Genomic DNA, 68,559 nt, shown 5'->3' on the forward strand with positions numbered 1-68,559 from the left:
AAAAAAAAAAAAAAAAGGGCCAGGCGCGGTGGCTCACGCCTGTAATCCCAGCACTTTGGGAGGCCAAGGCAGGCGGATCACCTGAGGTCAGGAGTTCCAGACCAGCCTGGCCAACATGGTGAAACCCCATCTCTACTAAAAATACAAAAATTACCCGGACGTGGTGGTGCGCGCCTGTAGTGCCAGCTACTCGGGAGGCTGAGGCAGGAGAATCGCTTGAACCTGGGAGGCGGAGGTTGCAGTGAGCCGAGATCACCCCACTGCACTCCAGCCTGGGCGACAGAGTGAGATTCCATCTCAAATAAATAAATAAATTAATTAATTAAATAAAATACATTTCAAAAGTGCCAATATGACATGAACTGCTGTTAATTTGTTCACCTGTATTGTTAAAATGGATGAATATGGTTATCAGATTGCAATCACGTTCAAATTCCGTAGGCCCCAGCCTTCAGGATGAAGCAACGAGTTTTTGAAAAATTATATATTCTATGTCTAAAACGGCACCATCTGCATTTTTGAAAAATTTTAGATGATATTACAAATGCGTAGGTTGGCTCATGCCTGTAATCCCAGCACTCTGAGAGGCCGAGGCAGGAGGATAGCTTGAGCCCAGGAATTTGAGAACAGCCTGGGCAACATAGCAAGACCCCATCTCTACAAAGATAAAAAAATTAATCAGGCTTGGTGGCGGGCACCTGTAGCCCCAGCTACTCAGGAGGGTGAGGCAGGAGAATTGACTGAGCCCAGGTGTTCGAGACCAGCCTGGGCAATATGGTGAGAACTTGTCTCTAGCAAACATACAGAAACTTTTAAGTTTTTAAACTAGCTGGGCGTGGTGGTGGATGTCTGTGGCCCCAGCTACTTGGGGGGCTGAGGTAGGAGGATCACTTGACCCCAGGATTTCAAGGCTGCAGGGAGCAATGATGGTGCCACTGCACTCCAGACTGAGCAACAGAGTGAGACCCTATCTCTAAAAGAGAGCCCCTCTGTCTCTGAAAAAAAAAAAAAAAAAAAAAATAGGCCGGGCGCGGTGGCTCACGCCTGTAATCCCAGCACTTCGGGAGGCTGAGGCGGGCAGATCACGAGGTCAGGAGATCAAGACCATCCTAGCTAACACGGTGAAACCCCATCTCTACTAAAAATACAAAAAAAATTAGCCAGGCGTGGTGGCGGGCACCTGTGGTCCCAGCTACTCAGGAGGCTGAGGCAAGAGAATGGTGTGAACCCGGGAGGTGGAGCTTGCAGTGAGCGGAGATTGTGCCACTGCACTCCAGCCTGGGTGACAGAGCGAGACTCCGTCTCAAAAAGAGTAAAAAAATAAAAAAAGTATAGAAAAACGTGCATGCATGGGGAGTCTAGGAGAGGCCTCAGCCCTTGGCCATAGCCATGGATGTCCAGGTGGTGATGTGTTGCCCTGGCCTGCTCCGCAGGCCTCCAGCATCTCCAACAGCGGCTTCCCAGGGGATGCTGAAGCTGCGGCCGGACCGGCCAGCTCGGGCAGGGGTGAGCGGAGCTGCATCACCCAGGCGTCCTGTCTGGGACCTCCTCCCGTGCTTCCCTCCTGGGCACCTGCCCCTCCTCACTGGCTTATCCTCCTTCCCACCTACTGGAGGACGCGCACACCCTCCTGGTGGAGGACACGCACACTCTCCTGACGGAGGACGCGCACACCCTCCTGACGGAGGACACGCGCACACCCTCCTGACGGAGGACACGCGCACACCCTCCTGACGGAGGGCGCGCACACCCTCCTGATGGAGGACACGCGCACACCCTCCTGATGGAGGACGCGCGCACCCTCCTGATGGAGGACACGCGCACACCCTCCTGATGGAGGACACGCGCACACCCTCCTGATGGAAAGGACGCGCACACCCTCCTGGAGGCATTCTCAAGCCCCGTCCACCGGCCCAGGAGCTGGGGCATCCCGTGTTTCCCGCCTTGCTCTCCTGCTCAGCCTGACTCAGAGCGGGAGCTCGACCCCCTACCCTCCCCGCTGTACGCCGCCCCAGCAAACCTCCCCAGTTTGCACCCGGCCGCTGGATCAGCCTGCACAGGGGCTGCCGCCTCCGTCCCAGATGGCAGGGGCTTTTCCCTGCACCCCGCCTCACTCAGCTCATGCCTCTGCTCCTGGTGAAAAACTTCTCCCATCACTCCGTCCCGTCCCCTCTCTGCAGCAAATGACTTCTCCAGGCTGCCAGAGACCACCGAGGCACTCAGTCCGGAGGCCCATCTGTGCCAGGGTCATTGGGAGGTAAATGCAACAGCCTTTACCTCTCCAGGCCACCCCTGATCCTACTCCAGCCAAGCCTCCAGGTCATCCCTGATCCTACTCCAGCCAAGCTTTCAGGCCACCCCTGACCCTACTCCAGCCAAACCTCCAGGCCACCCCGTCCCTACTCCATCCAAGCCTCCAGGTCACCCCTGTCCCTACTCCAGCCAAGCCTCCAGGTCACCCCTGTCCCTACTCCAGCCAAGCCTCCAGGCCACCCCTGACCCTACTCCAGCCAAGCCTCCAGGTCACCTCTGACCCTACTCCAGCCAAGCCTCCAGGTCACCCCGACCCTACTCCAGCCAAGCCTCCAGGTCACCCCTGACCCTACTCCAGCCAAGCCTTCAGGCCACCCCTGACCCTACTCCAGCCAAACCTCCAGGTCACCCCTGTCCCCACTCCAGCCAAGCCTTCAGGCAGTCCCACTCACCCAAGTTATACAAAACCTCCTGGGCTTTCTGGCCAACTGTCTGTCCCAAACATCCCATCCCCAAAATGGCAGCTTCTGACCGTGTCCAGACCACGCACGCTTCTCCTGAGACCATCCTCCCAGACCCTGTCTCAAGGTGGTGAGGGGGTCTGTGCAATGTCCCTGAGGACTTTTAAAGCCACCCTGTCTCCTGTCCATCTGCCCCCTCCCCTCCCTCTGTCTTTCCAGATGCTCTGCGCACGCGGGGTTGTTGTCTCTTCTTCGAACAGCCTGGACGCACTGCCGCTACCCCACGGCCTCCGCACCTGCTGTTCCCTCTGGCAGAGATGGTCTTTCCAGGGAGCACCCACCCGATCCCTCCTGCCTCGGATTTCAAAGACTTCCACAACCACCATCACCCCAAAATCCAGCTCTCCCTCCCCTCTCCTTCTGTCCACACCCCCAAATCACCTTCTAACATCTTCAGCTATTTTTTTTCTTTTTTTTGAGATGGACTCTCCCTCTGTCGCCCAGGCTGGAGTGCAGCGGCGCGATCTCGGCTCACTGCAACCTCCACCTCCCGGGTTCAAGCGATTCTCCTGCCTCAGCTTCCCAAGTTGCTAGGATTACAGGCACGCACTGCCAAGCCCAGCTAAGTTTTTGTATTTGTAGAAGAGATGGGGTTTCACCATGTTGGCAGGCTGCTCTCAAACTGCTGACCTCAAATGATCCACCTGTCTTTGCCTCCCAAAATGCTGGGATGACACATGTGAGCCACCACACCTGGCCGAGATCTGACGGTTTTATAAGTGGGAGGTCCCCTGCTGTACCCGCCCTCTGGCCTGTCGCCAGGTAAGACATGGCTTTGTTTCTCCTTGACTGTCCTGCCGTGACTGTGAGGCCTCCCCGACCACGTGGAGAACTGTGAGTCCATTAAACATTTTTTTCTTTATGAATTACCCAGTCTCAGGTATGTCTTTATCAGCAGCATGAAAACAGACTAATACAATATGCTTGTCAGCCACGTGTGTGTCTTTTTTTGGAGGTGTCTGTTGGCCGGGCACGGTGGCTCACGCCTGTCATCCCAGCACTTTGGGAGGCCGAGGCGGGCGGATCACAAGGTCAAGAGATCGAGACCATCCTGGCCAACACAGTGAAACCTTGTCTCTACTAAAAATACAAAAAATTAGCCGGGTGTGGTGGCGGGTGCCTGTAGTCCCAGCTACTCTGGAGGCTCAGGCAGGAGAATCTCTTGAACCCGGGAGGCGGAGCTTGCAGTGAGCTGAGATCACACCACTGCACTCCAGCCTGGGCGACAGAGCGAGACTCCATCTCAAAAAAAAAAAAAAAAAATTACCCAAAATTACCCAGTCTCAGGTATGTGTTTATCAGCAGCATGAAAACGGACTAATACAATGTGTTTGTTGGCCACGTGTGTGTCTTCTTTGGAGAAGTGTCTGTTGGCTGGGTGCGGTGGCTCATGCGTGTTACCCCAGCGCTTTGGGAGGCCGAGGCAGATAGATCACCTGAGGTCAGGAGTTCGAGACCAGCCTGACCAACATGTGAAATCCCGTCTCTACTAAAAATACGAAAATTAGCCGGGTGTGGTGGTGGCACGTGCCTGTAATCCCAGCTACTGGGGAGGCTGAGGCAGGAGAATCCCTTGAACCCGGGAGACGGAGGTTACAGTGAGCCGAGATCGTGCCACGGCACTCCAGCCTGGTGACAAGCGAGACTGTGTTTAAAAAAAAAAAAAAAAGCGTCTGTTCATGTCCTTTCTAAGACTCCACTCTCTAGTAACTGCGTTCCTGCCCTTCTCAATTCCTAAGGTAATCGCCTTAACTCAGATCCCTGAGAAATCCCCACAGCAGGCAGAGGTTTGGCCTCCTGACATCAGCCCCTTCTGTCTCCACGTAAGGTGTCCCCAAGGACCCTTCATCGCTCTGAACGTCAAGGATTTCTCTCTTTTTCTTTCTTTCTTTCCTTTCTTTCTTTCTTTTTTTCTTTCTTTCTTCCTTCCTTCTTTCCTTCCTTCCTTCCTCCCTCCCTGCCTCCCTCCCTCACTTCCTTCTTTCTTTCTGTATCTGTCTTTCTTTTCTTTCTTCCTTCCTTCTTTCTTTTTCTTCCTTCCTTCCTTCCTTCTTTCTTTTTCTTCCTTCCTTCCTTCTTTCTTTTCCTTCCTTCCTTCCTCCCTCCCTTCCTTCCTTCTTTCTTTCTGTATCTGTCTCTCTCTCTGTCTTTTCTTTCTTCCTTTCTTCCTTCCTTCCTTCTTTCCTTCCTCCCTCCCTTCCTTCCTTCCTTCTTTCTGTATCTGTGTCTTTTTCTTTTCTTTCTTTCTTTCCTTTCTTTCTTTCTTTCTTTTTCTTTCTTCCTTCCTCTCTCCCTCCCTCCCTTCCTTCCTTCTTTCTGTATCTCTCTCTCTCTCTTTTCTTTTTTTCTTTCCTTTCTTTCTATTTCTGTCTCTCTCTCTTCCTTTTCTTTCTTTCTTTTCTCTTCTTTCTCTCTTTTCTTTCTTTCTCTCTCTCTTTCTTTCTTTCTTTCTTCCTTTCTTTCTTTCTCTCTCTCTCTCTCTCCTCTCCTCTTTCTCTCTCTGTTTCTCTCTTTCTTTCTTTCTTTTTCATACAGACCTCACTATGTTGCCCAGGCTGGAGTGCAATGGTGCGATCTGGGCTCACTGCAACCTCTCCCTCCCGGGTTCAAGCAATTCTCCTGCCTCAGCCTCCCAAGTAGCTGGGATTACAGGCATGTGTCACCATGCCCAGCTAATTTTTGTATTTTTAGTAGAGACGGGGTTTCACCATGTTGACCAGGCTGATCTTGAATTCCTGACCTCAAGTGATCCTCCCACCTCAGCCTCCCAAAGTGCTGGGATTACAGACATGAGCCACCTCACCTGGCTAATTTTTGTATTTTTAGTAGAGTCGGGGTTACACCATGTTAGCCAGGCTGGTCTCGAACTCCTTACCTCATGTGATCTGCCCCACATTGCAGGGATGACAGGCTGTGTTTATATTTTTCCCCCAGAATATCACTCTGGAGGCTGGGAGTGGCGGCTCATGCCTGTCACCCCAGCAGTTTGGGAGGCCGAGGCGGGCAGATCAGCTGAGATCAGGAGTTCAAGACCAGCCTGACCAACATGGAGAAACCCCATCTCTACTAAAAATACAAAATTAGCCGGGTGTGGTGGCAGGTGCCTGTAATCCCAGCTACTTGGGAGGCTGAGACAGAAGAATCACTTGAACCCGGGAGGCAGAGATTGCAGTGAGCTGAGATTGCACCACTGCACTCCAGCCTGGGCAACAAGGGAGACACTGTTTAAAAAAAAATCACTCTGGGTGTATTACATTCCGCTTTCTATCCTGAACCTTTCCTTCACCCCCACACACGCCATGTGTCCTGAGAAATGGGGCAGAGACCTGGCATGGTCATTTTTTTTTTCCTGAGACAGAGTCTCGCTGTGTCACCCAGGCTGGAGTGCAGTGGCGCGATCTTGGCTCACCGCAAGTTCCGCCTCCCGGGTTCACGCCATTCTCCTGCCTCAGCCTCCCGAGTAGCTGGGACTACAGGCGCCCGCCACCACGCCCGGCTAATTTTTTGTATTTTTAGTAGAGACGGGGTTTCACTGTGTTAGCCAGGATGGTCTCGATCTCCTGACCTCGTGATCCGCCCAACTCGGAGTCCAAAAGTGCTGGGATTACAGGTGTGAAGCACCGTGCTCAGCCCCTGGAGTAGGGACAGGGGTGACCTGGAGGCTTGGGTGGAGTAGGGGCAGGGGTGGCCTGGAGGTTTGGCTGAATTGCTTGAACCCGGGAGGCAGAGGTTGCAGTGAGCTGAGATGGTGCCACTTCACTCCAGCCTGACAACAGAGCGAGACTCCATCTCAAAAAAAAAAGGGTCTCACTGTGTTGCCCAGGCTGGCCTGCTGCAAAGGGTCTCACTGTGTTGCCCAGGCTGGCCTGCTGCAAAGGGTCTCACTGTGTTGCCCAGGATGGCCTGCTGCAAAGGGTCTCACTGTGTTGCCCAGGCTGGCCTGTTGCCCAGTCTGGTCTGCTGGCATCTTGATGTTGAACTTCCAGCCTCCAGAAGCGTGAGACAACTGTTTTTTTGAGCCACCCAGTTTACAGAAATTCGCAAGACCCCCAGAAATGAATACAGAACCTGTTCAATCCATAAGACGATTAATGAGTGCTAATGATGGGTGAGCATATTGGTTTGGGATCAGTTCTACAGCTGATGAGTCAAGGGCTCGGGGGGGCCTGATGCAGACTATTTTGGGGCTGCGGAGGGGTGCCCAGAAAGCCAGGGAATTCCCACACGCTTTGTGATCCCCTAATAAGGTTAATGAACATTTCTAGAGTGATCCGTCTTTGTTTGAGTACCGGGCAGGCAGCAGGGAGAGTCAGGCAGCAGCCGTGAGCAGGTGGCTCGTCCCCGGCTTGCCAGCAGGCTCCGTGCTCCTTGAAGCAAGCGCTCCAGAGGCTCCGGAAGCCACGGCTGGATTGGAGACAAGATGGGATCCTCAGAGGACCACGCCTATCGCCTCCTTAATGAGTACGCCAACGGCTTCATGGTGTCCCAGGTAGGATAAGCTCTGTGGGACAAGGGGGAATAGACTTCCGTTCATCACACTCACGTTCCATTGTTGGGAGTGTCAATCAAGAAAAATGACGAGTCTCCATCATTTTAGGAGGTTTATTTCCCACAGTGAAAGACGTGCACCCACGACGTAGCCTCAAGATTTCCTGAAGCCATGTGCCCAGGGTGGTTGGGGGACAGCGTGGTTCAATACATTTTACAGAGACATGAGACATCAATCAGTATATGTAAGTACATTGGGCCGGGCGTTGTGGCTCACGCCTGTGATCCCAGCACTTTGGGAGGCTGAGGTGGGCAGATCACCTGAGGTCGGGAGTTCGAGACCAGCCTGACACACACAGAGAAACCCCATCTCGACTAAAAATACAAAATTAGCCAGGTGTGGTGGCAGGTGCCTGTAGTTCCAGCTACTCGGAAGGCTGAGGCAGGAGAATTGCTTGAACCTGGGAGGCGGAAGTTGCAGTGACTGAGATCGTGCCACTGCACTCCAGCCTGGGCGATGGAGCAAGACTTTGTGTCAAAACAAACAAACAAACAACAAGAACAACAAAAAAGAAATAAAGCTTAAATGAAATACATAGGATTACAAACAAGACAATTTTTATTGAACTGCAACTGTTGAAATTTTAAAAACATTTCGTGATAGAGTGGTATATGGAGTAGGGACAGGGGTATATGGTGTAGGGACAGGGGTGACCTGGAGGTTTGGCTGAATTGCTTGAACCTGGGAGGCAGAGGTTGCAGTGAGCTGAGATGGTGCCACTGCACTCCAGCCTGATGACAGAGCGAGACTCCATCTCAAAAAAAAAGGGTCTCACTATGTTGCCCAGTCTGGCCTGCTGCAAAGGGTCTCACTGTGTTGCCAAGGCTGGCCTGCTGCAAAGGGTCTCACTGTGTTGCCCAGGCTGGCCTGCTGCAAAGGGTCTCACTATGTTGCCCAGTCTGGCCTGCTGCAAAGTGTCTCACTGTGTTGCCAAGGCTGGCCTGCTGCAAAGGGTGTCACTGTGTTGTCCAGGCTGGCCTGCTGCCCAGTCTGGCCTGCTGGCATCTTGATGTTGAACTTCCAGCCTCCAGAAGCGTGGTTGTTTATTAACCCAGTAAATAATTGTACTGTGCATTTATAATAGAGGAGAGTTTTTTCAGGGTTCACCCACAGGGAAGCAACACCTCATTCCTTTTTTTTTTTTTTTTTTAATTTTTTTGAGATGGAGTCTTGCTCTGTGGCCCAGGCTGGATTACAGTGGCATGATCTTGGCTCACTGCAACCTATGTCTCCAGAGTTCAGGCGATTCTCCTGCCTCAGCCTCCCGAGTATCTGGGCTTACAGGCACCCACCACCATGCCCAGCTAATTTTTGTATTTTTAGTAGAGATGGGGGTTTCACCATGTTGGCCAGGCTGGTCTCGAACTCCTGACGTCAAGTGATCCGCCCACATTGGTCTCCCAAAGTGCTGGGGTTACAGGCGTGAGCCACTGAAATGTCCAGAGCAGGCAAATCCTTCGAGGCGGAAAGTGGACTGGTGGTTTGCAGAGGCTGAGGAGGACTGCGGAGGGAGTCTTTAACGGAGACAGTGTCCCTTTTTGGGGTGATGCAAATGTTCTGGAACCCGGCAGAAGTGGTGGTTATACAACATCACAAATGTGCTAAATGCCCCTGAATTATGCTTGAAAAGGGTTAATGATGGCTGGGCTCAGCGGGGACACCTGTCATCTCAGCGCTTTGGGGGTCTGAAGCAAGGGAATCGCTTTAGCCCAAGAATTCGAGACCAGTCTGGGCAACATAGTGAGACCCCCCATCTCTACAATTTTTTTTTTTTTTGAGACGGAGTTTTGCTCTGTCGCCCAGGCTGGAGTGCAGTGGTGCGATCTCGGCTCACTGCAAGCTCCCCCTCCCAGGTTCACGCCATTCTCCTGCCTCAGCCTCCCAAGTAGCTGGGACTACAGGTGCCCGCCACCACGCCTGGCTAATTTTTTTTTTGTATTTTTAGTAGAGACGGGGTTTCACCATGTTAGCCAGGATGGGCTCGATTTCCTGACCTCGTGATCCACCCGCCTTGGCCTCCCAAAGTGCTGGGATTACAGGCGTCAGCCACCGTGCCTGGCCAAAAATATTTTAAAAATTAGCCAGGTGGGGTGGTGCACACCTATAGTCTCAGCTACTTGGGAGGTTGAGGTTGGAGGATCGCTGAAGCCTAGTGAGCCGAGATTATGCCACTGCACTCCAGCCTGGGTGTCGCAGTGAGACTCTGTCTCAGAACAAAAACCAAAAAGCAGCATTATCGTGAAAGGGGGTTGTGTGCTGACGGTATTTTGAGACGTCTGCAACCAATCTCATGTGACTTCAAAATATCTGCGGTTTCTCTCTGTCAGCAGGCCACCGGTTTTTTTGTTTGTTTTTTTCCTTTTTTTTTTTTTCAGACAGAGTTTCCCTCTTGTCGCCCAGGCTGGAGCACAGTGGCGCTATCTCGGCTCACTGCAACCTCTGCCTCCCGGGTTCAAGCGATTCTCCTGCCTCAGCCTCCTGAGTAGCTGGGATGACAGGCGGCCGCCACCTTGCCTGGCTAATTTTTATACTTCTAGTATAAAAATTTTATACTTCTAGTAGTAGAGACGGGGTTTCACCATGTTGGTCAGGCTGGTCTGGAACTCCCAACCTCAGGTGATCCAGCTCAGCCTCCAAAGTGCTGTGATGACAGGTGTGAGCCTGAGTACAGGTTTCACCACGCCCAGATAATTTAGTATTTTTAGTAGAGACGGGGTTTCTCCATGTTGGCCAGGCTGGTCACGAACTCCTGACCTCACGTGATCCGCCTGCCTCAGCCTCCCGAAGTGCTAGGATTACAGGCACTCGCCAGCACATCTGGCTAATTTTTCTATTTTTTAGTAGAGGTGGGTTTTCTGTTACTGTCCCAGACAACAGTAATTTGCTACCTTTGCCTCGTTTGACCACAGGCCTCCCGCTGGGGCTACTGACTGCTCATTCAAAGCCTGTCGCTGGTCAAGCGGTGTTCAGGGAGGTGGTTTGGTGGCTTCTAAATCTTGGAAGAACACTCACTTTAAGGCACACGATACCATGTCATGGGAGTTGTCAGAAGTTTCACAGAACCAGAGTTAATGCAGAGTTAATACCACCTTAAGAGGATCAAACTTAGTACACCCTTAACAGAAACAATTAGCTAATGCAGCTTTCGTAGACCAAGAGTGAATATCACCTTAAGAAGATAACATTTAGTATAACCTCGGCCGGGCACAGTGGGTCACACCTGTAATCCCAGCACTTTGGGAGGCCGAGGCGGGCTGATCACAAGGTCAGGAGTTCGAGAACAGCCTGGCCAATATGGTGAAACCCCATCTCTACTAAAAATACAAAAATCACCTGGGCGTGGTGGCGGGCGCCTGTAGTACCAGCTACTTGGGAGGCTGAAGCAGGAGAATCGCTTGAACCCGGGAGGCGGAGGTTGCAGTGAGCCGAGATCGCACCCCTGCACTCCAGCCTGGGGGACACAGCGGGACCCAGTCTCGAAAAACAAAAACAAAAAAAAAAAAGTGGGAAGTAGGGGAGGGATAGCATTGGGACAAATACCTAATGTAGATGATGGGTTGACAGGTGCAGCAAACCACCGTGGCACATGTATACCTATATAACAAACCTGCACGTTCTGCACATGTACCCCAGAACTTAAAGTATAATGATAATAATAAAAAAAACTCTTTGGGAGCAGAAAAAAAAAAAAGATCAAACTTAGCGCACCCTTAACAGAAACAGTTAATGCACCTTTCATAGACCAACAGTGAACTTAGCCATAAGAAGATGACATTTAATAGGCCCTTAAAAGAACAATTAATTGAGACAACCCCGAAAGGAATGAATACAACTTTACTGAATAAAACAGAACACAACGCTAATTTAAAAAGGTTAATACGGACCGGGTGTGGTGGCTCATGCCTGTAATCTCAGCACTTTGGGAGGCCGAGGAGGGAGGATCAGGAGGTCAGGAGATTGAGACCATCCTGGCTAACACGGTGAAACCCCGTCTCTATTAAAAATATTTAAAAAATTAGCAGGGCATGGTGGTGGGCGCCTGTAGTTCCAGCGACTCGGGAGGCTGAGGCATGAGAATCCCTTGAACCCGGGAGGTGGAGCTTGCTGTGAGCCAAGATCGCACCACTGTACTCCAGCCTGGGTGACAGAGCGAGGCTCCATCTCAAAATAAATAAATAAAAAAGAAAAAGGTTCATACAACATCAAAGAACAAGAATTAATATAGCTTTTTTTTTTTTTTGTGACCGAGTCTCACTCTGTTGCCCAGGCTGGAGTGCAGTGACAGGATCTCGGCTCACTGCAACCTCCGCCTCCTGGGTTCAGGCGATTCTCCTGCCTCAGCCTCCCGAACAGGTGGGATTACAGGCATGCACCACCATGCCTGCCTACTTTTTGTATTTTTAGTAGAGATGGGGTTTCACTATGTTGGCCAGGCTGGTGTCGAACTCTTGACCTCAAGTGATCTGCTTGCCTCGGCCTCCCAAAGTGCTGGAATGACAGGCGTGAGCCACTGCACCTGGCCTAATATAACTTTAATAGAAAAGGAGCTAATACAAGCTTAGAATAATAAACTTTATGCAGACTTACTGAAACAGTCAATGCAACCTTAACCAAACAGGAATTGATAACAGTTTAACAAAAAAGCTAATACCACCTGAATAGAGTATATCTTAATACAACTTTCATAAGAACAACAACTAATACACTTTGGGAGACCGAGGCAGGCGGATCACGAGGTCAGGAGATCGAGACCACGGTGAAACCCCGCCTCTACTAAAAATACAAAAAATTAGCCTGGTGTGGTGGCAGGCACCTGTAGTCCCAGCTACTCAGGAGGCTGAGGCAGGAGAATGGCTTGAACCCGGGAGGTGGAGGTTGCTGTGGGGCGCGATCACACCACCGCACTCCAGCCTGGCGACAGAGCGAGACTCTGTCTCAAAAAAATAATGATAATAATAATAAACAAATAAATAAAAATACAAAAAAATACAAAGCATTAGCCGGTTGTGGTGGCACGTGCGTGTAATCCCAGCTACTCGGGAGGCTGGGGCAGGAGAATCACTTGAACCCGGGAGGTGGAGGTTGCAGTGAGCCAAGTTTGCACCACTGCACTCCAGCCTGGGTGACAGAGCAAGACTCCGTCTCAAAAACAAACAAACAAACAAACAAAAAAGATAGTGGTAGGTCTAATCTGTGTTTCCATCCCCATGCTGTTGGCATAACGCTAACTGTGAGTATCCTGGAAGACACGTGGTCTCAAGAAACCATCTTTCCCTGTGGTTTGTTTGTAACTTTCTATCAGTAAGGTTGCCTGAGCCTTGGCACCCATCCAAAACGATGTGTGCAAGAAAAGAAATGCACGGATGATTTATTCTTTTTTTTTTTTTTTGAGACGGAGTCTCACTCTGTTGCCCAGACTGGAGTGCAGTGGTGCGATTTCGGCTCGCTGCAATCTCCACCTCCAGGATTCAAGCAATTCTCCTGCCTCACCCTCCCCAGTAGCTGGGACTACAGGCTCACACCACCATGCCCAGCTAATTTTTATACCTTTTAGTAGAGATGGGGTTTCACCATGTTGGCCAGGTTAGCCCTGAACTCCTGACCTCAGGTGATCTGCCCACCTCGGCCTCCCAGAGTGTTGGGATTACAGGCATGAGCCACCGTGCCGATTTATTCATTTTTTATAGTTTATGTATTATTTGAAGGCATTACCTGATTACTGCTTTATTTTATTTTTATATTTATTTATTTTATTTTTATATTTATTTATCTATTGAGATGGAGTTTCGCTCTTGTTGCCCAGGCTGGAGTGCAGTGGTGCGATCTCGGCTCACTGCAACCTCTGCCTCCCGGGTTCAAGCGATTCTCCTGCCTCAGCCTCCCTAGTAGCTGGTATTACAGGCGCCCGCCACCATGCCTGGCTAACTTTTTGTATTTTCAGTAGGGACGGGGTTTCACCATGTTAGCCAGGCTGGTCTCGATCTCCTGACTTCGTGATCCGCCCGCCTCGGCCTCTCAAACTGTTGGGATTACAGGCGTGAGCCACCGTGCCCAGCTCTTTTTTTTTTTTTTTTTTTTTTTTTTTCAGACAGAGTGTCGCTCTGTCACCGAGGCTGGAGTGCAGTGGCGTGATCTTGGCTCACTGCAACCTCATCTTCCCAGGTTCAAGCAGTTCTCCTGCCTCAGCCTTCCGAGTAGCTGTGATTACAGGCACGTGCCATCGTGCCCAGCTAATTTTTGTATTTTCAGTAAAGACGCGGTTTCACCATGTTGGCCAGGCTGGTCTCGAACTTCTGACCTCGTGATCTGCCAGCCTCGGCCTCCCAAAGTGCTGCGATTACAGGCGTGAGCCATTGCGCTTGACCCCACCCTGTTTTCCATAGCGGTGCAACCTCATTTACAAATGCCTCCCGGCTGGGTGCATTAACTCATGTCTATAATCCCTGAGCTTTGGGAGGTGGGTGGATCACCTGAGGTCAGGAGTTCGAGACCAGCCTGGCCAACATGGTGAAACCCCGTCTCTACTAAAAATACAAAAATTAGCTGGGTATGGTGGCTCATGCCTGTAATCCCAGCTACTCAGGAGCCTGAGGCAGGAGAATTGCTTGAACCTGCTAAGCGGAGGTTGCAGTGAGCCGAGATCACACCATTGCACTCCAGCCTGGCAGACAGAGTAAGACTCTGTCTCAAAAAGAGAGACGGAGGACGGGGCGCTATAGCTCACGCCTGTAATCCCAGCACTTTGGGAGGCCGAGGAGGGTGGATCACTTGAGGTCAGGAGTTCGAGACCAGCCTGGCCAACATGGTGAAACCCCGTCTCTACTAAAAATACAAAAATTAGCCAGGCGTGGTGGAACATACCTGTAATCCCAGCTACTCAGGAGGCTGAGGCAGGAGAATGCCGTGAAGCCGGGAGGCAGAGGTTGCAGTGAGCCAAGACTGTGCCACTGCACTCCAGCCTGGGCGATACAGTGAGACTTCATCTCAAAATAAATAAATTAATTAATTAATAAAAATAAATAAATAAATAAATATGCCTGTTTTCCATAGTGGTGCAACCTCATTTGACTCCTCTCAAAAAAAATAATAAATGAATAAGAATATAAATAAAACAATGCTTTCCTCCCCAGCCTGCCATGGTATGGGGTGTTTCTAAGACTGTGGTTCCCAGGAGGCTGAGGGCTGACCTTTTATTTCCACTCATGCTCCAAGGTTCTCTTCGCCGCCTGCGAGCTGGGCGTGTTTGACCTTCTCGCCGAGGCTCCAGGGCCCCTGGACGTGGCGGCAGTGGCTGCAGGTGTTGGGGCCAACGCCCATGGGACAGAGCTCCTGCTGGACATCTGCGTGTCCCTGAAGCTGCTGAAAGTGGAGACGAGGGGAGGAAAAGGTGAGGACACGGGCGTTTTGAAGGAGGCATTTTAAGTAGGCAGCCCACGTGTTCTGTAAAAAGCGAGACCATTTCCATCCTGGCTCACACGGTGAAACCCCGTCTCTACTAAAAAAATACAAAACATTAGCCAGGCATGGTGGCGGGCACCTGTCGTCCCAGCTACTCAGGAGGCTGAGGCAGGAGAATGGCGTGAACCCGGGAGGCGGAGGTTGCAGTGAGCCGAGATCGGGCCACTGCACTCCAGCTTGGGCGACAGAGTGAGACTCCGTCTGTATTTGCAGGTTTGGGGGTCGTGTAGTTTCTGTGGCAGCTACCGACCTCTGCCCTGGGGACGTCAAAGCTGCCAGAGTGTGAGACCCAGGCTGGCGGATTTCTTGAGCCCAGGAGTTCGAGACCAGCCTGGACCACGTATTTTTAGTAGAGACAGGAGTTCGTCATGTTGGCCAGGCTGGTCTCGAACTCCTGACCTCAGGTGATCCACCCGCCTCGGCCTCCCAAAGTGCTGAGATTACAGGCATGAGCCACCATGTCCAGCCTCAATAGTTATTTTAGACATTCTGTGGAAAGTAATGTACGTTTCCTCTTGAGGCTCATCTGCCTTTGTACTTGCTGCACCCAAACTCCCGATGGGGATTTGTACAAACCGAACCTGACGGGGGTGCTTGCCACCCAGGGTCACCTTTGTGCCTTCCATAGAAGGCTCCAGCTGTACGGGTGTTGGCGCTCCAAGGCGGGAGCAAGACCCCATCTCTAAAAAAGAGATGAGGTTGTAATCATATTGAAATCACGATGTTGCCGAGCTGGGGAGCGTCCGCCGGCAGCAACTCGGAATCTCACTGCTTTTTCCCTTTTTTTGTGTGTGTTTCAGCTTTCTATCGAAACACAGAGCTGTCCAGCGCTTACCTGACCACGGTCAGCCCGACATCACAATGCAGCATGCTGAAGTACATGGGCAGGACCAGCTACCGGTGCTGGGGCCACCTGGCAGATGCTGTGAGGTGGGGGCCGCACCCAGGCAGATGCTGTGAGGTGGGGGCCGCACACAGGCAGATGCTGTGAGGTGGGGGCCGCACCCAGGCAGATGCTGTGAGGTGGGGGCCGCACCCAGGCAGATGCTGTGAGGTGGGGGCCGCACCCAGGCAGATGCTGTGAGGTGGGGGCCGCACCCAGGCAGATGCTGTGAGGTGGGGGCCGCACCCAGGCAGATGCTGTGAGGTGGGGGCCGCACCCAGGCAGATGCTGTGAGGTGGGGGCCGCACCCAGGCAGATGCTGTGAGGTGGGGGCCGCACCCAGGCAGATGCTGTGAGGTGGGGGCCGCACCCAGGCAGATGCTGTGAGGTGGGGGCCGCACCCAGGCAGATGCTGTGAGGTGGGGGCCGCACCCAGGCAGATGCTGTGAGGTGGGGGCCGCACCCAGGCAGATGCTGTGAGGTGGGGGCCGCACCCAGGCAGATGCTGTGAGGTGGGGGCCGCACCCAGGCAGATGCTGTGAGGTGGGGGCCGCATCCAGGCAGATGCTGTGAGGTGGGGGCCGCAGCCAGGCAGATGCTGTGAGGTGGGGGCTGCACCCAGGCAGATGCTGTGAGGTGGGGGCTGCACCCAGGCAGATGCTGTGAGGTGGGGGCTGCACCCAGGCAGATGCTGTGAGGTGGGGGCTGCACCCAGGCAGATGCTGTGAGGTGGGGGCTGCACCCAGGCAGATGCTGTGAGGTGGGGGCTGCACCCAGGCAGATGCTGTGAGGTGGGGGCTGCACCCAGGCAGATGCTGTGAGGTGGGGGCTGCACCCAGGCAGATGCTGTGAGGTGGGGGCTGCATCCAGGCGGTGACCAAGTCTCAGGACTCCCCCCAGGGGCTGGTGAAGAGGCACTGGAGGAGGCCAAAGGGAAGGTTTCTTTTTCTTAGTTTTTTTTTTTTTTTTGAGACGGAGTCTTGCTCTGTCACCCAGGCTGGAGTGCAGTGGCTCCATCTCGGCTCACTGCAAGCTCCGCCTCCCGGGTTCACTCCATTCTCCTGCCTCAGCCTCCCGAGTAGCTGGCACTGCAGGAACCCGCCACCACGCCCGACTAATTTTTTGTATTTTTAGTAGAGACGGGGTTTCACCGTGTTAGCCAGGATGGTCTCGATCTCCTGACCTCGTGATGCACCCGCCTACGTGGTGACAGGCACCTGTAGTCCCAGCTACTCAAGAGGCTAAGGCGGGAGAACTGCTTGAACCCAGAAGGCAGAGTTTGCAGTGAGCTGAGATTGTGCCACTGCACTCCAGCCTGGGCAACAGAGCAAAAACTCTGTCTCAGAAAGAAAGAAAGAAAGAAAGAAAGAAAGAAACAGAGAAAGAGAGAAAGAAAGAGAGAAATACAGAGAGAGAGAGAAAGAGAGAAAGAGAGAAAGAGAGAGAGGAAGGAAGGAAGGGAGGGAGGGAGGGAGGGAGGGAGGGAAAGAAGGGAAATAATGGAAAGAAAGAAAGAGAAGGAAGGAAAGAAGGAAGGAAGGAAGGAAGGAAAGAAAGAGAGAGGGAGGACCTGGACTCAATAGAAAGGAGTGTCTGGGTGGCCAGGTGCGGTAGCCCACGCCTGTAATCCCAGCACTTTGGGAGGCCGAGGTGGGCGGATCACAAGGTCAAGAGACTGAGACCATCCTGGCTAACACGGTGAAACCCCGTCTCTACTAAAAATACAAAAAATTAGCCAGGTGCGGTGGCGGGCGCCTGTAGTACCAGCTACTCGGGAGGCTGAGGCAGGAGAATGGCGTGAACCCGGGAGGCAGAGGTGGCAGTGAGCTGAGATCGCGCCACCGCACTCCAGCCTGGGTGACAGAGCGAGACTTTGTCTCAAAAAAAAAAAAAAAAAAAAAAGAAAGGAATGTCTGGGTTAAGATAGGGGGTTGTGGAGAAAAAGGTTCTTATTATGTAGATACAATTTTCAGGTAGCAGGCTTCAGAAAGAATAGACTGTTACTGTTTCTTACCCGACTTGGTTCTCTCCTGGATCAGAAAAAAGGAAGGAAAAGGAAGGCGATTCTCTCCAGAATGTAGATTTTCTCCACAACAGATAGCTTTACAGGAGTATTTCAAGCTATGGCAAAGAGAACATGTTTGGGGCTAAATTATTTTTATTTCCTTTTTTTTTTTTTTTTTTTTTTTTGAGACAGGGTTTTGCTTTGTTGCCCAGGCTGGAGTGCAGTGGTACGATCTCGACTCACTGCAACCTCCACCTCCCAGGTTTAAGCGATTCTCATGCCTTAACCTCCTGAGTAGCTGGGAGTATAGGCGTCCACCACACCTGGCTGATTGTTTGTGTTTTAGTAGAGACGGGGTTTCACCCTGTCTTTGAGGCTTGTCTCCAACTCCTGAGCTCAGGCTGTCTGCCCCCGTCTTGGCCTCCCAGAGTGTTGGGATTACAGGTGTGAGCCACCACGCCCAGCCTTTTATTTTCTTCTTTATCTGTGATGTGTTGTTATGCCAGAGTCAGGTTGGAAACTGAGCTATGTAATATAGGGTTAAATAAAACCCATGTCACGAGACTTTCTGGTTATAGAGCATTACTCCCCAGACCCCTTAGATAAGAATTTGGGCAAGGAACAAAGAGGTCAGGTGTAACAATTAAGTCCTCAGGTTTAAACAATTAAGCAACAGCTGGCCAGGCGCGGTGGCTCACGCCTGTAATCCCACCACTTTGGGAGGCCGAGGCAGGTGGATCACCTGAGGTCACGAGTTTGAGACCAGCCTGACCAACATGGTGAAACCCTATCTCTACTAAAAAATACAAAAATTAGCCAGGCGTGGTGACGGGTGACTGTAATCCCAGCTACTTGGGAGGCCGAGGCAGGAGAATCACTTGAACCCGGGAGGTGGAGATTGCAGTGAGCCAAGATCGTGCCATTGCACTCCAGCCTGGGCAACACAGCGAGACTCCGTCTCATAAAATAAAATAAGGCCGGGCGCAGTGGCTCACGCCTGTAATCCCACCACTTTGGGAGGCCGAGGCGGGTGGATCACCTGAGGTCACGAGTTCGAGACCAGCCTGAACAACATGGTGAAACCCCGTCTCTACTAAAAATACAAAAATTAACCAGGCGTGGTGGCGGACGCCTGTAGTCCCAGCTACTTGGGAGGCTGAGGCAGGAGAATGGCGTGAACCCGGGAGGTGGTGATTGCAGTGAGCCGAGATCGTGCCATTGCACTCCAGCCTGGGTGACAGAGCGAGACTCCGTCTCATAAAATAAAATAAAATAGTTAAACAACAGCCTTCCCTCTCTTTTCTTAGAGAAGGAAGGAACCAGTACCTGGAGACGTTTGGCGTTCCCGCTGAAGAGCTTTTTACGGCCATCTACAGGTAACACCCATCACTTTGAAACCAACAACCCATATAAGATTCTGTTTATTTTTAAAGGACTTAGGAGACTCAATCCATTTACTCAAATGGCACAACCCAGGAGGAAGTTGCCATTTAGTTTAAAATAACATCCCCCACCCCCACTACTACCCCAGATTTTGCTCGTCTGATGTTTAAATTGATCAGATTCCTGAGGAGGTGCAACTTGACCCTTCCTTCCAAAGGACTACTCACAAACTCAGTGTTTATGTAGAAAATGGAGGCACGGGCCGGGCACAATGGCTCACGCCTGTCATCCCAGCATTTTGGGAGGCCGAGGCGGGCGGACCACCTGAGGTCAGGAGATCAAGACAATCCTGGCCAACATGGTGAAACCCCGTCTCTACTAAAAATACAAAAATTAGCCAGGCGTGGTAGCGGATGCCTGTAATCCCAGCTACTTGGCAGGCTGAGGCAGGAGAACTGCTTGAACCTGGGAGGTGGAGGTTGCAGTGAGCTGAGATTGCACCATTGCACTCCAGCCTGGGCAACAAGGGTGAAACTCCATCTCAAAAAAAAAAAAAAAAAAGGAAAGAAAAGAAAATAGAGGCCCAGTTTTTGATTTGTTCAGAGGTGAAGGTGAGGCCAGCTGAGACCTCAGCTCTTCACTTTGCTTTGTGGACGTGGGCACAGCTTTGGCCTTTGCCTGAAGCTCTTACCTAGAATTCCCAGATGGAGGTGAATTGATGGGCCCGTCCGGTGTTCCAACTGGCTGAGGCATGGAGTAGGGAAGGGTATGAAGGACAAGGGGATGGCTGAGTGGTTTGCCTGCCCCCCAACCTCTCCTCTCCTCCTCTCCTCTCCCCTCCCCTCCCCTCTCCTCTCCTTCCCTCCTGTTCCCTCTCTTTTCCTCTTCCATCCTCCTCTCTTTCTCTCCTTTTCCTTCTCTTCTCTCCTGTCTTTTCCTCTCCACCTTCCCCCTCCTCTCTCCCATCTTCCCTCTCTTGTCTCCTGTCTCTTCTCTCTCCTTCCCTCTCTCCTTTCCTCTCCTCTCCTTTTCCCTCCCATCCCCTTTCATCTTCCTTCTCCTCTTTTCCTCTTCCTTTCTCCTCTCTTTCCTCCTTTCTTTCTCTTCCCTTCTCTCCTCTCTTTTCATTTCCACCTCTCCCTTCCCCTCACTTTGCCTACCTCCTCTCCAGTCTTCTCCTTTCTCTCATCTCTGTTTTCATGCCCCGTGTTTCCCCTCCTTTTCTCCTCCTCTCTTCTCCTTGGTCTGCTTTCCTTTCCCCCTTTTCTCTCTTTCTTTCTTTCTCCTTCCTTCCTTCATTCCTTCCTCTTCCTTCCTTCCTCTCTCTTTCTATCTTTCTTGCTTGCTTGCTGTCTCTTTTTTCCTACCTTCCCTCCTTTCTTCCTTCCTCCCTCCCTCTCTCCTTCCTTCCTTCCCTCCCTCCCACCCTTTCTCCTTCCCTCCCTCCCTTCATTCTGTCCCTCTGTCCCTTGGTCCTTCTTCCTTCGTCCCTCCAACCCACCCTCTTTCATTTCCTCCCTCCGTCACCCATCTCTCCCTTCCGTCCTTCCTCTCTTTCTTTCTTTCTTTCTTCCTTCCTTCTTTCCCTCCCACCCTCCCTCCCTCCTTTCTGTCTTTCTCTTTCTTTCTCTCTTTCTTTTTTCTTCCTTCCTTCCTTTCTTTTTTCTCTCTCTTTCTTTCTTTCTTTCTCTTTCTTTCTCTTTCTTTCTTTCTTTCTTTTTTCTTCCTTCCTTCCTTTCTTTTTATATATATATATATACATGTGTACGTATATGTGAATATATGTATCTGTTTAGTGGGCACAAGTACCCGGGTCTTCCATGCTTACATGTTGCAGCGTGGAGCCTGGGCTTTTAGTGTACCCATCACCTGAATAGTGTCCCTGGTACCTAAGAGGCAATTTTTCAGCCCTCGCTACTCTGAGGCAAACCCCTGCAGCAGAGAGGACAGGAGGAGAGAGGGAGCTGTGGGGAGGAGGAGCAGGAAACGCTTCCAGCACCAGAGCCCTGTCCGCCTCTGTCTGCACCTTTCCCTCTTGGCCTCTTCCCCAGGATGTGTGCACCTCCCACCCCCTTCCTGGATTTGTCCTCTGGAGCTGGGCTCTGTGGATGGGGGAACATATGATTGACCTTCTTCTTAGAAAACATCTAAACTCCTCTTCGGATAGAAATCCCTTCCCATCCAGCGAACAATCGTCCGTTCTGAATCAACTCCAGGTTTCCCAGAGCTGGGTACACTTTGCTGGCTGACCTACGGTTCCCCCATCCCGAATGACTTCCTGTTCCATTTCCCAAATGCAAGCCTTCCAGGTGCACCTGTGGGGTAGAGCTCCGTTCTCAACAGGGGGTTATGTACGCCCTTGCTCTGGACGCTTCCCCGGATCCTCACCCTCTTGACAAGCGTGGTTTTGCACGCCAGGTCCGAGGGCGAGCGGCTACAGTTCATGCTGGCTCTGCAGGAGGTCTGGAGCGTCAACGGGAGAAGCGTGCTGACCGCCTTTGACCTGTCAGTGTTCCCGCTTATGTGTGACCTCGGTGGTAAGTACCCCTCACCCCTAATACCTCGGAGGTGTGGCTCCTGTTCTGTATGGGGAATGTGTTATAAATGCCTTTTATTTTCTCAATTCTGATGCTTGGTAAGTACCCCCTGCCCCCAAAACCTCAGAGCTGTGTCTCCTGTTCTCTATGGAGACTGCGTTAGCAATGTCTTTTTTTTTTTTTTTTTTTTTTTTTTTGAGATGGAGTCTTGCTCTGTCGCACAGGCTGGAGTGCAATGGCACGATCTCAGCTCACTGCAATCTCCACCTCCATCTCAAAAATAAATAAATAAATAAATAAAAGGATGCGTTCATGTCCTTTGCAGGGACATGGATAAAGCTGGAAACCATCATTCTCAGCAAACTATCGCAAGGACAGAAAACCAGACACCGCATGTTCTCACTCATAGATGGGAAATGAACAATGAGAACACACGGACACAGGGAGGCGAACATCACACACCAGGGACTGTCGGGGCCTGGGGGGCTGGGAGGCTGGGGGAGGGAGAGCATTAGGACAAATAGCTAATATAAATGAGGAGTCGATGGGTGCAGCAGACCACCATGGCACGTGGATACTTATGTAACAAAACTACATGTTCTGCACATGCAACCTAGAACTTAAAGTACAATAAAAAGAAAAAGAAAAAAGACCAGACAGGGTGGAAGGACCCAAGTTCCTGGGTTGGACCCTTCACGGGTCAATGGTGTGTGGAGGGTGAGCGACGTCTCTCAGGTTCATCTCTGAGGGTCAAACAAGCTGTGTCCCCTTCCAGGTGGGGCTGGAGCTGTGGCTAAGGAATGCATGTCCCTGTACCCTGGATGTAAGGTCACCGTTTTTGACATCCCAGAAGTGGTGTGGACGGCAAAGCAGCACTTCTCATTCCAGGAGGAAGAACAGATTGACTTCCAGGAAGGTGTGTTTGTGTCTGTGGGGAAGCAGAGACGTGTCTCACGGCTTCTCCAGGGGGGCTGGATGCTTCTGGGAAATGATGAGGATGTGATGTGGTTTCCTTCTCGCTCCTGACAATACCCTCAAGTCAACACTGTCTGTTATTCATGGTGGATGGAAAGCTGGGTGTAGGCATAGTTTTCTTACAATTATCATTATTATTAGTTTTGATACAGAGTCTTGCTTTGTCGCCCAGGCTGGAGTGCAGTGGTGCAACCTCAACTCACTGCAACCTCCATCTCCTGGGTTCAAGCAATCCTTGTGCCTCAGTCTCCAGAGTAGCTGGGATTACAGGCAGCCACCACCACGCCCGGCTAATTTTTTATTTTTACTAGAGACGGAGTTTCACCATGTTGGCCAGGCTGGTCTAGACCTCCCAATCTCAGGTGATCTGCCCACCTCGGCCTCCCAAAGTGCTGGGATTACAGGCATGAGCCACTGTGCCCGATTGGGTAAATTCTTTAGTGGTGAATTCTGAGATTTTGTTACACCTGTCTCCCGAGCAGTGTGCACTGTACTCAATGTGTAGTCTTTTCAAAAACTTATTTTATTTTATTTATATATTTTTGAGACAGAGTTTGCATCGGTCGCCCAGGCTGGAGTATAGTGGCACAATCTCGGCTCACTGCACCCTCCATCTCCCCAGTTCAAGCAATTCTCCTGCCTCAGCCTCCTGAGTAGCTGGATTACAGTGCCTGCTACCACACCTGAGTAATTTTTGTATTTTTTTAGTAGAGACAGGGTTTCATCATGTTGGCCAGGCTGGTCTCGAACTCCTGACCTCGGGTGATCTGCCTGCCTCAGCCTCCTAAAGTGCTGGGATTACAGGCGTGAGCCACTGTGCCCGGCCTTTCTTTTTCTTTTTCTTTTTTTTTTTTTTTTTTTGAGAGTCTTTTTCCCTCACCCACCTCCCACATTTCACCCTGAGTCCCCAAAATTCACTGTATCATTCATACACCTTTGCATCCTCATAGCTTAGTTCCCTCTTATAAGTGAGACCATCTGATACTTGGTTTTTCATTCTTGAGTTACTTCACTTAAAACAGCAGCCTCCAACTCCATCCGAGTTGCTGCAAAGGGCATTATTTCGTTCCGTTTTATGGCTGAGTTGTATTCCATGGAGAAAACACCAAATGTAAATAGCTTGCTCATGGGAGGCTGAGATGAGATCTGAAGGATGAGAAGAACCCGGTTTGTGTGAAAGAAACAACCTTGTTGGCTGGGCACAGTGGCTCACACCTGTAATCCCAGCACTTTGGGAGGCCAAGGCAGGCAGATCACAAGGTCAAGAGATCGAGACCATCCTGGCTAACACGGTGAAACCCCGTCTCTACTAACAATACAAAAATTAGCTGGATATGGTGGCGCGTGCCTGTAGTCCCAGCTACTTGAGGCTGAGGTAGGAGAATCGCTTGAACTGGGAGGCGGAGGTTGCAGTGAGCCGAGATCCCGCCACTGCACTCCAGCCTGGCGACAAAGTGACACGCCATCTTAAAAAAAAAAAAAAATAGAGCATTGTTTTAGGAACAGTCAGTGCATGCCGAGGTCCTGAGTTGGAAAACGCTTTAAGATTTCCTATTACAGCGTCTATTGTCCTGTCTTCATGCTACTCTCTAAGAGTGTTACGAGTTAAGGTCCAGGCCCGGCACGGTGGCTCACGCCTGTAATCCCAGCACTTTGGGAGCCCAAGGTGGCGGATAACGAGGTCAGGAGATCGAGACCATCCTGGCTAACACGGTGAAACCCCGTCTCTACTAAAAATACAAAAAAAATTAGCCGGGCGTGGTGGCGGGCGCCTGTAGTCCCAGCTACTCAGGAGACTGAGGCAGAAGAATGACGTGAACCCGGGAGGCGGAGCTTGCAGTGAGCCGAGATTGCACCACTGCACTCCAGCCTGGGTGACACAGCGAGACTCCATCTCAGAAAAAAAAAAAAAAAAAAAAGAGGTAAGGCCCAGTGCAGTGACTTGTTTGTCATCCAAGCACTTTGGGAGGCTGAGGTGGGTGGATCACTTCAGCCTAGAAGTTCAGCACCAGCCTGGGTGACATGGTGAGAACCTGTATCTACAAAAAAAAAAAAAAAAAAATTAGCCAGGTGTAGCAGTGCACACCTGTGGTCCCAGGTGTTCGGGAGGCAGAGGTGGGAAGATTGCTTGAGCCTGGGAGGTGGAGGCTGCAGTGAGCCATGATCGAGCCACTGCACTCCAGCCTGGGCGACAGAGTGAGACTCTGTCTCAAAAATAGAAAAAAAAAAAAGAGTTTGTAGCAGGGCTTGTTGGTTGGATAGGACCTGAGAGAAAATGTTTTTTTGTTCATGGTTTTGCAACCTCAACAACTGTTAGGATACCTTATGGTTTAAAGGGAAGCATCCAGGCTTGAAATCTGGAAGCCTGTATGTGACTTCCGTTTACCATGAGACTCCAGGAAAACTGCCTAACTTCCGTGACACACAGTCATATCATTTCTTTTTTCTTTCTTTTTTCATTTTTTTTTGAGACTGAGTTTTGCTCTTGTTGCCCAGGCTGGAGTGCAATGGTGGGATCTTGGCTCACTGCAACCTCCACCTCCCAGGTTCGAGAGATTCTCCTGCCTCAGCCTCTCGAGTAGCTGGGATTACAGGCATGCACCACCACATCCAGCTAATTTTTTTTTTTTTTTTTTTGAGATGGAGTCTCACTCTGTTGCCCAGGCTGGAGTGCGGTGACAGATCTCTGCTCCCTTCAAGCTCCACCTCCCAGGTTCACGCCATTCTCCTGCCTCAGCCTCCCAAGTAGCTGGGACTACAGGCACCCCCCACCACACCCGGCTAATTTTTTGTATTTTTAGTAGAGGCGGAGTTTCACTGTGTTAGCCAGGATGGTCTCGATCTCCTGACCGCGTGATCCGCCCACCTCAGCCTCCCAAAGTGCTGGGATTACAGGTGTGAGCCATCGTGCCTGGCCTTTTTTTGTATTTTTACTACAGATGGGTTTTCACCATGTTGACCAGGCTGGTCTCAAACTCCTGACCTCAGGAGATCTGCCCGCCTTGGCCTCCCAACGTGCTGGGATTACAGGTGTGAGCCACTATGCCCAGCCTTTTTGTATTTTTAGTAGAGATGGAGTTTCATCACGTTGGCCAGGTTGGTCTTGAACTCTTGACCTCAGGTGATCCGCGTGCCTCAGCCTCCCAAAGTGCTGGGATTACAGGCATGAGCCACCGCGCCTGGCCTTTTTTTTGTATTTTTAGTAGAGATGGGGTTTCACCGTGTTGACCAGGCTGGTCTCAAACTCCTGACCTTAGGAGATCCACCCGCCTCAGCCTCCCAAAGTGCTGGGATTACAGGTGTGAGCCACCGTGCCCAGCCAGTCATATCATTTCTGCAGTGAGGGGTGTGGCCAGGGTCTCCACGACTACCTTCAGTTTCAATAATTCACTAGAAGGACCCACTGAGATCAGAAAATCCATCATACTCATAGTTATATTTATGACAATGAAAGAATACAGATGCATATCAGCAAAGGAGAAAGGAGCATGGGATAGAGTTCGGGAGAAATAACACGTGAGCTTCTGGTTGTCTTCTCCCAGTGGAGCTGTGGACAGCAATTAATTCCCCCAAAAACAAGGTTTGATGACACACACCACTCACTGCCAGCCTGAAGAGCCTCCGTAAGCCCTGACATCCAAGGTGATCCTGTTGCTCAAAGCTCCTATAGTAAATCCCACTGTTAGTACAAACTATCCTGGGTGGCCCAGAGACCCAGCTGAACAAAGATACCCTTGTGGGGTAGGACATTCTTAGAGATTAGACTTGCCAATAAAATGCCAATCCTCTCTTTAGAATGTGGAGGGTTTGGACAACACAGGCCTGCTGAGTTAACCCCCGCCCCCCTTTTTTTTTTTTGAGATGGAGTCTCGCTCTGTCACCCAGACTGGAGTGCAGTGGCGTGATCTAAGCTCACTGCAACCTCTGCTTCCCAGGTTCAAGCAATTTTTTGCCTCAGCCCCCTAAGTAGCTGAGATTACAGCCGCCCATCACCATGCCTGACTAATTTTTTGTATTTTTAGTAGAGACAGGGTTTCACTATCTCGGCCAGGCTGGTCTTGAATTCCTGACCTCGTGATCCACCTGCCTCGGCCTCCCAGAGTGCTGGGGATTACAGGGGTGAGCCACCGTGCCTGGCCTGAGTTAACTCTTTTTTTTCTTTTTTCTTTTTTCTTTTTTTTTTGAGATGGAGTCTCGCTCTGTCGCCAAGGCTGGAGTGCAGTGGTGCGATCTCGGCTCACTGCAACCTCCACCTCCCGGGTTCATGCCATTCTCCTGCCTCAGCCTCAAGAGTAGCTGGGACTACAGGCACCCGCCACCATGCCTGGCTAATTTTTTTGTATTTTTAGTAGAGACAGGGTTTCACCGTGTTAGCCAGCATGGTCTCAATCTCCTGACCTCGTGATCTGCTTGCCTCAGGCTCCCAAAGTGCTGGGATTACAGGTGTGAGCCACTGAGCCCGGCCTTTTTTTTTTTTTTTTTTTTTTTTGAGACGGAGTCTCGCTCTGTTGCCCAGGCTGGAGTGCAGTGGCATGATCTCAGCTCACTGCAACCTCTGCCTCCTGGGTTCAAGCAATTCTCTGCCTCATCCTCCCAAGTAGCTGAGATTATAGGCGCCCACCACCATGCCCAGCCAATTTTTGTATTTTTAGTATGGATGGGGTTTCACCATTTTGGCCAGGCTGGTCTTGAACTCCCGACTTCGTGATCCACCTGCCTCGGCCCCCCAAAGTGCTAGGATTACAGGAATGAGCCACCGCGCCTGGCCTGAGCTAACTATTTACTGCACAGAGCTCACCAAGATCTCTCCCAAGACTGGCACCTTATAATTTTGCGGGAAAACTATGACGAGACTTGAGTGTTTGACATCGCACACACATAAAGGGTCAGTCTTGCGTATTTACTTTAAATGTGGAGAACAGGTCTTGACTGTAGGTTCAGTTCAACTCATCAGTTAGGAGCTGCTGACCGAATTCCCAGGGACTCCTGGAATCCGCAGCTTTGGGTGATATCAGCAGCTGTACTTTTGCAGGGGACATCAGAAAGAAAGAAAGAGATAACATGGGCCAGGCACAGTGGCTCACGCCTGTAATCCCAGCACTTTGGGAGGCTGAGGCGGGCAGATCACCTGAGGTTGGGAGTTCGAGACCAGCCTCAGCAACATGGAGAAATCCTGTCTCTACTAAAAATACAAAAATTAGCTGGGCATGGTGGCACGTGCCTGTAGTCCCAGCTACTCAGGAGACTGAGGCAGGAGAATCGCTTGAACGCAGGAGGTCGAGGTTGCGGTGAGCAGACATCACACCATTGCACTCCAGCCTGGGCGACAGGAGCAAAACTTCATCTCAAAAAACAAACAAAAAACAAAAAGAAAGAAATCATATTATGATTTTTTTTTAAAGGAGAAGGAGAGAAAGAGGCCACACTTATCATTCAGTATTTTCTTATTTTTCTCCTGAGCCTTTTTGTTTTTCAAGTCTAGGTCTGCAGGTCACTAGCCTGGAAAACCTGGGAAAGGTTTGACCCATTCAGGTGACCTTTTGTGCCTGGAATAGGTTTAGTCAAATGGGATTGGATTGCAGGCTGACCTCAGGGTGCCTGCCCTGTGTTCCAGGGGATTTCTTTAAAGACCCTCTTCCGGAAGCAGATCTGTATATCCTGGCCAGGATCCTCCATGACTGGGCAGACGGAAAGTGCTCACACCTGCTGGAGAGGATCTACCACAGTTGCAAGCCAGGTAAGTTGTGGGGTTTGCATTTCAGCGTGTGCTTGTGACTTGGGGCAGAATTGCAGGAGTCACATTCAGAAGGCAGACACTGAAATCATCCCACAGGTAAGTGTAGACATCCTGCCCAATGGCTTTCCTTTTAGATAACGACCTGCAATAAATAGGGTCCTAATTTCTATTCTATTGATAAAACCACATAAAGATGGAAAAAGTGAAAGGTCCTCTGAAACTTCAGTGGCCTCATTTTGATGAAATTCTTTCAGAATTAGGCTAGTATTTGTGTGTGTGATGAGGACAGTGCCCCACTGACTTCTGAGGTCCACTCATCCTGATGGTTCATGAGGATGTGGGCACAGCCTCTGTGTGTGTGTTGTGGACAGTGTCCCAGTTCTTCTGTGAGGTCCACCCATCCTGATGCTTCATGAGGACGTGGGCACAGCCTTTGTGTATGTGTTGGGGACAGTGTCCCAGTTCTCCTGTGAGGTCCACCCATCCTGATGCTTCATGAGGATGTGGGCACAGCCTCTGTGTGTGATGGGGGCAGTGTCCCAGTTCTCCTGTGAGGTCCATCCATCCTGATGCTTCATGACGATGTGCACGCAGCCTCTGTGTGTGTGATGAGGACAGTGTCCCAGTGTGCTGTGAGGTCCACCCATCCTGATGGTTCATGAGGATGTGGGCACAGCCTTTGTGTATGTGTTGGGGACAGTGTCCCAGTTCTACTGTGAGGTCCACCCATCCTGATGCTTCATGAGGACGTGGGCACAGCCTCTGTGTATGTGTTGGGGACAGTGTCCCAGTTCTCCTGTGAGGTCCACCCATCCTGATGCTTCATGAGGACGTGGGCACAGCCTTTGTGTATGTGTTGGGGACAGTGTCCCAGTTCTCCTGTGAGGTCCACCCATCCTGATGCTTCATGAGGATGTGGGCACAGCCTCTGTGTATGTGTTGGGGACAGTGTCCCAGTTCTCCTGTGAGGTCCACCCATCCTGATGCTTCATGAGGACGTGGGCACAGCCTTTGTGTATGTGTTGGGGACAGTGTCCCAGTTCTCCTGTGAGGTCCACCCATCCTGATGCTTCATGAGGATGTGGGCACAGCCTCTGTGTGTGATGGGGGCAGTGTCCCAGTTCTCCTGTGAGGTCCATCCATCCTGATGCTTCATGACGATGTGCACACAGCCTCTGTGTGTGTGATGAGGACAGTGTCCCAGTGTGCTGTGAGGTCCACCCATCCTGATGGTTCATGAGGATGTGGGCACAGCCTCTGTGTGTGTGTTGTGGACAGTGTCCCAGTTCTACTGTGAGGTCCACCCATCCTGATGCTTCATGAGGACGTGGGCACAGCCTCTGTGTATGTGTTGGGGACAGTGTCCCAGTTCTCCTGTGAGGTCCACCCATCCTGATGCTTCATGAGGATGTGGGCACAGCCTCTGTGTGTGATGGGGGCAGTGTCCCAGTTCTGTGAGGTCCATCCATCCTGATGCTTCATGACGATGTGCACACAGCCTCTGTGTGTGTGATGAGGACAGTGTCCCAGTGTGCTGTGAGGTCCACCCATCCTGATGGTTCATGAGGATGTGGGCACAGCCTCTGTGTGTGTGTTGTGGACAGTGTCCCAGTTCTCCTGTGAGGTCCACCCATCCTGATGCTTCATGAGGATGTGGGCACAGCCTCTGTGTGTGTGTTGTGGACAGTGTCCCAGTTCTCCTGTGAGGTCCACCCATCCTGATGCTTCATGAGGATGTGGGCACAGCCTCTGTGTGTGATGGGGGCAGTGTCCCAGTTCTGTGAGGTCCATCCATCCTGATGCTTCATGACGATGTGCACACAGCCTCTGTGTGTGTGATGAGGACAATGTCCCAGTGTGCTGTGAGGTCCACCCATCCTGATGGTTCATGAGGATGTGGGCACAGCCTCTGTGTGTAATTGGGACAGCATCCCGGTGTCCTGTGACGTCCATGCATCCTGATGGCCCATGAGGACGTGGGCACAGCCTCTGTGTGTGTGATGGGGACAGTGTCCCAGTTCTCCTGTGAGGTCCACCCATCCTAATGGTTCATGAGGACGTGGGCACAGCCTCTGTGTGTAATGGGGACAGCATCCCAGTGTCCTGTGAGGTCCATGCATCCTGATGGTTCACGAGGACATGGGCACAGCCTCCATGTGTATGTTCGTGATGGTGTCCCAGTTCTGCTGTGAGGTCCACCCATCCTGATGGTCCATGAGGACATGAGCACAGCCTCTGTGTGTGTGTTGGGGACAGTGTCCCAGCTCTCCTGTGAGGTCCACCCATCCTGATGCTTTATGGGGACGTGGGCACAGCCTCTGTGTGTGTGTGATGGGGACAGTGTCCCAGTGTCCTGTGAGGTCCATCCATCCTGATGGTTCATGAGGACATGGGCACAGCCTCTATGTGTGTGATGAGGACAGTGTCCCAGCGTCCTGTGAGGTCCACCCATCCTGGTGATCCATGAGGACGTGGGCACAGCCTCTGAGTGTGTGATGGGGACAGTGCCCCGACTGTCCTCTGAGGTCTGGCTGTCCTTATGGTTCACTGGGACTTTGGCACAGTCTGTCTGTGTGTTTGTGTGTGATGTGGACTGTGCCCCTCCCTTTCTAGGTGGTGGCATTCTGGTAATTGAAAGCCTCCTGGATGAAGACAGGCGGGGTCCTCTGCTCACGCAGCTCTACTCTCTGAACATGCTTGTGCAGACGGAAGGACAGGAGAGGACCCCCACCCACTACCACATGCTCCTTTCTTCTGCTGGCTTCAGAGACTTCCAGTTTAAGAAAACAGGAGCCATTTATGATGCCATTCTAGCCAGGAAATAACTTTTTCTTGTGATCTGGAACTACCGTCAAAGCACACAAGACATAATAATAAAGAGATGTATCTCCAGTGGCTTCTTGTTCTTGGTGTTCACACAATAAGTGACTGGAGGCTTCTGTGCACAGGGTTGGACTGCTTCTACTTTGTAGATTATTTCCCAGGCTTTACTGAGGACCACGCTGATGGGGGTGTGAGCTCAGCTTTGACATTGACTGTAGGCAAAGTTTTGGTCCTCTTCATGCAGTAACATGGGACTGCAGTGTTCACCTTGAGGGGTGTCTGTTAGAAGCTTCACCCAGAACAGAACTTTGGCACTGGTTTTGGACGTAGCAACTATAGGTGTCTATGAAATATGAGGTTCTCCTTTCAGGCTGCCTTGCACAGCTCTGTGACTCATTAGTGATGCCATTTCAACAGTGAGAAAGGTGAGGCTTTCTGTCTCTCTCTCTTTCTGCCTCAGACAGTCCCGTCTGTCTCTCCTGTATGGATCTGTACTCAGATATTTTCATGTAGCCACCATGAGAACACAGCCATTTGCCACCAGATTAGATCACGCCCCATCTGTGGATACAGAGAAATCAGCAGAAGATGCTACAGAAGAGGAAAATATTTCCCTCCTACCAATCTCATACCCATTTCTCCCTGGGCCTCTTCCACGATGTCAACAAGGTTTTCTACTTCTTGTTTTCCTCTAGTGTACATTTTAGATTATTTTGGTACTTTCTTTACTCTCAGTCTAAACATTTTTTTTTTCAACTAAAAAGATGAGAAAACACAACAAAATGGAATAATCGTCAAACCAAGTTGTTGTGGGTTGAATTCTGTTCCCCAAAAGATATGTCCAGGCTGTGGCCCCTGGAACCTGTGAATGGGATCTTATTTAGAAGTAAGATCTTTGCTGATGAAATCAAGTTAAGATGAGGCCATTAGGATGAGCTCTAAATCCAATATGACTGATGTGCTTATAAGAAAACAAGAGACACAGAAACACACAGAAGAGAGGGGAAAATGCCACATGAGGACACAGACACAGGTGAGAAGGCCACATGGAGACAGAGGCAGAGACTAGAGTGATGCGGCCACAAGCCCAGGGACACCTGGAGCCCCCAGGAACTGGGAGGTGCAGGAAGAGTCCTCCCCTAGAGCCTCTGGAGGGAACATAGCTCTGAGACATCTTGATCTCGGAATTCTAGTTTGCAGCACTGGGCAAATTTATTATTATTATTATTGTTATTATTATTATTATTATTATTAATTATTTTGAGATGGAGTCTCGCTCTGTTGCCCAGGCTGGAGTGCAGTGGCGTGATCTCGGCTTGCTGCAAGCTCCACCTCCCAGGTTCACACCATTCTGCCTCGGCCTCCTGAGTAGCTGGGACTACAGGCACCTGCCACCACACCCAGCTAATTTTTTGTATTTTTAGTAAAGACACAGTTTCACCATGTTAGCCAGGATAGTCTCGATCTCCTGACCTCATGATCCTTCTGCCTCAGCCTCCCAAAGTGCTAGGATTACAGGCGTGAGCCACCGTGCCCGGGCAGCACTGGGAGAATACAAATTCCTTCTTCTCAAGCCCAAAGTTTGCAGTCATTAGCTATGGTGGTCCTAGCAAACTCATCTACAAGAAAGGTAAGGAATGGTGTGCACATTTCAAATTTTAAGTTTGAAAAAGCACAAGAGAATCTGCTTCTTTTTGCCATGTCTAATCTGTTTAAAAGGCATCTTTCACAGAAGAGAGAGAGAGTGATTCGGGAATATTTGCAGAGTTGCATGACACCTTTTAAAATTAGATTAAACAGGAAGAAAAGAGACTCAGGGACATCTTAATTCTCTATTGAGGAGTTCTCATAAACTAAACGGTCTAATTTCAAAATGTTCAAGCTGAAGTTTGGAAATGAACTCTTTCGAAAAACATGCTTATGTCAGTTGCTGGGAGTTGCAGCTGGTGGTCATCCCTGAGAATGTCCATTCACCACAAGTCCATGGAGGCCTGATTCATGCCAAGAGTAGTAGAGTCCAGTCCTTCAGGGTGCCCTGTGTGCCCTGCTGCAAATAGGACTTTTTCCTGGGTATTCGATGATGCACAGGCAACTAATTATAGGGGAACCCTTATTTAATAAGGAATGAAGATTTTATCTTCTTATTTATTTTTCAGAGATGTGGTCTTGCTCTGTTTCCCAGGCTGGAGTACAGTGGTACAGTGATAGCTCACTGCAGCCTCCAACTCATGGGCTCAAGCGATTCTCCTGCCTCAGCCTCCCTAGTAGCTGCGACTACAGGCTCAACTAATAATTTTTTTTTTTTTTTTAGAGACAGGATCTTGCTATGTTGCCCAGGCTGTTCTCAAACTCTTGGCCTTGAGTGATTCTCCTGCCTCAGCCTCCCAAAATGCTGGAATTACAGGCATGAGTCACTGCACCTGGCCTATTTCATCTTTCTAATTCTTGCCCCATCAACGCCCTGCCAAATTTTCTTCACCCCAAGTAACAGAACTTTATTTATTACCACAATTATCTGATCTAATGGAGTTCCCAAGCCCCTATCAACTTTTATTTTTTATTTTTTTATTTTTATTTTTATTTTTTGAGATGGAGTCTCACTCTGTCACCCAGACTGGAGTGCAGTGGCATGATCTCGGGTAACTGCAAGCTTCACCTCCCGGGTTCATGCCATTCTCCTGCTGAGTAGCTGGGACTACAGGTGCCCACCTCCCACACCTGGCTAATTTTTTTGTATTTTTAGTAGAGACAGGGTTTCACCGTGGTCTTGATCTCCTGACCTCATGATCTGCCCACCTCGGCCTCCCATAGTGCTGGGATTACAGATGTGAGCCACCATGCCCGGCCCCAAGCCCCTATCAGCTTTTATTTTTTATTTTTTTATTTTTATTTTTATTTTTATTTTTTGAGATGGAGTCTCACTCTGTTGCCCAGGCTGGAGTGCAGCAGCATGATCTCGGATCACTGCAAGCTCCACCTCCTGGGTTCATGTCATTCTCCTGCCTCAGCCTCCCAAGTAGCTGGGACTACAGATGCCCGCCACCGCACCTGGCTAATTTTTTTGTATTTTTAGTAGAGACAGGGTTTCACTGTGGTCTCGATCTCCTGACCTCATGATCTGCCCACCTTGGCCTCCCAAAGTGCTGGGATTACAGGCGTGAGCCACCATGCCTGGCCCCAAGCCCCTATCAGCTTTAAAGAAAACTTCAGCTTTTAAAACTAAGATCCTGACTTTCCTGCATGGTGAGTGCCGAGACATTCCTCCCTGACGGCTGATCCATGGAGGAAGGGCTAGGGTCTGACTTGGGAACTGCCTCCCTGTCTGGGCAGAGAGGAGGACCAGAGCAGGCAGGGTCTTCCATCCCGACTGAAGGGGTTAGAGGTGGGAGATGGTCTCTGTCCAGACTGACCCTTTTGATGCTGGAGCCTGGCGGGTTTTCCAAGTCCCCATCCATGTGGTAGACATGGCTATGGTGGGCATTGTTCATTGCCATCCTGTCTTCCTTCATATTCAGGGATCCTCTTAGAGACAGCCAAGGAGTCTCCATTAGTATTTCTGGAGTGGGCATCCCTTGTGCTTGGCTGGGAGCCACCTCATCAGCACCACTGTCCTGCCTCTCCATTCACTGTGAGAACCTCAGGGGCTCCTCTTCCAAGTTCAGGAGCCAGATGGTTCTAGAAGGCGCCCATTATACCATCACTCCCCATTGGACCCTCTTTGCCCCAGGTCAAGTAGGCACAGGGAGTTTTCTTCCTAACCAGAAACTTAGCAGAGAAAGACAGCTCCTCTTCTCTTCTTGCTGGCTCCCATCAATCTTTATGAGTGGTTTTCTGAGATTCCTTTCTCTTGGCTGGGAGGAGACCCCCAGCTTCTCTTTCCTGAGGCAGAGCATTCAGACAGATGCTAATTCCTTCCCACCCACCCAAAGTTCTTTGTCACTTATGCCACTGGGCTGGGGTTCCTGGGAGTGGGAAGGTATATATATTTGGGATTTTTTTTTCCCTTTTGTCCTTAAATCCCAAGTCCTGGTGAGTTAATTGAGGACATAATGTACCAAAATCTATTTTTTCCTCCTCTTTCTTCCTCTCCTTCCTTCCTTCCTTCTTCCTTCTTTCTTTCTTTCTCTCTCTCTCTCTTTTTTTTTTTTTTTTTATTTTTTGAGATGGAGTCTCACTGTCTCCCAGGCTGGAGTGCAATGGCGTGATCTCGGCTCACTGCAAGCTCCACCTCCTGGGTTCATGCCATTCTCCTGCCTCAGCCTCCTGAGTAGCTGGGACTATATAGGCACCCGCCACCATGCCCAGCTACTTTTTTGCATTTTTAGTAGAGACAGCATTTCACCGTGTTAGCCAGGATGGTCTTGATCTCCTGACCTTGTGATCCACCTGCCTCAGCCTCCCAAAGTGCTGGGATTACACGCATGAGCCACCAAGCCTGGACTCACTCTTTCTCTTTCTTTTCTTTCTTTCTTTCTTTCTTTCTTTCTTTCTTTCTTTCTTTCTTTCTTTCTTTCTTTCTTTCTTTCTTTCTTTCTTTCCTTCCTTCTTCTTTCCTTGTTTCTCTTTCCCCCTTTACCTCTTTCTTCCCTTTCTTTTCTTTCCTTTTTTCCTTTCCTTTCCTTCCTTTCTTTCTCTCTTTCTCTCTCTTTCTCTCTTTCTCTCTCTCTTCTTTCTCTTTCTTTCTTTCTCTCTTTCTTTCTTTCTTTCTTTCCCCTTTCTGATTTTCTATCTATCTAAGGCTCTAAGTCATAAAAAGAAGAAGAAACGTGAGCATTTGCCACTGCTTTTTCTTCTTGCAGACAGTTTCATTGGGTGGTTGTATTTGGCTGGGTAGCAACCTGTAGCTATTAGTGACCTGCAGCTGCTGTAACAAGTTATCACAAATGTGGTAGCTGAAAACAACACAAATGAACTGTCTTACAGTTGTGAAGAACAGAAGGCTGAAGTCAGTTTCCCTAGGCTAACATAAAAGTGTTGGCAGGACTGGTTTATTCTAGAGGCTTTGGAGGTGAATCCATTTTCTTGCCTTGCCAGCTTCCAGAAGCTGCCTGCTTTCTTTGGCTCATGGTCCCTTCCTCCACTTGCAAAACCCACACCCACATCACTCTGGGCTCTCCTTCCATTGTCACCTCTTCTATAACTTTGATCCTCTTGCCTCCCTCTCATAAGGAGCCTTCTGATGACAGACGGCCAACCCAGAGAATCCAGGACAGCCCCCCATCTCAGGATCACTAATTAAACCACAGTTGTGAAGTATGTTTTTCCAGGTGAGGTCACATAGTCACAGGTTCTAGAGATTGGGATGTGGACAGCTTTGGGGGATATTATTCACCTACCATGTGGGGAGTGGGATGTATAAATCTTTGGGGCCATTATTCTGTCTATCACATGGGGATTTGGGTGTTGATAACATTTTTAGGGTTATTATTCTGTCCACCACGTGGGGATTAGGATGTGGACATCTTTGGGGGTCATTACTCTTTCTACCACATGGGATTACAATGTAGACATCTTTGGGGCCATTATTCTGTCTCCCACATGAGATTAAGATGTGGACATTTTTGAGGCCATTATTCTCTCTACCACACGGGGATTAGGATGTGGACATCTGGCCGGGCGCGGTGGCTCACGCCTGTAATCCCAGTACTTTGGGAGGCTGAGGCAGGCGGATCACGAGATCAGGAGATCGAGACCATCCTGGCTAACATGGTGAAACCCCAACTCTACTAAAAATACAAAAAATTGGCCAGGCGTGGTGGCGGGCGCCTGTAGCCCCAGCTACTCGGGAGGCTGAGGCAGGAGAATGGCGTGAACCCGGGAGACATAGGTTGCAGTGAGCCGAGATCGCGCCACTGCACTCCAGCCTCGGCGACAGAGCGAGAGTCCGTCTCAAAATAAATAAATAAATAAAATAAAAGTGTGTGTATACGTTCATATATACAGATGGTTTCCAGCTTACAGTGGTTGGATTTACAACTTTTCAGCGTTACGATCAGTGTATCAAGATACTAAATGCATTTTTAACTTAGGGTATGTGGACCCACGCGGAACTTGTGGGGAGGTAACCCCACTGTAAGTAAAAGGGCATCCCTCTGTGTGTATATAGATTCTCCCACCCCCTAAAAAAATTATAAGCACTGTGACCACCCCTAAAGTGGCTCAGGCTCATGCATGCAGCCCGCCTGGGCTTGAATGCTCTTTGCAAACATATGTTAGATCTGGACAGCCCGGTTCTTCAGGGAAACCCTCTTGTTGCCATGGCAACATGTGGTCCATTCCAGAAGAGCGTGAACCGGTGCCTGCCAGCAGGTGGCAGCATGAGGCAGCTGATGGAACCCGGCTCCGTTAGCTCCAAGATTGCACCTGTCAGAGGCAGTCAGGGCTGGGGTGACCGTGAATGGAGAAAAAGCAACCCCCTACCCCAACTTTATTGCTTTGCCGCTTTTTTTTTTTGAGATGGAGTCTCGCACTGTCGCCTGGGCTGGAGTGCAAAGGCATGATCTCGGCTCACTGCAACCTCCACCTCCTGGGTTCAAGCGATTCTCCTGCCTCGGCCTCCCGAGTAGCTGGGGTTATAGGCACCTGCCACCATGCTCGGCTAATTTTTTTTGTATTTTTAGTAGAGACAGGGTTTCACCATGTTGGCCAGGCTGGTCTCGAACTCCTGACCTCGTGACTCGCCCGCCTCGGCCTCCCAAAGTGTTGGGATTACAGGCGTGAACCACCGTGCCCATTCTGCTTTGCTGTTTTAAATGTTAGGTTTCACTAAAAACAATCCCACATCCAAAAGGATTTTTCATTATTTTCCCCCATCAAGGGCAGATACACTAAAACTTCACAGGCTGGCCTGGTGCAGTGGCTCATGCCTGTAATCCCAGCACTTTGGGAGGCTGAAGGTGGTATATCAGTTGAGGTGAGGAGTTTGAGACCACCCTGGCCAACATGGTGAAACCCTGTCTCTACTAAAAAGCACAAAATTAGCTGGGCATGGTGGTGGGAGCCTGTAATTCCAGCTACTCGGGAGACTGAGGCAGGAGAATTGGTGGAACCCGGGAGGTGGAGGTTGCAGTGAGCCGAGATCACGCCACTGCCCTCCAGCCAGGGCAACAAGAGCAAAACTCCGTCTCAAAAAAAAAAAAACAAAAAAAACCACAAAAAACAAACAAACAAACAAAAAATCAGAGGCTTACATTTTCTCTTGTCAAAAAATGAGGGGAGGGATATTTTCCCACTTTCCACCCCGCACCCCTCCTCAGCAAACTGGTAGCTGCAAGTTCTTTGTCTGCCTTTTTCAAACGTGTGTAAATCTTTTAAAGAAAGCCGCACCACAGCTCAAGAATGTTTCCTGCAGTGTCTGGGAGGAATCTCTTTGAAATGTGATCCCCAAGGGGGAGGAAAAAAAGCCTCATCCCCCAGGGTCCACAGAGGAGAAGAGCTTAATTTAAGCTGTCACCTGACTCCAAATTGCAAAGCCTACACCTCCAGTCAAAATGAGTCCTTGTTTAGTTTCAGAAAGTGAAAGGAAAGGGCTGTCTCCACTTTGCTGCGTAAAAGGATGAGATTTCGTTCTTTCTTCTCCTTTTTTTTGAGACGGAGTTCTGCTCTTGTTGCCCAGGCTGGAGTGCAATGGCGCGATCTCGGCTCACTGCAACCTCCGCCTCCCAAGTTCAAGCGATTCTCCTGCCTCAGCCTCCCAAGTAGCTGGGATTGCAGGCACGCAGTACCATGCCCGGCTAATTTTTAGTATTTTTAGTAGACACAAAGTTTCTCCATGTTGGTCAGGCTGGTCTCGAACTCCCAACCTCAGGTGATCCACCTGCCTCGGCCTCCCAAAGTGCTGGGATGACAGGCGTGAGCCACCGCACCCGGCCCATAAAAGGATGAGATTTCTTTCTGTGTTTCTGATCCCTTTCATGGATGGCCTGGGATGTACATCACATTCGAATTTAATGCTTGTTCCATAGAAAAATGGTTTTCTTTTTCTTCTACCCTTGAGGAGGGGGGTTCCTGGATTGGAAGGAGGAGGAAGGAGTTCTTGGATTGGGAGGAGATTTTTTTTTTTTTTTTTTTTTGAGACAGAGTCCCTGTCACTCAGGGTGGAGTGCCCTGGACTATCTCGGCTCACTGCAAACTCTGCCTCCAGGTCTCAAGCGATTCTCCTGCCTCAGCCTCTCGAGTAGCTGGAATTACAGTTGTGCACCATCATCTCTGGCTAATTTTTGTATTTTTTTTTTTTTTTTTTTTTGAGATGGAGTTTCTCTCTTGTTGCCCAGACTGGAGTGCAATGGCGTGATCTCAGCTCACCCCAACTTCTGCCTCTCAGATTCAAGCGATTCTCCTGCCTTAGCTTCCCTAATAGCTGGGATTACAGGCATGTGCCACCACGCCCAGCTAATTTTTGTATTTTTAGTAGAGACGAGGTTTCACCGTGTTGGCCAGGCTGGTCTCGAACTCCAGACCTCAGGTGATCCACCTGCCTTGACTTCCCAAAGTGCTGCGATTACAGGCGTGAACCACCGTACCCGGCCAATTTTTGTATTTTTTTTGGTAAAGACAGGGTTTCTCTATGTTGGTCAGGCTGGTCTCCAACTCCTGACCTGAAGTGATCTGCCCGCCTCAGCCTCCCGAAGTGCTGGGATGAGAGGCATGAGCCACTGCACCTGGCCTTTGCTTGTTTTTTTTTTTTTTTTTTTTTTTTTTGTTTGTTTAGAGACAGAGTCCGTGTCACTCAGTCTGGGGTGCCGTGGCTGATCTCGGCTCACTGCAACCTCTGCCTCCAGGATTCAAGCAATTCTCCTGCCTCAGCCTCCTGAGTAGCTGAGATTACGGGAGCCTGCCACCACGTTTGGCTAATTTTATATTTTTTAGTAGAGATGGGGTTTGACCATGTTGCTCAGGCTGGTCTCGAACTCCTGACCTCAAGTGGTCCGCCCGCCTCGGCCTCCCAAAGTCCTGGGGTGAGAGGCATGAGCCACTGCTCCTGGTAGAGATTTTGCTTTTTAATTCTGTTTCCTTAACACCTTGAACATGTATGGCTTGGGCTGTTCCTCATCTCAGCCTTAATGTTTTGATTCGATTGCCTTCCAATGAGCACCTTATTATTTAAAAGTGCACTTCAAGACGGGACTGTACCGTTTCCTTTTCTATCACACTTCACTGTTGGACCATGAACTCTATTATTATTATTATTATTGAGAGAGTTTCACTCTTGTTGCCCAGGCTGGAGTGCAATGGTGTGATCCCAGCTCACTGCAACCTCTGCCTTCCAGTTTCAAGCGATTCTCCTGCCTCAGCCTGCTGAAGAGCTGGGATTACAAGCGCACACCACCATGCCTGGGTAATTTTTGTATTTTTAGTAGAGATGGGGTTTCACCATGTTGCCCAGGCTGGTCTCGAACTCCTGACCTCGTGATCCACCCGCCTCGGCCTCCCAAAGTGCTGGGACTACAGGCATGTGCCACCACACCCAGCTAATTTTTGTATTTTTAATAAAGACAGGTTTTCACCACGTTGCCCAGGCTGGTCTCAAACTCCTGACCTCATGATCCGCCCGCCTCGGCCTCCCAAAGTGCTGGGACTATAGGCATGCGCCAGCACACCCAGCTGATTTTATATTTTTAGTAGAGATGGGGTTTCGTCATGTTGCCCAGGCTGGTCTCGAACTCCTGACACCATGATCCTCCCGCCTCGGCCTCCCAAAGTGCTGCGATGACAGGTGTGAGCCACCACGCCCGGTCACCATGAACTCTAATGTCAGAAATTACCGAGGTGCTCTTTCTGCATTTTTTTCTGGTATGGATCCTGGTAAGCCACATCCAGAAGAGATTTCTCTGGAAGAACTTTGCCTTGAATGGAAGCAATTGTCCTGATGGCCACTAGGGGAAGCAAGCATCCTTTTCTCTCTTCGAATTGTAATTTGAGAAGGATCTGAGGCAGGTGTCCCTCAACTGAGGAAGTTGACTTTGCCAGGGTTGAGGACACCATGACATAACCTCAGGAGGTCTTGATGACATGGGCCCAAGGTGTTGGGGTGTAGCTTGCTTTTATACATTTTAGGAAGACTTGAAGCATCAATCAATACATGTAAGATGTACGTTGGTTCTATCTGGAAGGGCAGGATGACTCAAAGTGGGGTTACACTTAAACATATTCTGGGCCGGGAGTGGTGGCTCACACCTGTCGTCCCAGCACTTTCGGAGGCCGAGGTGGGTGGGTCAACTGAGGTCAGGAGTTCGAGACCATCCTGGCCAACATGGTGAAACCCTGTCTCTACTAAAAATACAAAATCAGGCCAGGCACAGTGGCCCACGCCTGTCATCCCAGTACTTTGGGAGGCCGAGGCGGGCAGATGACGAGGTCAGGAGATGGAGACCATCCTGGCTAACATGGTGAAACCCCGTCTCTACTAAAAATACAAAAAAAATTAGCCTGATGTGGTGGCGGGTGACTGTAGTCCCAGCTACTGAGGAGGCTGAGGCAGGAGAATGGCGTGAACCCAGAAGGCGGAGTTTGCAGTGAGCCAAGATTGTGCCACTGCACTCCAGCCTGGGAGACAGAGTGAGACTCTGTCCAAAAAAAAAATTAGCTGGGCGTGGTGGTGCGAACCTGTCATCTCAGCTACTTGTGAGGCTGAGGCAGGAGAATCGCTTGAACACTTGAGACCAGGAGTTTGAGATCAGCTTGGCCAACATGGCGAAACCCGGTTTCTACTAAAAATACAAAAAAATCAGCACAGCGTCGTGGCACACGCTTGTAATCAATGAGATTACAATGTAATCTCATTGTAAGCAATGTAATCTCAATGTAAGCAATTCTCATTCAAGCAATGAGAATTGCTTGAATCCGGGAGGTGGAGGTTGCAGTGAACCAAGATCACGCCACTGCACTCCGGCCTGGGTGACAGGTGGAGACTCTGTCTCAAAACAAACAAACAAACAAACAAAAATATCCTCATTGGCAATTGGTTGAAAGAGTTATTATCCGTAGTAAGGAATGTCTGGCTTATGATGGTGTTATAGAGACCGAGGTTTTATTATGCAGATGAAGCTTCCCAGGTAGCAGTCTTCTGAGAGAAGAGACTGCAAATGTTTTCTCTTTTTTCTTTTCTTTTTTTTTTTTTTTTGACAGAGTTTCACTCTTGTCATCCAGGCTGGAGTGCAGCGGCACAATCTCAGTTCATTGCAACCTCCACCTCCCGGGTTCAAGTGATTCTCCTACCTCACCCTCCTGAGTAGCTGGGATTACAGGCATGCACCACCACGACCAGCTAATTTTTGTATTTTTAGTAGAGACGGGGTTTCACCATGTTGGCCAGGATGGTCTCAATCTCTTGACCTCATGATCCGCCCGCCTCGGCCTCCCAAAGTGCTGGGATGACAGGCGTGAGCCACCGCACCTGACCAGAGACTCCAGATGTTTCTTACCAGACTTAAGGTCTGTGCTGATGTTCATGCTGAGAATATCAGAGGTGTTTGAACCAGAGCAACTCCATCTTAAATAGAGGCTGGGTAAAATGAGGCTGAGACCTGCTGGGCTGCATTCCCAGATGGTTAAGGCATTCTAAGTCACACGATGAGATAGGAGGTCGGTACAAGACACAGGTCATAAAGACCTTGCTGATAAAACAGGTTGCAGTAAAGAAGCCGGCCAAAACCCACCAAAACTAAGATGGCGACAAGAGTAACCTCTGGTCGTCCTCACTGCTACACTCCCACCAACACCCCCACCAACACCATGACAGTTTGCAGATGCCATGGCAACGTCAGGAAGATACCTTATATGGTCTAAAAAGGGGAGGCATAAATAATCCATCCCTTGTTTAGCATGTCATCAAGAAATAACCATAAAGGCCGGGCGCGGTGGCTCACGCCTGTCATCCCAGCACTTTGGGAGGCCGAGGCGGGCGGATCACGAGGTCAGGAATTCGACACCAGCCTGACCAACATGGCAAAACCCCATCTGTACTAAAAATACAAAAATCAGCCGGGCGTGGTGGCGAGCGCCTGTAGTCCCAGCTACTCAGGAGGCTGAGGCAGGAGAATCGCTTGAACCTGGGAGGCAGAGGTTGCGATGAGCCGAGATCATGCCACTGCACTCCAGCCTGGGTGACAGAGCAAGACTCCGTCTCAAAAATCAAAAAAAAAAAAAAAAAAGAAAAGAAAAGAAAAGAAAGAACGAACCATAAAAATGGGTAACCAGCAAACTTGGGGACTGCTCTGTCTACCGAGTAGCCATTCTTTTATTCCTTTACTTTCCTAATAAACTCGCTTTCCCTTTGCTCTACGGACTTGCCCTGAATTCTTTCTTGCGTGAGATCCAAGAACCCTCTCTTGGGATCTGGATGAGAACCGCTTTCTGGTAACAGAGGGGTGTAGCGAGACCTGGCCAACCTCCACTTCCCAAGATGGCATGAACTTTTAAATTGAAATTGAAATAATTTCATGTTAAATTTTAAAATGTCCTAGCCAAGGAGGGAGTCCATTCAGATTTTTATTTTTGCTTTATTTATTTATTTTTTATTTTTTTGAGAAGGAGTCTCGCTCTTGTTGCCCAGGCTGGAGTGCAGTGGCATGATCTCGGCTCACTGCAACCTCTGCCTCCCGGATTCAAGCGATTCTCCTGCCTCAGCCTCCCAAGTAGCTGGGACTACAGGCTCCCGCCACCATGCCTGGCTAATTTTTTAATTTTTAGTAGAGATGGGGCTTCACCATGTTGGTCAGGCTGGTCTTGAACTCCTGACCTTGTCATCCGTCCGCCTCAGCCTCCTAAAGTGCTGGTATTACAGGCATGAGCCACCACGCCCGGCCTATTTTTGGTTTATTAGAGGAGCTGCTGATACCTGGAGATTTGATACCCACAAGCTCCCCTTAGCCACGGTTCAAAAACAGGAAATGGCTCCAGACCGCGTCTGGGGAGGAGGGGGAGACAGGATAATTCAGGCCTGCTGGGGGCACCCAGGGGCTGTAGATGTGTAAAGCCAGAGAACTGGGACCACAGTCTGCTGTTTCATTTTGCCCAAGACTTTCTGTGGGCCTCCTGGAATAAGGCAGACCAGCTGATGGTTCTTTTTTTTTTTTTTGACAGAGTCTCACTCTGTCGCCCAGGCTGGAGTGCAGTGGTGCGATCTCGCCTCACTGCAACCTCCGCCTCCCAGGTTCAAGCGATTCCCCTGCCTCAGCCTCCTGAGTAGCTGGGATTACAGGTGCCCACCACCATGCCTGGCTAATTTTTTAATTTTTAGTAGAGACTGGGCTTCACCATGTTGGTCAGGTTGGTCTTGAACTCCTGACCTTGTGATCCGTCTGCCTTGGCCTCCCAGAGTGCTGGGATTACAGGCATGAGCCATTGCACCTGGCCCAGGTGATAGCTATTATAGCCAGAGTGATTTTAGAGTGACTTTCACATATCATGACCGATGAGTGAGTTTCCTGGGTGTGATGGTTAATACTGAATGCCAACTTGATTGGATTGAAAGATCCAGTCAAAGCGTTGTTCCTGGGTATGTCTGTGAGGGTGTTGCCAAAGGAGAATAACACTAGAGTCAGTGGACTCAGAGAGGCAGAACCCCCCTCAATCTGGGTGGGCACCATCTCATCAGCTGCCAGTGTGGCCAGAATAAAAGCAGGCAGAGGAGCGTGAAAAGGTTAGACTGGCTTAGCCTCCCAGTCTCCATCTTCCTCCCTTGCTGGATGCTTCCTGCCCTGGACCATTGGACTCCAAGTTCTTCAGCCTTGGGACTCAGACTGGCTTCCTGCCTCCTCAGCTTGCAGATGACCTATGTTGGAACCTCACCTTGTGATTGTGTGAGTTAATACTCCTTAATAAACTCCCCTTCATATATATATATATATATATATATATATATATATACATACACATATATACACACATACATATATATGTGTGTGTGTGTGTGTGTGTGTGTGTGTATCTTCTATTAGTTCTATTCCTCTAAGGAACCCTGACTAACACAATCTTTATGGTCTAAAAAGAGTACACATGAATAATCCACTTCTAGTTTAGCCTATCATCAAGAAATAACCATAAAAATGGGGGCCAGGTGCGGTGGCTCACGCCTGTCATCCCAGCACTTTGGGAGGCTGAGGCAGGTGGATCGCCTGAGGTCGGGAGTTCGAGACCAGCCTGGCCAACATGGTGAAACCCCATCTCTACTAAAAATACAAAAAAAATTAGCCGGGCATGGTGGCAGTTACCTGTAATCCCAGCTACTTGGGAGGCTGAGGCAGGAGAATCGCTTGAACTCGGGTGGCGGAGGTTGCAGTGAGCCGAGATCATGCCACTGCACTCCAGCCTGGGCAACAGAGTGAGACTCCATCTCAAAAAAAAAAAAAACAAAAGGTTGTATTCTTTTGAGTCCTTGATAGTCTTTGACTGAATACATCATTTACTAGTTTGGGGTAGAAGTAATGGAGTGAAAACAAAAACAACAAAACAACCACAACAACAAAAAAACACCCAGGCACAAAAGTGCAAAATGGCACAATATCATTTGCATGAAGTGTCTAGAATAAGACTGTTTGCAGAGTCAGAGAGCAGATGGGTGATTGCTTAAGGCTGAGAGCAGGGAGATTGGGGAGTGACGGTTTAATGGGTATGGGGTGTTTTTTTGGGGTTATGAAGGTGTTCTGGAACTAGATAGGGCTGGCGGTTGTGTCAAATGCTCAGTGCACTAAATCGTCTGTTCATCGTGCAATTTTTAAAATGGCAAACTGTGTGTGATGTGCATTTTCCCACAGTAAGAAACAGCAGCACAAAGGGAGGTGATAACTCACATTATATCACACCCTGCAGGCCCCATCACCCTTCCTCCTTCCTCTGTTCACCTCCTCCTCCCTTTCCGGGCTCTGCAGACGAGCCCGGGCAGCCCTCCCCTCGCCGTCTGGACCCAGGCCTGCCTGTCTTGGGTGCATTTTAGGACATTAAGTCTGTCTGGAACCTGAGAGCATCAGCCGTGCGGTAAGTCCCCACGTCCCTCCAGCAGTCTGGGTAGGGAGCTCTCTCCTTTGCTTTTGCACACCCTGGATAAAATTATCAGGCAGCAGACATGAAGAGCCTCTGAGGAGATTCAGTGAGGGCTGGCAGGCAGGTGTCCAGGAGGCTGAGTGACTCACGAGAGAAAGGACGTATTCCTTAAAGACAAATTCATCAAGGGATTGGTTTAAATAATTCCTGCTCAGCACATCCCAAATTAAGCTTCATCATCAGACACTGCATCTGTTGCCTTTTCTAGAAACATGAGCTCTCAACTCAGTGATACCGTCTGTCAGGGTTTCAATGTTTCACCCCCCCGGGGGAGCCGGTTTCCATACACCAAAGCTCTCCAAGCTCCAGTTCTGAGGACGGGGAACGCTGGCTGTCTGGTGACGGCCTTCCCAAAGCTGCCCTGTCCTCTTGCATTAAGAAAGATTAGTTTGTACTCTGGGAGGAGAGGCGCAGAAGGTTAACAAGATTAGAGAGAGCTCCTGAGACCTGCCGTGAGATTCCCTGAGGGATGTGGCTAATAAAACTGTAAAAACAATGCAGGCGGTGTCTCTCACAGCCGGGTCCTGATTTCAGAGCCGGAAATGTCTAGCTCTTCTAGGCAGTTTGCTACCTCAATAATTTAGGTCGTCAGTTGTGGTATCCAAGCCCCAGCACACTTCATTTTGTTTGTTTGTTTGTTTTGCAGTTTGCAGGTGATACTTTGTGTTTTTCCATTTTTTTTTCTATTTTTCTATTTTTCTGAAGGTGTGTTTTTTTATTTTTGTTTTTTCTTTTCTTTTTTTTTTTTTTTTTTTTGAGACGGAGTCTCACTCCAGCCCAGGCTGGAGGGCAGTGGCACAATCTCCACTCACTGCAACCTCCGCCTCCCGGGTTCACACCGTTCTCCTGCCTCAGCCTCCCGAGTAGCTGGGACTACAGGCGCCCGCCACCACACCTGGCTAATTTTTTGTATTTTTAGTAGAGATGGGGTTTCACTGTGTTAGCCAGGATGGTCTCGATCTCCTGACCTCATGATCTGCCCACCTCGGCCTCCCAAAATGCTGGGATTACAGGCGTGAGCCACCGTGCCCGGTCTATTTTTCTTAACTAAGAAATGTGTATGTGTGTGCATATGGTTGTCTGGCTGGTAGAGGTGGAGAGCTTCATGAATGTGTGTATGCGTGTGTGTTTCTGCGTGTGTCTGTGTGTGTATGTGTGTGTGTGTTATCTGTGCTTGTGATTATGTTTGTGTCTGTACATATGCGTGTGTCTTTGTGGATGTGTGTTTGTATATGTATGGCTGTTGTGTGTTTGCCTGTTTGTGTGTGCATGTGAATGTGTGTGTTTGTGTATTTGTGTCTGTGTGTGTATGTGTATTATGTATTTGTACATGAGTGTGTTTGTACATGTGTATATTTGGGTGTGCATGTGTATGTGTGTGCGTGTGTGTGTATATGCATGCTAGTGTGTGTGCAGTTGTTTGTGTATGCATTTGTGCATATGTGCATGTAAGCATTTGTGTGTGTAGATATGGATACGGATGAGCATGTATGCCTGTTAGTGTCTGTATGCATTTGTGTGAATGTGTTTGTGCATGTGTATATTTGGGTGTGTAGATGTGGATATGTATGAGCATGTATGTCTATTAGTGTCTGTATGCATTTGTGTGTGTGTTTGTGCATATGTGCATGTGTGCCTTTGTGTGTGTAGATATGGATATGTATGAGCATGTATGCCTGTTAGTGTCTGTATGCATTTGTGTGTATGTGTTTGTGCATGTGTATATTTGGGTGTGTGTAGACATGGATATGTATGAGCGTGTATGCCTGTTAGTGTCTGTATGCATTTGTGTGTGTTTGTGCATGTGTATATTTGAGTGTAAAAATATAGATATGTATGAGTGTGTATGCCTGTTAGTGTCTGTATGCATTTGTGTGAGTATGTGCATGTGTATATTTGGGTGTGTGTAGATATGGATATGGATGAGCATGTATGCCTGTTAGTGTCTGTATGCATTTGTGTGTATGTGTTTGTGCATATGTGCATGTGTGCATTTGTGTGTGTAGATATGGATATGTATGAGTGTGTATGCCTGTTAGTGTCTGCATTTGTGTGTGTTTGTGCATGTGTATATTTGAGTGTGTGTAGATATGGATATGTATGAGCATTTATGCCTGTTGGTGTCTGTATGCATTTGTGGGTATGTGTGCATATGTATATTTGGGTGTGCATGTGTGTATGTGTGCGTGTGTATGCATGCTAGTGTGAATGCAATTGTTTGTGTATGTGTGCATATGTGCATGTGTGCATTTGTGTGTGTATATATGGATATGGATGAGCGTGTATGCCTGTGTCAGTATGCATTTGTGTGTGTTTGTGCATATGTGTATGTGTGCATTTGTGTGTGTAGATATGGATATGTATGAGCGTGTATGCCTGTTAGTGTCTGTATGCATTTGTGTGTATGTGTTTGTGCATGTGTATATTTGTGTGTGTGTAAATATGGATATGTATGTGTATGCCTGTTAGTGTCTGTATGCATTTGTGGGTATGTTTGCATGTGTATATTTGGGTGTGCATGTGTGTATGTGTGCGTGTGTGTATGCATGCTAGTGTGTACGCAATTGTGTATGTGTGCATATGTGCATGTATGAATTTGTGTGTATATATGGATATGGATGAGTGTGTATGCCTGTTAGTGACTGTATGCATGTGTGTGTTTGTGCATATGTGCATGTATGTGTGTATATATGGATATGGGTAAGCGTGTATGCCTGTGTCTGTATGCATTTGTGTGTTTGTGCATATGTGCATGTGTGCATTTGTGTGTGTAGATATGGATATGTATCAGTGTGTATGCCTGTTAGTGTCTGTATGCATTTGTGTGTGTTTGTGCATATGTGCATGTGTGCATTTGTGTGTGTAAATATGGATATGTATGAGTGTGTATGCCTGTTAGTGTCTGTATGCATTTGTGTGTGTGTGTTTGTGCATATGTGCATGTGTGCATTTGTGTGTGTAGATATGGATATGTATGAATGTGTATGCCTGTTAGTGTCTGTATGCATTTGTGTGTATGTTTGTGTATGTGAATGTGAGCATTTGCATATGTGTGTGTATATGTCTGTATGTGTGCATCTGTATGTGTGTGTGTGTATGTGCATGTGCGTATGTGTATAGGCACATGCTGATTTGTGTGTGTGAGGGGAGGGGGCACGGGCAGACCCTCTCTGTGTGGTCCCAGGTGGGGCCTGGTGGCAACGAACCTGGTGCGTTCAGCCCTGGGTGGATGTGGTAGCAGAGGGAACAGCAGGGCAGAGTCCGAGGTGTGAAAAAGCACAACCTGCCCCGAGAGAGTCCAGTACTCTGGGCCATCTTTGCTTCTCAGGCTACAGGTGCATTCCTCACAGGTGACCTGAGGGTGGAGGAAAGGCCGTCTCTGCAGGCCAGGGGGCTCGCTGGTTAGTGCTCACACCCAGTGTGCACCCGGACGGCACCAGAGAACTTCCTACCTCCCAGGAGCCAATGCACGATCTCCGGGAATCTGGCCCTCGTCACCCCCAACCTCGGGCACCACGAGACTCCATTTACAGACGGGAAGCGGCTTGGGGCTGACCTTGCTAAAACCCCTGTCCGGCCTCGATGGGTCTGAGCGGCAGGTGCCATTGTCTTCCCAACAGCGGCCTGTGACCCAACACGAGTTCGGGAATGAGAACATTCTCCTCTCGGAGCTTCGCAAGCTGTTTTAGCACAAACTCACTGCTCAGCAGACTTCTTTGAACAAGGAGTCTTCTTAAAAAATGACACTTAAGCCTATCATCCTAGCACTTTGGGAGGCCGAGGCGGGCGGATCGCTTGAGGTCAGGAGTTCGAGACTAGACTGGCCTACATGGAGAAACCCCATCTCTACGGAAAAATACAAGAATTAGCCAGGATTGGTGGCGCACGCCTATAATCCCCGCTACTCAGGAGGCCGAGTCAGGAGAATCGCTTGAACCCGGGAGGTGGGGGTTGCAGTGAGCCGAGATTGCACCAGTGCACTACAGCCTGGGCAACACAACGAGGCTCTGTCTCTAAAATAAAATAAAATAAGATAAAAAAGTAAAATAAAGTAAAATAAAATAAAGTAAAATGAAATATAATCTAATAATAAAAATAAAAATAATAAAATATAATAATATAATAAAATAATAATAATATCTGCCTACATAGGTCAGTGTACAGGCGGCGAATTGACTTCTTGCTCTGTGGCGTCAGAGCCTTGGAGAAAAGGACGGTCACTGAGAAAGGGGGTGCAGATCAAGTAAGAAGAAAACGCCAGGGATGCTGATGCAAATCCCAGACCTCAAGGAGCAAGGGAGGGGCTGTTCTATCAAGTCCTGACGCCCACGGCTAAAAGTAGAGAAGGAATCCATTCTTTGCCTTCTCTCTCTTCCCGCCCCCTAGCCCCTGCACCTGCTCCCCATTGGCTGAGCCCAGCTGAAGTCACCCAGCCAGGGTGATGTCAATCAGAGCCAGGCAGATGTCAATTACACAGGGCCTTCTCTCTCTCTCTTTCCGCCCCCTAGCGCCTGCACCTGCTCCCCATTGGCTGAACCCTGATGAAGTCACCCAGCCAGGTGATGTCAATCAGAGCCAGGCAGATGTCAATTACACAGGGCCTTCTCTCTCTCTCTTCCCGCCCCCTAGCGCCTGCACCTGCTCCCCATTGGCTGAACCCTGATGAAGTCACCCAGCCAGGTGATGTCAATCAGAGCCAGGCAGATGTCAATTACACAGGGCCTTCTCTCTCTCTCTTCCCGCCCCCTAGCTCCTGCACCTGCTCCCCATTGGCTGAGCCCTGATGAAGTCACCCAGCCAGGGTGATGTCAATCAGAGCCAGGCAGCTGTCAATTACACATGGCCTTCTCTCTCTTCCCGCCCCCTAGCTCCTGCACCTGCTCCCCATTGGCTGAGCCCAGCTGAAGTCACCCAGATAGGGTGATGTCAATCAGAGCCAGGCAGATGTCAATTACACAGGGCCTTCTCTTCCCGCCCCCTGGCTCCTGCACCTGCTCCCCATTGGCTGAGCCCAGCTGAAGTCACCCAGACAGGGTGATGTCAATCAGAGCCAGGCAGATGTCAATTACACAGGGCCTTCTCTCTCTCTCTCTCTTCCCGCCCCCTAGCGCCTGCACCTGCTCCTCATTGGCTGATCCGTACTGGAGTCACCCAGCCAGGTGATGTCATCTGTCTGTCTGCCAGGCCGATGTCAATTACACAGGGCCTTCTCTCTCTTCCCGCCCCCTAGCCCCTGCGCCTACTCCCTATTGGCTAAGTCTAGCTGAAGTCACCCCGCTATAGAGCCAGGCAGCTGTCAATCACACAGGGCCCGCAACAGCCCAGAGATGGGTTGAGTGCGAATCTGGCGGACCCTGTGAATCACGTCAGCGCCTGCACAGTGGGAAGGGGTCCCCCCTGGCACGTTGCTGCCAAGTTTCAACAGCGCTTAGAGGGGAAGCGGCAGAGGCAGTTCGACTTCTCGATGGGCTTTGCCCCGGCGTGCACTTGCACGAAGCATTGGCAAGAAGGAAGCTTACAAATTCATCTGGGGCCACCAGCTTCCGGGGATCCGGTGAGATGCGGGGCATGGAGGGTTTGTGAAAACAGCAGAGTGAGTTCTGTGTCATTTACTGCTGTTCTCTTCGGTCACATAGTTCTTTTGTCTTTTGTTTAAAAATAGATGACTTTTAGGCCGTACGCAGTGGCTCACGCCTGTAACACCAGCACTTTGGGAGGCCGAGGCGGGAGGATCACCTGAGGTCAGGAGTTCGAGACCAGCCTGGCCAATATGGTGAAACCCTGTCCATAATAAAAAAACAAAAATTAGCCTGGCGTGGTGGGGAGTGCCTGTAATCCCAGCTACTCAGGAGGCTGAGGCAGGAGAATCACTTGAGCCTGGGAGGTGGAGCTTGCAGTGAGCCGAGATAGGGCCACTACACACCAGCTTGGGCAACAGAGCAAGACTCCGTATTAAAAAAAAAAAAAAAAGTGACTTTTAGGCCATATACAGTGGCTCACGCCTGTAATCCCAGCACTCTGGGAGGCAGAGGTGGGAGAATCACTTGAGCCCATTAGTTTGAGACCAACCTGGGCAACATAGCAAGACCTCATATCCATTTATTAGATTAAAAAAAGAATAAGTGACTTTTATTTCTCAGAATGAGTTATACAAATTCTGTGCTTATTAAAAATTTTATTTTATTTTATTTTATTCTTTTATTTATTTATTTATTTTTGAGACAGAGTCTCGCTCTGTCGCCCAGGCTGGACTGCAGTGGTGCAATCTCGGCTCACTGCAACCTCCACCTCCCAGGTTTAAGCGATACTCCTGCCTCAGCCTCCTGAGTAGCTGGGATTACAGGCAAGCGCAACCACACCCAGCTAATTTTTTTTGTATATATATATTTTTTAGTAGAGACGGGGTTTCACCATGTTGGTCAGGCTGATCTCGAACTCTTGACCTCGTGATCTGCCTGGCCTCCCAAAAGTGCTGGGATTACAGGCGTGAGCCACCGCACCCAGCCTTATTTTATTCTTTTTAATTGAGAAAAATTGCACATATTCACGGGATACACAGTGATGTTTCTATCCATATAGTGTATAATGATCAGATCCTTATGGCGTATAATGATCAATGTATAATTAATGATCAGATCCATATAATCTATAATGAGATGATTGATAGCACATCCATCATGTCAAACTGCCTTTCCTTCCTTCCTTCCTTCCGTTCTCTCTCTCTCTCTCTCCCCCCTTTCTTTCTTTCTCTCTTTCTTTTTCTGTCTCTCTCACTTTCTCTCTTTTGGTCTCTCTCTCTTTCTCTCGCTCTTTCTTTCTGTCTTTCTTTCTTGTCTCGCTCTCTCATCCAGGCTGCAGTGCAATGGCATGATCTTGGCTCACTGCAACCTCCACATCCAGGGTTCGAGCAATTCTCCTGCCTCAGCCTACCAGGTAGCTGGGATTACAGGCATGTGCCACCACAGCCAGCTAGTTTTTATATTTTTAGTAGTGACAGGGTTTTGCCGTGTTGGCCAAGCTGGTCTGGAACTCCTGACCTCAGGTGATCCACCTGCCTCGGCCTCCCAAAGCGCTGTGATTACAGGCTTGAGCTACCATGCCCAGCCTATCATTTCTTTGTGTAGGGAACATTTAATATCCTCCTTCCAACTATTTGAAACTGTAGAATATATTATTGTTAACTATCATCATTCTACAGGGCTTTAGAACACTAGAATTTATTTTACCTGTCTAGCTGTAATTTTATATCCTTTAATAATTGTTTTCATATGGATACAATAGCTCTCTGGGAAGAAAAAAATATAAAACAATAAATGTCACTCAGAACAGTAATCAGTAATGCTATCAAAACTTTATTCAGGCTGTGTGTCGTGGCTCATGCCTAAAGAGTTAGGCTCATACCTAAAGAGTAATTCCAACTCTTTAGGAGGACGAGGCGGGTGGATCACTTAAGGTCAGGAGTTCAAGACCAGCTTGGCCAACATAGTGAAACCCTGTCTCTACTAAAAATACAAAAAAAATTAGCCGGGCGTGGTAGCAAGTGCCTGTCATCGCAGCTACTCGGGAGGCTGAGGCACCAGAATCACTTGAATCTGGGAGGCGGAGGTTGCAGTGAGCTGAGATGGCGCCATTGCACTCCAGCCACTGCACTCCAGAGACAGACTCTCTCTCTTTTTTTTTTTTAATTTTTAAAAGGCAGGCGGATCACCTGAGGTCAGGAGTTCGAGACCAGCCTGGCCAAAATGGTGAAACCCCGTGTCTACTAAAAATACAAAAATTAGCCGGGTGTGGTGGCGGGCACCTGTAATCCCAGCTACTTGGGAGACTGAGGCAGGAGAATCGCTTGAACCCGGGAGGTGGAGGTTGCAGTGAGCCGAGATTGCACCACTGCAATGTAGCCTGGGCAACAGAGAGAGGCTTTGTCTCAAAACAAACAAAAAATTGATACTATGCACAGTATTTAATAAATTACATGTGACAGTCAATACTGTATTCTAAAATAGTCTTTGCGTTAGGTGATTTTGCTCAACTTTAGACAAATGTGAGTACTGTGTTTAAGGCAGGCTAAGCGATGATGTTTGGAAGGCTAGCTGTATTAAATGCCTTTTCAAGCAAGGATCTTTTCAACTTAACAATGGGTTTATCAGGACGTAAGCCTTTTTAGGTCAAGGAGTATTTGTGTTTTGCTTTGATGAGCATTTGACTATTCAATCCTTTTAAAGTGGTGCATTCATGTGGCAGTTTGAGAGACATTAAAAAAAGAAATACAACACCTCCAGCAAGTACCAGAAAGATCACCGTTCTCCGTACAACTTCAGATTTGATAAAGCAGGCTTTTAAAAAATACTCTAGGGAATTGGAGGTCAGGTTAACAAAAACACATATTCAAATATCACAAATACAGCTATTAACATTAAAGCTGGCAGGGCACGGTGGTTCACAGCTGCAATCCCAGCACTTTTGGAGGACAATGTGGGTGGATTGCTTGAGGTCAGGAATTCAAGACCAGCCTGGTCAACACGGTGAAACCCTGTCTCTAGTAAAAATCCAAAAATTAACCGGGCATGGTGGCAGGTGCCTATAATCCCAGCTACTCGGGAGGCTGAGGCAGGAGAATCGCTGGAACCCAGGAGGCGGAGGTTGCAGTAAGCCGAGATCGCGCCACTGCACTCTAGCCTGGGCAACAAGAGCGAAACTCCATGTCAATAAAACAAACAAACAAACAAAACCCTCCAAAACACAAGGATGATGGGGTTTGTCAAGACAAGGACCCTTTGTGTCTTTGGACTTGAGGGAATGGTCCCTCGCAACCTCTAAAAGTCAATACATTTCATGTTTTCAAGGGTAGGTGGTAATCTTGCTATAATCACTGACTTCAGAGCTATCGTTCATCCCTCGGATTGGGGTATGGGGGTAGGGAAAATAACACTCATGATCATGGCCACATCCTAATTCCTGGATCCCTGTACCTGTGAACCTGTGACCTCACATGGCAAAATGAATGTTGCAGGTGCGATGAAGCTAAGGATCTGGAGATAGGATATGATCCTGCATGCTTGGGTGGGCCCAGTGTCTTCACAGGGTTCTTACAAGAGGAGGTAGCATGGTTAGAGTCAGAGAGATTGGAAGAGGCTATGCGGCTGGCTTTCAAGATGCAGAGAGGGACCGTGCATGAAGCATTGCCATGTAGCTTTTGCTGGACTATAGTTCAATCCACTTCAGTTGCATCCAGTTCCTTTTGAAAGCTCTAGAGGAAGGTCCATCGTGCCTCTCCCAGCTCCTGGGGGCTCCAGGTGTCCCTGGGCTTGTGGCCGCATCACTGCAGTCTCTGCTTCCGTCTCCACATGGCCTTCTCCTCTGTGTGTCTCCTCTTCTGTCTGTCTCTTTTTTTTTTTTTTTTTGAGACGGAGTCTTGCTCTGTTGCCCAGGCTGGAGTGCAGGGGCGCGATCTTGGCTCACTGCAAGCTCTGCCTCCCGGGTTCACGCCATTCTCCTGCCTCAGCCTCCCAAGTAGCTGGGACTACAGGCGCCCGCCACCACGCCCGGCTAATTTTTTTGTATTTTTAGTAGAGACGGGGTTTCATCGTGTTAGCCAGGATGGTCTCGATCTCCTGACCTCGTGATCTGCCCGCGTCGGCCTCCCAAAGTGCTGGGATTAGAGGCGTGAGCCACCGCGCCCGGCCTCCTCTTCTGTCTCTTGTGAGGAAAGTGGTCATTAGATTTATGTCCACTGTCCTACAGGATGATCTCATCTCAAGCTCCTTGAATTAATTATGTGTGCAGACACCCTATTTCCAAATAAAGCATCACTGACAGGTACTAGGGGCTTAAGGCAACAGAAACTCATTCTCTCTCACTCCTAGAGACCAGAAGTCTCAGAACAACGTGTCTTAGGGTCGTGCTCCCTCTGGAGGCTCTAGGGGAGGATCCTTCCTGCTTCTCCCAGCTCCTGGGGGCTCCAAGTGTCCCTGGGCTTGTGGCCGCATCACTCCAGTCTCTGCCTGCGTCTCCACGTGGCCTTCTCCTCTGTGTCTGTGTCTCCTCTTGTGTCTTTTATGAGGACCATGGTCATTAGAGTTAGGGTCCACTGTTCTCCAGTATGATCTCATCTCGAGCTTTTGAATTAATTATATCTGCAGAAACCGCATTTCCAAATAAAGTCTCACTGACATGTACTAGGGGCTTGAAACAACAGAAACTCATTCTCTCTCAGTCCTGTAGACCAGGAGTCTGAGATCCAGCTGTCTCAGGGCCACACTCCCGGTGGAGGCTCTAGGGGAGGATCCTTCCTGCCTCTCCCAGCTCCTGGGGGCTCCAGGTGTCCCTGGACTTGTGGCTGCATCACTCCAGTCTCTGCCTCCGTCTCCACGTGGCCTTCTCCTCTGTGTCTGTGTCTCCTCTTCTGTCTGTTAAAAGGACACCTGTCATTGCATTTAGGGCCCACCCTACTGCAAGATGATCTCGTCTCCAGATCCTTAATATAATTACATCTGCAGAGACTCCTATTTCCAAATATGGTCCCATTTACAGGTTCTCATGTTTAGATGCGGACTCATCTTCTGGGGGACACCATTCAGTCTCTTATAGTTATATTCAGCTCTCTCCAGAAGCTGCAATGGAGGGTCCTTTCTGCCTCTCCCAGCTCCTGGGGGCTCCAGGAATCCCTGGGCTTGTGGCTGCATCACTCCCATCTCTGCCTCTGTTTCCATGTGGCCTCCTCCTCTGTGTCTGTGTCTCCTCTTCTGTTTCTTAGGAGGACACCTGCCATTGCATTTACGGCCCACCCTGCTCCAGGATGATCTCATCTCAAGATCCTTAACTAATTACATCTGCAATGACCTTATTTTCAAATAAGGTCCGGTTTACAGATTCTGGGGGTTAGGACATGGACATATCTTTTGGGGATCACCATTCAAGTCTTTGCAATTGTGTCCGGTTCCCTCCAGAGGTTCTAGGGGAGGGTCATTCCTGCCTCTTCCGGCTCCTGGGGGCTCCAGGTGTCCCTGGGCTTGTGGCTGCATCACTCCCGTCTCTGCCTCCATCTCCACGTGTCCTTCTCCTCTGTATCTGTGTCTCCTCTTCTGTCTCTTACAAGGACATCTGTCAGTGGATTTAAGACCCAAGTTAAATGCAAGATGATCCTATTTCAACATCCTTAACTATATCACATGTAGAAGGACCCTACTTAAATTAAGGACACACTCTGAGGTTCTGGGGAGATGTGAATTTTTTTTTTTGTAGGGTGAGGGGGGGGCATGTTTTAACCCAGTACGGGGACCTAACCCAAGACAGTGCCTTGATTAGGAAAGAAAATGGGGTCATGTCATTCATAGAATCATGAATTGATCATTCCTGCTGTTTATCAAGCATTCTCTAAAATGTTCCCGGGCCGAGTGCAGAGCTCTGAGAACTCTTGAACAAACCTGTCCATAGTGGTTTCTGCCTTCTGTACTTTATAATTTAGAGAAATTCGGCTGGGCGCGGTGGCTTATGCCTGTAATCCCAGGACTTTGGGAGGCCGAGGCAGGTGGATCACCTGAGGTCAGCAGTTCGAGACCAGCCTGACCAACATGGAGAAACCCCATCTCTACTCAAAATACAAAATTAGCCAGGTGTGGTGGTGGGCACCTGTAATTCCAGCTACTCAGGAGGCTGAGGCAGGAGAATCGCTTGAGCCCAGGAGGTAGAGGTTGGGGTGAGCCGAGATCACGCCATTGCACTCCAGCCTGGGCAACAAGAGTGAAACTCCATCTCAAATAATAATAATAATAATAATAATTTAGAGAAATTCATTATTTCTGTGCCTGGTGAATTGGCATGCTTTCGCTGGTATGGATTACAGGATTTTTTTCTTGCTTGAGACATCTCCAGGGATGAAAGTCAGGTCCTGGACTTTTTTTTTTTTTTGAGACGGAGTCTCGCTCTGTCACCCAGGCTGGAGTGCAGTGGCGCGATCTCGGCTCACTGTAACCTCTGCCTCCCAGATTCAAGCAGTTCTCCCACCTCAGCCTCCCGAGTAGCTGGGATTACAGGCATGCGCCACCATGCCCAGCTAATTTTTTTGTATTTTTAGTAGAGATGGGGTTTCACCATGTTGGCCAGGCTGGTCTCGAACTCCTGACCTTGTGATCCACCCACCTGGACCCCCCAAAGTGCTGGGATTACAGGCGTGAGCCACCTCGCCCGGACAGGTCCTGGACTTTTAAAATCAAACGCCATGATGTTCGATGACCATTAGAGAGAAAGATGAAAGCTGCCACAAGGTTCCCTTTGTCTAATTGAGCATTTGCAGGCTGAGGAGTGGAAAGGCTGTTTCTGATGTCCGCAGGGGCCCGTTTTACACCTGAAGCCTGACATTTCATTCACCGCAGCCTGGGGCCGCCAGTGACTTCACTTTTCACCCCCTCTGGCTCCTCTTTCTTTGAAGCTAAGAGAGATGATTTTCATTTCCAGCAAAGTTAATGAGGCACTCGCCTGTGAGCAGGAAAAGGCTAAGACAGGCATAACTTGTCTTTGAGACAGGCTGTCTTTGGGAGGCTGAGGCAGGCGGATCACCTGAGGTCAGGAGGTTGTGACCAGCCTGGCCAACATGATGAAACCCCATCTCTACTAAAAATACAAAAATTAGCCGGGCGTGGTGGCGGGCGCCTGTAATCCCAGTTACTTGGGAGGTTGAGGCAGGAGAATCGCTGGCAACCGGGAGGCAGAGGTTGCAGTGAGCTGAGATCGCACCACTGCACTCCAGCCTGGGTGACAGAGTGAGACCCCATCTCAAAAACAAACAAATAGCCAGGAGCGGTGGCTCACGCCTGTAATCCCAGCACTTTGGGAGGCTGAGGCGGGCGGATCACGAGGTCAGGAGTTCGAGACCAGCCTGGCCAACATGGTGAAACTCTGTCTCTACTAAAAATACAAACAAATTAGCCAGGCATGGTGGCAGGCACCTGTAGTCCCAGCTACTCGGGAGGCTGAGGCAGGAGAATGGCGTGAACCCGGGAGGCAGAGGTTGCAGTGAGCTGAGATCGCGCCACTGCCCTCCAGCCTGGGTGACAGAGTGAGACTCTGTCTCAAAAACAAAAACAAAAAAAACAAAGAGGGGCCGGGCGTGGTGGCTCACGCTTGTAATCCCAGCACTTTCGGAGGCTGAGGCAGGCAGATCACGAGGTCAGGAGCTCGAGACCAGCCTAGCCAACATGGTGAAACCCTGTCTCTACTAAAAATACAAAAAAATTATCCAGGCATCATGGTGGGCGCCTGTAGTCCCAGCTACTCAGGAGGCTGAGGCAGGAGAATGGCGTGAACCCAGGAGGCGGAAATTGCAGTGAGCTGAGATTGTGCCACTGCACTCCAGCCTGGGCGACAGAGCGAGACTCCGTCTCACAAACAAACAAAGAGGAAAGAAAAACAAAAACAATTCAGAGACATATATCATTATGTTTTCTTTCATTTCTATGGGGAATCAAACATCTTATGACTCTGGCTTACTAGGGGTGGCTATTGTTTAAGTGACTATTTGGTTGTTTACTGTGTTATTCATTCACTCCCTGAATGGCTGGTTGCAGGGCTAGCTAGGTGCCCAGAATCTCTCTTGAAGAAACTCACAGTTTTTATTTCCGTGCCTGGGAGGTGGGGGGTTGGCAGGACCTTCAGAGGGGTGTCTGCTCCTTCTCAGCCATTTGTTTTTTTTTGTTTCTGTTTTGAGATGGAGTCTCACTCTGTTGCCCAGTGTGGAGTGCAATGGTGTGATCTCGGCTCACTGCAACCTCCGCCTCTGGGTTCAAGCGATTCTCCTACCTCAGCCTCCCAAGTAGCTGGGACTGCAGGCGCCCGCCACCACGTCCAGCTATTTTTTTTTTTTTTTGTATTTTTAGTAGAGATGGGGTTTCACCATGTTGGCCAGGCTGGTCTCGAACTCCTGACCTCAGGTGATCCGCCCGCCTCAGCCTCCCAAAGTGCTGGGATGACAGGTGTGAGCCCCTGAGCCAGGCCCTTCTCACCCACTTTAAGCTTTCTTCCATCCCTAAACTCCTCTGTGTATCCCCTTCCAACTTCATGTTACTGCTTAGGGATGCATTTGCTTCTCAAAGTCTTTTTCTTACAAACGGTGCATTTCCAGCTTTTCAGGCGTCCCCAGGTGTCTAGGACAGCCAAAGACCCGACACTGCTCTTTAAAATCTCCATATGTGTTGTTTTCCACGCCACCTGGGCAGCTCCTTTGTGGACTGATTGTCAGGCCTCAGAGCCCAAGCTAAACCATCGTAACCCCTGCGACCTGCACATATACATCTAGATGGCCTGGAGCAACTGAAGAACCACAAAAGATGACGTTCTACCATTGTGATCTGTTCCTGCTCCACCCTTACTGATCAGTTGACTTTATGACAATACGCCCTCCCTGCCCTTGCAATCATGTACTTTCTGATATTCCCCGTGAATGTACTTTGTACGATACACCCTCCTCACCCTTGGGAAGGTACTTTGTAATATCCTCCCCCGCCTTTAAGAAGGTACTTTGTAGGCTGGGCGCGGTGGCTCACGCCTGTAATCTCAGCACTTTGGGAGGCCAAGGAGGGTGGATCACGAGTTCAGGAGATCGAGACCATCCTGGCTAACACGGTGAAACCCCATCTCTACTAAAAATACAAAAAAATTAGCCCAGTGTGGTGGCGGGCACCTGTAGTCCCAGCTACTCGGGAGGCTGAGGCAGGAGAATGGAGTGAACTCGGGAGGTGGAGGTTGCCCATAAAAAATTGCTCCTAACTCCACCGCCTATCCCAAACCTATAAGAACTAATGATAATCCAGCCACCCTTTGCTGACTCTTTTTTTTGGACTCAGCCCGGCTGCACCCAGGTGAAATCAACAGCCTTGTTGTTCACACAAAGCCTGTCGGTGGACTCTCTTCACACGGACGCGTGTGACACAGATGTGTGTGAGCAAGAGATTTAGAAATTAAGAGGCAGGAGAGAAGGAAGCTGAGAGCTTCTTATTTCTGTGAACACTGGTCGTGATTGTACTGGGCCCCGTTACAGTGGACCCTAGCTCAGAGGAGACATTTGATAACTGTGGGAAAAGGAATGAATGAAGACGCTAAATTTCTTGCGAGCACTGATGTCTAACTTTTACTCATTTATTTATTTTAGACACAGGATCTTGCTCTGTTGCCCTGGCTGGAGTGTAGTGCTGTAATCCTAGCTGACTGCAGTCTCAAACTCCTGGGCTCAGGCAATCCTCCTGCCTTAGCCATCTGAGTAGCTAGGATTATAGGTCTGTGCCACCATGCTTGGCTAGGTGGTTTTAAAATTTTTTTGGCTGGGCGCAGTGGCTCATGCCTGTAATCCCAGCACTTTGGGAGGCTGCGGTGGGAAGATCACTTGAGCCCAAGAGTTCGAGACCAGCCTGGGCAACATGGCAAAAACCTATGTCTACAAGAAACACAAAAGTTAGCTGGGTGTGGTGGCGTACACCTGTGGTCCAAGCTACTCAAGAGGCTGAGCTGGGAGGATCACCTGAGTCCGGGACACCGAGGCTGCATTGAGCCAAGATTGTGGCATTGCACTCCAGCCTGGGTGACAGAGCAAGACCCTGTCTGAAATGAAATTTCAATAAAATAAATAAAATAATTTCTTTATAGACAGCATGTCAGTATGTTGCTCAGGCTGGTCTCAAACTTCTGGCCTTCAAGTGAGCCTCCCACCTCGGCCTCCCAAAGTGCTGAGATTGCAGGTGTGAGCCAGCATGCTGGCCCTGAGTCCTAACTTTCATAAAAACAATTCTTTTGTGTGTGTGTCTGTGTGTGTCTTTGTGTGTGTGATGGAGTCTCGCTCTGTCGCCCAGTGTGGTGTGTGTGGGTGTGTGTGATGGAGTCTTGCTGTGTTGCCCAGGCTGGAGTGCATTGGCACCATCTAAGCTCACTGCAACCTCTGCCTCCCGGGTTCAAGTGATTCTCCTGCCTCAGCCTCCCAAGTAGCTGGGGTTACAGGCGTGCACCATCACGTCCAGCTTATTTTTTGTATTTTTAGTAGAGACAGGGTTTCGCCATGTTGGCCAGGCTGGTCTCAAACTCCTGACCTCAAGTAATCCGCCCACCTCAGCCTCCCAAAGTGCTGGGATGACAGACGTGAGCCTCCATGCCTGGCCTTTCATAAGAATACTTCTTAGTAGAATCCTGCCTACTGCAGAATTGCCTCACCTCTCCCCTCACTTTGTGTCCAAAGGGAATTCACAGACTCCATTCCAGGGTTTGAGCTCAGGCTGAGATGAGATTCAGCTCTACTGGGGACTTGCAAATGCTTTGAAAAGATATGAAAGGGGTTGGGCATGGTGGCTGACACCTGTAATCCCAGCAGTTTGGGAGGCCGAGGCAGGCAGCTCACGAGGTCAGGAGTTCAAGACCAGCCTGGCTAACCTGATGAAACCCTGTCTCTACTAAAAATGCAAAAATTATCTGAGCGTGGTGGTGCGAACCTGTAATCCCAGCTACTCAGGAGGCTGAGGCAGGAGAATCTCTTGAACCTGGGAGGCGGAGGTTGCAGTGAGCTGAGATTACGCCACTGCACTCCAGCCTGGGCGACAGAGTGAGACTCCTTCTCAGAAAACAAACAAAAAACCAAACCAAAACAACAACAAAAACTAAAAACAAAAAAAACAAAAAACCCCACAAAAGTATGAAGAGGAGAGGTGCATTCTGAGTGTAATATTCTCAATGAACACCAGGAGGCGGTGGTGAGGCGCCAGCCACACAAGGCGTCTTGAAGAGTGAGCTGCACGAAACGGTGAATTTGGTGCCCACAGTACCTGGTGTGTGCTCAGATACTGGGCTACATGGTGCTGTGAAGGTATCTTTCAGATGAGATGAACATTTTGTTCAGAGTTTGAATGAATCAGGTGACCACACACAATGAGGGTGGGCCTCGTCCGATCAGTTGAAGAGGTCTTAAGAGCAAAGACCAAATGTTTTCCAGGACAAAAGGATGCTGCCTCCCGGGATTCAGGTTCCAGCTGCAGCATTAACTCTTCCCGAGGTCTGCAGCCTGCTGGTCTACCTGAAGAATTTAGTGTTTCCCCTCCAGAATCATTGAGCCAATTCCTTAAAATCTTCCTTTCTTAGATATCTATATACACATGCATAAAACCAACATACACCTCCTTCATAGCCAATTCCTTAAAATCTCTCTCTCTCAAATATCTATATGCACACATAAAACCAGCATACACCTCCTTCATAGCCAATTCCTTAAAATCTCTCTTTCTTAGATATTTATATATGTATGTGTAAAACCAACATATACCTCCTACTTAGACAATTCCTTAAAATCTCTCAAATATCTATATATGCATGCATAAAATCAACATAAACCTCCTACTTAGCCAATTTCTTTCTTTTTTTCTTTCTTTTTGAGACAGAGACTTGCTCTGTTGCCCAGGCTGGAGTGCAATGGCACGATCTTGGCTCACTGCAAGCTCCACCTCCCAGGTTCATGCAATTCTCCTGCTTCAGCCTCCCGAGCAGCTGGAATTACAGGCGCCCGCCACCACACCTGACTAATTTTTGTATTTTTAGTAGAGACAGGGTTTCACCATGTTGGCCAGGCTGGTCTCAAACTCCTGACCTCAGGTGATCTGCCCGCCTCAGCCTCCCAAAGTGCTGGGATTACAGGCATGAGCCACCATGCCCAGCCTTAGCCAATTTCTTAAAATCTCTCTCAAATATCAATATATGTATGTATGAAACCAACATATACCTCCTACTTAGACAATTCCTTAAAAATCTCTCTCAAATATCTATATGCTTGCATAAAACCAACATATACCTCCGTCATAGCCAATTCCTTAAAGTCTCTCTTTCTGAAATACCTATATATGCATGTATAAAACCAACATAAACCTCCTACTTAGCCAATTCCTTAAAAACTCTCTCTCTCTCTCAAATATCAATATATGTTTGTATGAAGCCAACATATGCCTCCTACTTAGACAATTCCTTCAAATTTCTTTCCCTTTCTCTCAAAACCTATGGATGTCTGTATAAAAACAATATATACCTCCTACTTAGCCAGTTCCTTAAAATGTCTCTCCCTCAAATATCTACATGTATGTATAAAACCAACATATACTTCTTTCATAGTTAATTTCTTAAAGTCTCTCTCTGTGTATATAGATTTATATAGACATAGATATAGAGATATTGTATGTCTACATATAGCTATGCATGAATAAAGCCAATGTGTACCTACTATATAGACAAATCCTTAAAATCTTTTCTTTCTCTCTGTATGTATATATATAGATATATCTATATATAGATCTGTGTGGATAAAGCCAATAGGTATCTTCTATATTGACAATTCCTTAACATCTCTCTGTGTATACCTATATATAGATATATAGACATTATATATCTATACGTGTGTTAAACCAACATATACCTCCTACATAGACAATTCCTTAAAATCTCTTTGCCTCTCTCTCTCTCTTTTTTGAGACCGAGTCTTGCTCTGTCACCCAGGCTGGAATGCAATGGTGTGATCTTGGCTCACTGCAATCTCCACCTCCTGGGTTCAAGTGATCCTCCTGCCTCAGCCTCCCAAGTAGCTGGGGTTACAGGTGCCCGCCAATACACCTGGCTAATTTTTTGCATTTTTACTAGAGACGGGGTTTCACCATGTTGGACAGGCTGGACTTGAACTCCTGACCTTAGGAGATCTGCCCGCCTTGGCCTCCCAAAGTGTTGGGATTACAGGTGTGAGCCACCGTGCTTGGCCTAGATAGAGATATATAGTTATTATATAGCGATATATTGATATGTATGGACAAAGCCAATATGTAACGCCTATATTGATAATTCCTTAACATCTCTCTCTCTGTATATTTATATGTAGATATTATATATGTCTCTCTGTGTGTATATTTATATATAGATATATAGACATTGTGTGTATATATATATATATATATATATATGCATGTAAAAAACCAATATATACCTCCTACATAGACAATTCCTTAAAATCTGTTTGCCTCTCTCTCTCTCTGCCCCCCGTCTTTTTTTTTTGAGATGGAGTCTTGCTCTGTCACCAGGCTGGAGTGCAATGGTGTGATCTCGGCTCACTGCAACCTCCACCTCCCGGGTTCAAGCAATTCTCCTGCCTCTGCCTCCTGAGTAGCTGGGACTACAGGCGCCCACTACCATGCCCAGCTAATTTTTTGTATTTTTAGTAGAGATGGGGTTTCACCATATTGGCCAGGCTGGTCTCAAACTCCTGACCTCAGGTGATCTGCCCGCCTCAGCCTCCCAAAGTGCTGGGATGACAGGCGTGAGACACTGTGCCAGGCCTAGATATAGATATGTAGCTATTATGTATCTCTATGTAGATATGTATGGATAAAGCCAATATGTATATCCTAATATTGAGAATTTCTTAACATCTCTGTCTTTGTGTATATTTATATATAGATATATAGCTACATAGACATTATATATCTATATGTATGTAAAAAACCAACATATACCTCCTACATAGACAATTCCTTAAAATCTTTGTCTCTCTCTATATATATTATCTATCTATGTGTCTATCTATCTATCATCTATCTACCTGTGTCTATATAAGTGTGATTAAAGACAATATGTATCTCCTATATAAACAATTTCTTCTATATAGACAATTCCTTAACATTTCTCTTTGTGTGTGTGTATATATATATGTAATATCTATACGTATATATAAAACCAGTAGCCAATTTCTTAAAATCTCTCTGTAACCTATCTCCATGTGTGTTTACATGTCTGTCTATATGTATGTATAAAATATGTACCTCCAGGCTGGGCGCAGTGGCTCACACCTATAATCCCAGCACTTTGGGAGGCCAAGGAGGGCAGATCACGAGGTCAGGAGTTCGAGACCAGCCTGGCCAACATGGTGGAAACCCCGTCTCTATTAAAAATAAAAAAAAATTATCCAGGTGTGGTGGTGGGCGCCTGTAGTCCCAGCTACTCGGGAGGCTGAGGTGGGAGAATCATTTGGACATGGGAGGCAGAGGCTGCAGTGAGCCGAGATCGCTCCACTGCACTCCAGCCTGGGCGACAGAGTGAGACTCCATCTCAAAAAAAAAAAAAAAAAATCCTATCTACTTCGTATTGGCTTTCTCCATCTTATTGGTTCTGTTTCCATGTCTGATACACCACCCAAGGAGAGAGAATAAGGGGTCCCCGTGGGTTTGCGGGGTGACTGGGAGAGTCACAGACGACCTGTGGGTGCCTGGATTCCGGGAGGGGATGGGAGGACTCAGGGAAGAAGGACAGGGTGAAATCATCAGAGTTTCCCTCCAGTGGGAGGCCATGAGCTTCCAACTGCCTCTGTACCCCCGACTGAGCACACAAAAGGACAAGGAGAAGCATATCCTCCTTTCTAAGCATCAGCGCCAATCACGGCAGGTGCAGCGGTAGCAATGAACCTTGGCACTCAGCAATTTTCTGCACTGTGGGTGAAAGTCCGGGAAGACATCAGAACCTGTGGGCCCCGAGTGCCAGCCTGGCCCCTGTGGGTGGAGGGTGCAAGCTTCTGCAGCAGTGGTCCTCAGGCTGGGGCTGGGTTAATTCCAGGAGAATCACCCTCTAGAGAGAGATGTTCCAATGCAGAGTCCCAGGCCTGCCCAGGAGAATCCAGTTCAGGAGTCTGTGGGTGAGTTCCAAAGGGTGTGGCCAGGGATTCCTCAGTGATTCAGGTGACTTGATGATAAAGGAGAGTGAGCCTCTTTTTTTGTTTTTTTTTTTTGAGATGGAGTCTCACTCCACCTCCCAGGCTGGAGTGCAATGGGACAATCTCAGCTCACTGCAATCTCTGCCTCCCAGGTTCATCTGATTCTCCTGCCGCAGCCTCCTGAGTAGCTGGGACTACAGGTGCCCACCACCATGCCTGGCTAATTTTTGTATCTTTAGTAAAGTTGGGGTTTCCCCATGTTGGTCAGGCTGGTTTCGAACTCCTGATCTTGTGATCTGCCCGTCTCAGCCTCCCAAAGTGCTGGGATTACAGGCGTGAGCCATCGTGCCTGGCCGATCCTCTTTTTTTATGGGCTAAACTGTGTCCCCTCTAAAATTCCTAGGTTGAAGCCCTAACCCCAGGGCCTCAGAATGTGGCTGTATTTGGAGATAGGGTATGTAAAGAGGTAATTAAGGTAAAATGAGGTTATTAAGGTAAAATGAGGTTATTAAAGTAAAATGAGGTTATTAAGGTGGGCCCTGATCCAATAGGACTGACGTTCTTGTAAGAGGACATTGGGAATGGGTGCGGTGGCTCACGCCTGTAATCCCAGCACTTTGAGAGGCCGAGGTGGGCAGATCACCTGAAGTCAGGAGTTCAAGACAAGCCTGGCCAACATGGCAAAACCCTGTCTCTACTAAAAATACAAAAATTAACCCAGCATGGTGGCAGGTGCCTGTAATCCCAGCTACTCAGAAGGCTGAGGCAGGAGAATTGCTTGAACCGGGGAGGCAGAGGTTGCAATGAGCCGAGATTGTGCCAATGCACATCAGCCTGAGCAACAGAGCGAGATTCTCTCTTGAAAAAAAAAAAAAAACGGCCGGGCGCGGTGGCTCATGCATGTAATTCCAGCACTTTGGGAGGCCGAGGCGGGTGGATCACGAGGTCAAGAGATTGAGACCATCCTGGCCAACATGGTGAAACCCCGTCTCTACTAAAAATACAAAAATTTGCCAGGCGTGGTGGTGCGCACCTGTAACCCCAGCTACTCGAGAGGCTGAGGCAGGAGAATTGCTTGAACCCGGGAGGTGGAGGTTGCAGTGAGCTGAGATCGTGCCATTGCACTCCAGCCTGGGCAACAAGAGTGAAACTCTGTCTCAAAAAAAAAAAAAAAAACAAAAAGATATTGGGACACAGACACACACAGAGGGATAATCCTATCAAGATGTAGGGAGAAGGCAACCATCTGCAAACTGTAAATCAAAAACTATGTGAGACAGGTCTTATCAATATTGACATTTATTGTGCCAAGGTTAAGGACCGTGGCCCGTGACACGGTCCCAGGAGGTTTGGAGAATTGCCCAAGGTGGTTGGGTTACAGCTTGATTCTACACATTTTAGGGAGACAGACGTTGCAACAAACACATAAACAAACACATACATCCATACATGGAAGGCGTACATTGGTTTGGCCCAGAAAGGTAGGACATCTCTACGTGGGGGCCTCCAGGTCATATGTGGATTCAAGGATTTTCTGATATGCTGTTCAATTTAGCAGAAAGAAATGCCTGAGTTTACATGAGGGGGGTTGTGGAAGACAAGGTTTTTGTGATGTAGATGAAGCCTCCAGGTAGCAGGCTTAGAAAGAATGGATGGTAAATGTCTCTCCGTTTTGTTTTGTTTTTGTTTTGA

The 68,559-nt window shown here is 49.1% G+C and overlaps 1 protein-coding gene across 3 annotated transcripts; it reads left to right on the forward strand.

Moving 5' to 3' along the window:
- Positions 1 to 7,053: 7,053 nt before the first annotated feature.
- On the forward strand, positions 7,054 to 31,193 carry LOC129047217 (acetylserotonin O-methyltransferase). 3 transcript variants are annotated; one of them, XM_054545351.1, is made up of 9 exons: positions 7,195 to 7,263; positions 14,536 to 14,710; positions 15,582 to 15,711; positions 18,977 to 19,045; positions 21,471 to 21,589; positions 21,915 to 21,996; positions 22,363 to 22,505; positions 28,179 to 28,301; positions 30,915 to 31,193. In XM_054545351.1, exons 1-9 carry the CDS (start codon positions 7,195 to 7,197, stop codon positions 31,124 to 31,126), a joined length of 1,122 nt encoding a protein of 373 aa, XP_054401326.1. In that variant the 3' UTR covers positions 31,127 to 31,193. The 3 variants fall into 3 exon arrangements, with proteins under 3 accessions (XP_054401327.1, XP_054401328.1, XP_054401326.1); XM_054545352.2 differs by lacking the exon at positions 21,915 to 21,996 and having other exon boundaries at positions 7,054 to 7,263; positions 22,365 to 22,505; XM_054545353.1 differs by lacking the exons at positions 21,915 to 21,996; positions 22,363 to 22,505 and having other exon boundaries at positions 7,128 to 7,263.
- The last annotated feature ends 37,366 nt before the right edge of the window (positions 31,194 to 68,559 follow it).

The sequence above is a fragment of the Pongo abelii genome, chromosome Y (genome assembly GCF_028885655.2).
Source record: "Pongo abelii isolate AG06213 chromosome Y, NHGRI_mPonAbe1-v2.0_pri, whole genome shotgun sequence".
Classification (NCBI taxonomy): Eukaryota; Metazoa; Chordata; class Mammalia; order Primates; family Hominidae; genus Pongo; species Pongo abelii.

Excerpts from the sequence above, each read along its gene's own strand:
- LOC129047217 (XM_054545351.1), top strand. The coding sequence starts at position 7,195 with ATGGGATCCTCAGAGGACCACGCCTATCGCCTCCTTAATGAGTACGCC. Across the intron at positions 21,997-22,362 it reads CACCGCATGTTCTCACTCAT|AGGTGGGGCTGGAGCTGTGG; the intron begins AGATGGGAAATG and ends GTGTCCCCTTCC. Across the intron at positions 22,506-28,178 it reads ACAGATTGACTTCCAGGAAG|GGGATTTCTTTAAAGACCCT; the intron begins GTGTGTTTGTGT and ends CCTGTGTTCCAG.